Source organism: Aegilops tauschii, chromosome 2, assembly GCF_002575655.3.
Source record: "Aegilops tauschii subsp. strangulata cultivar AL8/78 chromosome 2, Aet v6.0, whole genome shotgun sequence".
Classification (NCBI taxonomy): Eukaryota; Viridiplantae; Streptophyta; class Magnoliopsida; order Poales; family Poaceae; genus Aegilops; species Aegilops tauschii.
In genome coordinates, this window is record NC_053036.3 from 115,559,996 (window position 1) to 115,632,084 (window position 72,089).

Genomic DNA, 72,089 nt, shown 5'->3' on the forward strand with positions numbered 1-72,089 from the left:
GATAGACAAGGTTGATTCTTAGTGGACCCTTCGTGGGTGGAGCCCTCCGTGGACTCGCGCAGCCGTTACCCTTTGTGGGTTGAAGTCTCCATCAACATGGATGTACGATAACACCACCTATCGGAACCACGAAAAAAATCTCCGCGTCTACATTGCGTTTGCTCCCTCCAAACTCCTCCCTTTACCTTCATATGCAAATTTTTTACATTCCGCTGCTATACTCTTAGACTCGCATGTGTAGGTTGATTGCTTGACTTGTGCTAAGTTGCTAAAATCTGCCAAGACTTAAGATTGGGAAAAGGCTAGATTTTTATTTGGTCAAGTAGTCTAATCACCCCCCTCTAGACATACTTTCGATCCTACACCAGAAGACTCCCGATGGGCCAGAGAAGCACCTGGGGGTGCCCCGAGGGGGCAGAACCTACCAGGGCGTACCTGGGGGCCCAGGCGCGCCCAGGTGGATTGTGCCCACCTCGGTGGCCTCACGCACCCCCTCTTTGCCCTATAAAATTCCAAATATTCCAAAGACCCTCGGCGTTAACCTAGATCAGAAGTTCCGCCGCCGCAAGGCTTTGTAGCCACCGAAAACTACTCTAGACCCCGTTCTGGCACCCTGTCGGAGGGGGGAATCATCTCCGGTGGCCATCTTCATCATCCCGATGGCCACCACGATGAAGAGGGAGTAGTCCACCCTCGGGGCTGAGGGTTTGTATGAGTAGCTATGTGTTTAATCCCCCCCCTCTCTCTCTCGTGTTCTTGAGATGTCACGATCTTGATGTATCGCGTGCTTTGTTAATATAGACGGATCATATGGTGTTTTCCCCTCTCTATCTTGTTGTGATGATTTGAGTTTCTCCCTTTGAAATTTCGTTGCTATCGGATTGAATACTTGTATGGATTTGAGAGCACTTGATATATGTCTTTGCATATGAATACTCATGGTGACAATGGGGTATCATATTGATTCACTTGATATGTGTTTTGGGACTCAACTTGCGGATTCCCGTGGTGACATTGGGGCAATCTATGTATAGGGGTTGATTCACGTTCTCGTCTTTTGTTTCTCCGGTAGAAATCTTGGGGCACTCTTTGAGGTTCCTTGTGTTGGATTGAGTATTTTGAATCTGGAATTATTTGGTGTTATTTTAGTACGAACTCTTCGATAGATCGATCGGAAAGAATAGCTTCGAGGTGGTTTCGTACCCTACAAACGATTTCTTCTTATGTTCTCCGCTAGATAGGAACTTTGGAGTGATTCTTGATTGCACTTTGAGGGGTGGTTATATGATCCAATTATATTAGCACTGTTGAGAGATTGCACAAGCAAAAGTACGGAGCCTAGGCCTCATTTTCAAGCATTGCAATACCGTTTTTGTGCCCGTTTACTATTTGCTACCTTGCTGTTTTTATTTATTCAGATTATAAGAATATATTTCTACCATCCATATTACACTTGTATCACCATCTCTTCGCCGAACTAGTGCACATATACAAATTTCCATTGTATTGGGTGTGTTGGGGACACAAGAGATTTCTTGTATTTGATTGCAGGGTCATTTGAGAGAGACCATCTTCATCCTACACCTCCCACGGATTGATAAACCTTAGGTCATCCACTTGAGGGAAAATTGCTATTGTCCTACAAAACTCTGCGCTTGGTGGCCCAACACGTGTCTACAAGAATAAAGTTGCATAGTAGACATCAAGCTCTTTTCTGGCGCCGTTGCCGGGGAGGTTGGGTAAGCGGTACTCACACCCCGTCAACGAAGCTCTTTTTTGGCGCCATTGCCGGGGAGGTGAGTGCATGAAGGTATATCTTTAGATCTTGCAATTGAATCTTTTAGTTTCCTGTTTATCACCAGTTTGGTTTATAAAAATAAAACTACATAAAAATGGAATTGAGGTTGCATCATATTATTGATCATCTTTATAATATTTTTCTTGAAAATGGTGGATCGGAAAATTGTGCTCAATTGTTAGAAGAAGAAGTCAATAAACCGTTTGGCACAAAATATTTGAATGATGAGCATGATTTAAATGTTGTTAGTATGTATTCTTTGAATATCCATGATGCTAATGATATGCAAAGCCATAAGCTTGGTGATGCTATATTTGATGAATATGATATTTGTAGTCCCCCAAGTTTTGATGAGAGAATTTGCTATGATGATTGCATGCCTCCCACGTATGATGATTATTGTGATGACACTTATGTTATTAAAAGTAGTGATAATTATTGTCATAATATTCTTTTAATGTGGGAACAATTTATATTATTCGAGTTTCCTATGATACTCTCACTATTATGAATGAGAATAAAATTGCTTATATGGAGAGTAATAAATTTTCTATGCTTTTGGGTCATGAAAAGAATGCTTTATGTGATGGTTATATTGATGAATCTATTCATGATGCTACTGGAAATTATTATGAGAGAGGAACTTATGATTCATGATGCTCTCTTTATGTTTCAATTCTTATCTTTTATGTGAGCATCATTGAAATCATCATGCCTAGCTAAAAGGCATTAAAGAAAAGCGCTTGTTGGGAGACAACCCAACTCTTTTAACTACTGTTTTTGTGTGCTCACATGATTGGGCTACTGTATTAATCATTTTTTATTCCTTTTGTTTCAATAAAGTGCCAAGTAAGACCTTTGGGATGGCTTACGGTGATAGTTGATTTGATCTTAATGAAAAACAAACACTTTTATGCTCAGGAAAACAATTCTCATTTTTAACGGATGCGTGATAAAAGGCTGATTATTTTTGCAGGAGATTAATAGACAAATTTCCCAGGATTTCCTATTGTTTCAGGATTTTTGGAGTAGCAGAAGTATGGTTGGAGTACAGATTACTATAGACTGTTCTGTTTTTGATAGATTTTGTTTTCAATGCATAGTTTGCTTGTTTTCTAGTTTCCATGGCTTATATTGCTCAATATAAATTGTAGAAATGATATAATACAGTAGGCATTGTGTGGAAACAATTATGAATATTGTCTTTGACAGTACCAAAGTGAAATGGTTTTCTCTTTATCATACTAACCTATCTCACGAAGTTCCGTTAAGTTTTGTGTGATCGAAGTTTTCAAGTTTTGGGTGAGATGTCGATATGAGGAGAATAAGGAGTGACAAGACCCTAAGATTGGGGATGCCCAAGGCACCCCAAAGTAATATTCAAGGAAGATCCAAGCAACTAAGCTTGGGGATGCCCCGGAAGACATCCCCTCTTTCGTCTCCAACATTATCGGTAACCTCACTTGGAGCTATGTTTTCATTCATCACATGATATGAGTTTTACTTGGAGCGTCATTTAATTTTTTTAGGATTTGCTTGCTGTTATTTAGAATAATATTTTTCATCTTTCTTTTCAATAAAAATATCAAGTATAGCCTTTGCCATGCTTATTTTGCAAGTCTACGTGTTGCTGTTTCAAAACAGAAAGTTTATCGATGTTGCAAAAATTCCCTAGAAAAGTCAGAATGTGATGAAATGTTGAAACTTTTTGCAAAATAAGCTCTCATAAATTTTCTACAGTGTGGTAAATTTTCATAACTTTTTGAGTTAGGAAAGTATTGATACTCTTGCATTCTTTACAGACTGTACTGTTTTGGCAGATTGCTGTTATGTTTGCATTGTTTGCATGTTTGCTTGTTTAATGATTCTATTTGAGGATAGGAGTATTAAATATGCAGAGGCATTTAGTATTCAATGTTGAATAATAATTTTAGTTATTGGCTATAGTAGAGAACTATAAGGTTTTTGCATTAGTTTATACTAACTTATCTCACGAGTTCTTGTTGAGTTTTGTGTGGATGAAGTTTTTAAGATTTAGGAAAACCGTGATATAAAAGGAATTAAGGAGACACAAAAGCTCAAGCTTGGGGATGCCCAAGGCATCCCAAGATAATATTTCAAGAAGTCTCAAGCATCTAAGCTTGGGGATGCCCCGGTAGGCATCCCACCTTTCTTCACCAACAATTATCGGTTAGTATCGGTTGACCTTAAGTTTTTGCTTCTTCACACGATGTGTGCTACTCTTGGAATTTCATTTTGTTTCATTTTTGCTTGATGTCTTAATAAATTACTTAGATTTTTAAGTTTTTAAATAAGAGAGAGTCCTCAAATAGCTACCCATTTACTTAACTACTCGCTTGATCTTCACTTATATCTTTTTTGGAGTAGCTCGTCATTTACTCTTGTGCTTCACTTATATCATATGAGTAAATTGTTGAATAAATTGAATATCATGAAGTTGAAATTATATCATGCCTAGTGGTAGCTTCACATTGGGTTTAGAAAGTGAATCTTTTGAGGCTTGACAATCACAATATTATTCATACAAGCAATTCACGAATAATTAGTATAAGGGACAGAACTTTCACATGCAAATACACTATCTTGGAAATCTTTTGTGATTGTGAGCCCCCATCAAAATATTATATGCCAAAATTGTTGACGTTCGACAAGGAAGACAACGTAATGGTTTATGTTTGTCATATTCACATAGAAGTTATATTGTCATAGATCCTTCAACATGTGGTGCTTGCCCCCCATCTTTGCTAGCAAAAAATTCCGCACCAAGTAGAGATACTACTTGTGCATCCAAAAACCCTTAAACCCAAATCTTATTTTCAAGAGTCCACCATACCTACCAAGGATTGAATAAGATCCCTCAAGTAAGTTGTCATCGGTGCAATAAGGCAATAAAAATTGCTCCTAAAAGTGTTAGATCATTTAGTGTAAGAGAAAATTAAGTGTTGTACGAACTTGTGATGGCAAAGAATAAAAGCGACAGACTGCATAATAAAGGTTGCTATCATAAGGGCCAATATAACGTGACATTCTTTTGCAGTAAGGGGTTGAGCATACAAACAAATAAGTGCATGGCGACCTCTGCTTCCCTCTGCGAAGGGCCTATCTTTTACTTTTATGTATTTACTTTTATGCAAGAGTCAAAGTTTTTTCTCTCTATTCCTTTTTATTTTATCTCTTTTGGCAAGCATCATGTGGTGAGGAAAGATCTAGGCACATATTTCCAGTTGGATATGGGTAGCATGAGTTATTATTGTTGACATCACCCTTAAGGTGAATGCGCTGGGAGGCAAAACAATAAGCCCCTATCTTTCTATGTGTCTGGTTGAAACGTTTTGCTCATGTGTATGCGGTGAGTGTTAGCAATCATAGAAGACTATATGATGGTTGAGTATGTGGAGCTCTTACTTAAACTCTGTTGAATAAGTTGAATTGCAATTGCTTGGTGACTGAGAACATAGGTTGTTGAGTTTCAAGAGAATTCTTTGTTTGAACCTTAACATGTGAATTGGTTGCTACTTTAAACATGAGAAATTTTATAAGAAAGAGTTGTTGTTATGATGCTAGGAAAAGTGATTGAAATTATCATTGATCAAACTTGTGCACCTTGCTAGCATTCACACTTCATAAATTATTTCTTTTATCATTTACATACTCGAGGACGAGTAGGAATTAAGCTTGGGGATGCTGATACATCTCCAACGTATCTATAATTTATGAAGAATTCATGCTGTTTTATTATCATTCTTGGATGTTTTACAATAATTTTATAGCAACTTTATATCATTTTCTGGGACTAACCTATTGACCCAGTGCCAGTTGCTATTTTTTGCTTGTTTTTTACATCACGGGAAATCAATATCAAATGGAGTCCAAGCACCGCGAAACTTTTTGAGGATTTTTTATGTACCAGAAGACTCTCGATGGGCCAGAGAATCACCTGGGGGGATGCCCCGTGGGGGGCACAACCCACCAGGGCGCCCCTGGGGGCCCAGGCGCGCCCAGGTGGGTTGTGCCCACCTCGGTGGCCACCCGCACCCCTCTTTGCCCTATAAAATCCCAAATATTCCAAAAAAAACCTCGGGGTTAACCTAGATCAGAAGTTCCGCCGCTGCAAGGCTCTGCAGCCACCGAAAACCAATCTAGACCCCGTTCCGGCACCCTGCCGGAGGGGGAATCATCTCCAGTGGCCATCTTCATCATCCCGGCGGCCACCACGATGAAGATGGAGTAGTCCACCCTCGGGGCTAAGGGTTTGTACCTGTAGCTATGTTCTTAATCTCTCTCTCTCTCTCTCTCTCTCGTGTTCTTGAATGTCACGATCTTGATGTATCGCGGGCTTTGTTAATATAGTCGGATCATATGGTGTTTTCCCCTCTCTATCTTGTTGTGATGAATTGATTTTTTCCCTTGGATATTTCGTTGGTACCGGGTTGAATACTTTTATGGATTTGAGAGCACTTGATATATGTCTTGCATATGAATACTCGTGGTGACAATGGGGGTATCATATTGATTCACTTGATATGTGTTTTGGCACTCAACTTGCGGATTCCCATGGTGACATTGGGGTAATCTATGCATAGGGGTTGATGCACGTTGTCCTCTTTTGTTTCTCCGGTAGAAATCTTGGGGCACTCTTTGAAGTTCCTTGTGTTGGATTGAGTATTTTGAATCTGAAATTATTTGGTGTTATTTTAGTATGAACTCTTGGATAGATCGATCGGAAAGAATAGCTTCGAGGTGGTTTCGTACCCTGCAAACGATTTCTTCTTATGTTCTCCGCTAGATAGGAAGTTTGGAGTGATTCTTCATCGCACTTTGAGGGGTGGTTATATGATCCAATTATATTAGCACTGTTGAGAGATTGCACTAGCGAAAGTACGGACCCTAGGCCTCATTTTCAAGCATGGCAATACCGTTTTTATGCCCGTTTACTATTTGCTACCTTGCTGTTTTTATTTATTCAGATTATAAGAATATATTTTTACCATCCATATTACACTTGTATCACCATCTCTTCGCCGAACTAGTGCACCTATACAAATTGCCATTGTATTGGGTGTGTTGGGGACACAAGAGATTTCTTGTATTTGATTGTAGGGTCGTTTGAGAGAGACCATCTTCATCCTACACCTCCCACGGATTGATAAACCTTAGGTCATCCACTTGAGGGAAAATTGCTACTGTCCTACAAAACTCTGTGCTTGGAGGCCCAACACGTGTCTACCAGAATAAAGTTGCATAGTAGACATCACTGTTGTTGACGACTAGGCGAGCCATTGATCCTTGACGATCATCCAACTGAACTCTCAATGAAAGCACCAATGTCGGTGTTAAAACCGGCAGATCTTGGGTAGGGGGTCCCGAGTTGTGGATCTTGGATCGGTGGGTAACAAGGAACATAGAGACAGTGTTTACCCAGGTTCGGGCCCTCTCGAGGAGGTAAAACCCTCCATCCTGCTTGATTGTATTGCTGAATGTGTATGATGATTACAGAGTTGATCTACCATGAGATTATATGAACTAAACCCTAGATGGGATGGTCGTGATGGTTTTTCTCCCTCGCTCTACGGGCTAAACTCTCTGGTTTATATAGATACCAGGGGTGCCTAGGGTTACACCATCAAAGGATAAACATGGGATTACACAAACTAGACTTGGAGGATACGTCAAGTCTTCGGAGGTTTCCTTCTGGAGCACGGGGTTGCTTGTAGTCTGGCCTTCCATTGACGAGTCCCAAGCGGCCCACCAGTCCGGCCCATAAAGATAGACCGGTAGCTCGAGGACCCCTTCGGGACACCCTCAGGCGTAAAACAATAACGCTTGTTGGGAAGCGACCCAATAGTTATCTTAATTTTCCTTTTAATTTTTTGTTTTGGTGTGTTGACACAATTATTTCTACTGTTACAGTTGTGTTTTTATGTTGTAATTAGTGTTTGTGCCAAGTAAAGCCTTTGGGATAATTTGGTTGATAGTTGACTTGTTTCTATGAAAAAACAGAAACTTTTGCACTCACTCCAGGAATTATGAAAAATCACTGGAACGTGCTTTTGATCTGAATTTTTTACACATGAATACATGATTGATATACAAGTTGCTCACATTGTCCTAATATTCCAGAATTTTTGGAGGCATAGAAGTATGGTATTTTTTCCATATCATTATAGACTATTCTGTTTTAGATAGATTATGGTTTCGTTGCATAGTTTGCTTGTTTTAGTGATCTTATGGATTATATCGAGGGGTATAAGTGATGGGGAAGTTAGAATATAGTAGGTATTATGCAATAATAAAATAAGAATGGGTTCATAATAGTACCTAGAGTTTATGATTTATTTATTATACTAACGGATCTCATGAAGTTTCTGTTGAGTTTTGCGTGCTGAAGTTTTCAAGTTTCGGGTGAGACAATGATGGATGAAGGAATAAGGAGAGGCAAGACCCTAAGCTTGGGGATGCACATGACCCCAAGGTAATATTCAAGGAAGACCCAAGCATCTAAGCTTGGGGATGCCCCGGAAGGCATCCCCTCTTTCATCTACAATCTATCGGTATGTTATTTGAAGCTATACTTTTATTCATCACATAATATGAGTTTTACTTAGAGCGTCTTTTGCCATAGTAGTGTTTGCTCTCTTTTTTTACTTTTTAGTTTGCCACAATCATATCATTGTTTGATGGACACACCTTTTGAGAGGGGACACACATTTATTTGCGATTTGTTAGAATACTATATGTGCTTCACTTATATCTTTTGAGTTAGGCAGTTGCTCTAGTGCTTCACTTATATCTTTTAGTGCATGGCGGTGGTTATATTTTGTAGAAATAATTGCACTCTCATGCTTCACTTAAATATATTTAAGATTCTAATAAATAGTAATGGCAATTTGCACGGGTTATAAGACTAGTCCATAAAGGATAGGTATTCAAGAGTGATATAATAAAAACTTTCATGTAGATCATTGCATATGATATGTTTGATTCCATGTAATAGTTTTGTGATATTAAGATGGTAATATGTGGAGGTACTAGTGAATGATGGTGGTTTAGTAAGAATATTGATGTTATGGTTTGTGATTCCTGAAGCATGCATGTATAGTCTCTAGTTATGCGATAAAGCTGAAGCATGATTTATTATCGAATGTCTACCTTGTGAGTGGCGGTCGAGGACGAGCGATGGTCTTTTTCTATCGATCTATCTCTCTAGGGGATGCGAGTAGTACTTTGTTTCGATGATAATATGTGGTGCTCCTCCCAGTAAGGGCATCTTCAATGGTTGTATGATAGTTGTTGGTAGACTTTGCCACATAGGATTTTTGATGATGTGTCATACAATAACTGAGGAAAGAGAGTAAGGTTGTATGTACATGAACCAACACCCCTTGCGCAAGCTCCAATGTAGAATGAGAGAGCACCTTATTTATCTCACATCTTATTGGCCAAACTAGATACAATCTATATTGGAGTAATTGTATGTTAAGGTGTTGGTTGATGACATGGCATATTTTACCAAGGGTCTGTCTAGGACACATCTAGATGCGACATAGTTATGTCACATCTAAACTGATGTCCACTCTGTTTGTGGTCTATTTTTTTGTCCTAATTTTTTTTCTTGTTGATGCATTATAGATTTGTGAGAGTTTAGATGTGACATCCTTAAAAAACAACTAGATGTGAATTAGACAAACTGTTTTACCAACAAGCTAACAAATAAACTGTATGAGATGCCCTGACTGAACCTGGATCATCATATGAGTCATCATACACACATTTTTTTCCAGTTTTGCTAAAGCACACTTAGATGTGCCATAAGTATTGCTAAAGTCTTGTGTCATAAATCTTACGTGGAAATTCATGTGAATAATTTTTTTCCTTTTCTTTTTATGCTTGATTGAGTCACTTAGATGTGCAATAACAAGATGTGTCTTAGGCACACTTTTTGTAATGCGTAGGCACGGTATCCTTTTGTCGTATTGGCTAGCTATAATCTCTCGGTTTGTTAAGTCTTAATTGGATGCAAGGCCGGTATAAAAATTGGACCTAACTAGTTGTTTGGGTAGTAGCCGGTATAAAAAATGTTCACGATTTCAAAAAAATGTGCACTTTTTCAAAACAATGTTCATGAATTTATAAAAAATGTTCGGCAATATGAAAAATGTTCATAATTTTGAAAAATATTCACAATTTAAGAAAAATTGTTCGCAAATTTGATACGTGGCCGAATATTTTTAGAAAATGTGAAAATAAGGGGAAAAAGAAAAACAGAACATTAATGAAAATAAAAAGTTAATCAAAAAAAGTAAAAAGAAAAAGGAAATACAAAATAAAAAACAGAAAAAATAAACAAGAAAAAAGGTTCTGAGAAGGTTCTAGAACCTTCCTAAAATCGGTGGGGAGGAATCCTATATGGGCGGGCCCAAAAAGCTGCGGACTACGCGCTAAGGGCCAGTTTTTTTGCTAGCTTTTTTGGGCTTCCAGAATAAGCTACCCCTATCCGGCTTATTCTAGAAGCCCAACTAATTTTATTTTTTAGAAGCCTACTAGTCAAGTCTTAACTACTAGGCTTCTAAAAAAATAAATTTGGTTAGGGTTCTAGAATAAGCTAGGTAGGGGCAGCTTATTGCAGCTTAATCTAGAAGCCATCAAAAGAACTGGCCCTAACTCGCTAGTGGGCGACCTATGCTCATAGCTTTTGTCTGTTTGGCTAGCTATATAATCTCTCGAGTCTGTTAATCTTAATTGGATCCGAAACCGGTAGAAAGTTGGACCCGACCACAACTCCCCTACTGATTTTTCCGGAAAAAAGAAAGGAAACTCCCCTACATATATACTCCGTATTTCAGATCAGAGGAGAAGCACCCAGATCTTAGTTCTTAGATTCAGATCAGCAACAATCAAACAGCAAAATTAACCTGATTAGCATGCAGGTCCCGGTACGAAGGGACGTGATAATGCTTCGCCGCGTCTACGGCGACGACGCCGCCACGGCAAGCGTGGTACGGAGCCTCCTCGCCCCGGTCGCGAACCAGCTCTCCGGGTCCGGGGACACCTCCGACTTCCACCGCCGCCTCGTCCAGGTCCAACTCCGCTCGTTGAAAGGCCCAGAGGACGTGCGCGCCGCGTTCGACGGCGTCGAGGCAGTCGCGATCTGCATCCTCCTGATGAGGGCGGTGGTCGTCTTCGAGACCGAAGCCGGCGCCGCGCGCGCGCTGCAGGACCCCGCCAAGGAGGCGATCGGACCCTGCACGGCGGTCCCGTCTCTAGACTTGGCAGCCGGATGCCATTTCATCCCCTACAAAATAATCGAGGTCTCGATCCCAGAAATCTCAAACTCTACGTGCTTGGCTAGGTAGACCTGTTTAAAAGAACCCGTTACGAAATCAAATCCGGGCTAACTTGATTTGTGATTTAATCAGATCTCCGCTCCCGCGGGGGCATCCGGCGTGCCGCCGCCGCCGGAGCCAAGCATGGAGGATCGCGCTCGGGCGTTTCCGGAGATGTGTGAGCTGAAGCCGATGATCGACTACGATGGCCCAGCTGAGTGGAAGACCTGTAGGCCTGGCATGACGACCATCACGCAGTTCGCGCCGTCGGCGGATTCGTTGGTCCACGGCCCGACGCTTGGAGGCGGCGGCTATCTGTGGATGCATGGCAGGATGGTCACGTACTACCATGCGGAGGCCGGCAAGCCGTGCGGCAGCGAATTCAACAATGTGTCCATACGAGTCAAGCAAGAAGAAACACACCCAACCAAGATACGTGTCACGCCTCTCGAAGGCCGCTCGTTTACGTTAATCAGTTCGGGCACCTATTTTGTGTTACTCCGACAGCAGGATCAAGGTAGAATCTTCAGGTCCTAGCTAGTAGCCGATGAACTTGTAAGGACTACTTATATGATGTTTAGCTTATGTTCACTACATAAGCTTATGTTCACTACATCCTTGTTTATTTGTTATTTTTTAAGTGGGTTTGTCTAAGTCACATCTGGATGTAACACAATTATGTCATATCTAAGTGGACATCATCTTCTTTTTCATTTTTCCACCGTCCCCAACATTCCCTCTTTTGTTCTTTATCGGTTAGAATTAACGACTGTGTTAGCTGTCATCGAGTCGGTCAGTCCTATTTGGCATGTAGGTTGTTCAATATCGACCTAGCGCATACCCCCTCGTGCACGTAGTGCTCCATACAGACCAACCCGTTTTCGGATTTCTTCCCCAAAAGTTTTGGGAACCTTCCCTGAACCGGTTTTTCATTTTCCTTTTTCTCTCTTTTCTTTCTTTATTATTTTGATTTTTTTAATTTCTTTTTTTCCTTTCTCTTTTTAAGTTTATTTTAATTTTATTTTTTTATTTTACAAAATTCTTTCAAATTCATGAACATTTATCAGACTCACAATTTTTTTGATTCTGAATTTTTTTCAAATCCATGAACATTTTTGAATTGCCAAACATTTATTAAAGTGTGTAAATGTTTTAAAAATTAATGAACATTTTTTTAATCAGCGATAATTTTCCAAACTTTTGCAAAAAAACTGAAATTGATGATTTTTTTGGATTTGATAATCATTTTTAAAATGCATGCTCATTTTCTGAAAAAATGAACTAGTGATTTTTTTTCAAATTTGGGAATTTTTTTAAATTCGCAATCATTTTTTGAATTTTGTAAACATTTTTTACAAAGTCACAAATATTTTTCTGGAAAACAGAAATATTATTTTAATATGCTAACATATTTGGAATCTGCAAAGATTTAATGATTTCCCGAACATTTTTATGAATTCATGAACATTATATTATTTGTTGACCATTTTTCAAAATTTACATTTTTTTTAAATGTAACTTTTTGGAATCCCAAATTATTTTACAGGAGAAAAAATAAAATCATAAAAAAAGAGTTATGAAATGAACAAACAGGGGTACATGTGCTAAGAGAATAGAAGTGGTTCCTTTTCTTTCTACATGAAATTCGACGATTTCGTTGGCCCAAACGGGCATGCGCGGGGGAGTGGAAGGTGCGTGTTCCGCGTCTTCATGCCACGCGAGTCGCAGAAAAGGAGGTCCCCATCGAGCTTTTGTCATACTAATAATCGGGCTGGTTGTGTTGTCTACAAATTTTCTAGATTGGTTGGGCTTTGTGGTTTTCTCTTCTTTTTCGGCCTGCAACAACACATGTTTTCTCTTTTACAACATTGATCGTTCCCTGGTTCTTGAAGTACATATTTTGGCCCAAGCCGCTTCTCTTTACTTCTCTACCTTTTGGTTATTTATGATCTTTCCTGTTTTTTTCTCTTTTTTACCTATTTCATTATTTTTATTTTTATTTTTCCTATATAAATCTACTTTTTATACATTAACATTTTAAATATACGACAAGAATTTTCTCAAACATGGTGAATATTTTTTTAAATGCGCTGAACATTTTTGTAATATATGATGAAAAAGTATTAAGTGTCCAGTTGCATGTCGACTATGGACTAGCAACTCGGACATAAAAAGGGTCGGGTCGTTTCGAATCGATGGTTGACTTGCAACTGGGAAAAAAGTCTCCCCTATTTGCGAGTCAAGGATGGACTTGCAAATGAGATGAATGAAAAGTCGAGCTTAGTTGTGGGTCAAATGGTGGACTTGCAAATTAGGGCAAAAAAATATCAAAGAGCCTAGTTACATGTTAAAGGTGGACTTGTAAGTTTTCTCAGACATACATACCTTGCTATTTATGACTTGGTATATGTACTTAATAGACAATTGGTATATGTACTTATTTATAACTTGCAAGCTTAACTATTCAATTCCTTCCATTTGTGCACGTTCATCCCCTGCTTTGCAAGAAAAAAAAAGTCCTGATGAGGCTGGGTGTTTATTCATTTCAACACTCCTCTGCTAAGCCTCAGCTTAAACAATGCAAGGCTTTCTTTTCTATTGTTGTCTCCAAAACTTTGAAGGGAAAATATTTTCACTGGACCAACTTGGAGAGAATTTGCCAAAGTATACAGATTCCAAGTTGGTATGAAATTGTACTTCGGTATTAGCACACATGTGTTGGGAAACGTAGCATGCATTTTAAAAAAATTTCCTATGCTCACGCAATATCTATCTAGGAGATGCATAGCAACGAGAGGGGGAGAGTGTGTCCATGTACCCTCGTAGAGCGAAAGCGGAAGCGTTTGAAAACGTGGTTGATGTAGTCGAACTTCTTCTCATTCCAACCGATCAAGTACCAAATGTACGGCACCTCCGAGTTCTGCACACGTTCAGCTCGATGACGTCCCTTGAACTCTTGATCCGGCAAAGTGTCGAGGAAGCAGATGAATTCCGTCAGCACGACGGCGTGGTGACGGTGATGGTGAAGTGATCCGCGCAGGGCTTCGCCTAATTAAGAACTACGACAAATATGACCAGAGACGTAAACTGTGGAGGGGGCGCCGCACACGGCTAACAATTGTTGGTGTGTGTTCTAGGCGCCCCCTCCCCACGTATATATAGGTGAGGGGGAGGGAAACAGCCTTGGGCGCCCCAAGTTGGAGGAATCCTACTTGGGGCCTTAGTCCAATTCGCCCCCCTTACCATGTTTACCGAAGGGGAAAGGAAGGAGGAGGGAGAAGGTGTAACACCCCGAGAATCATGCTACAGTAACTCCCTGTGATTAAGCTAATCATGTTGCTAAACAGGGCTTGATCACATTTGAATCACACCCTTTTCAAACTCCTAGTTCAAACTTCAATTAAATTTAAAAGTGGAAAATAAAAGTTTTCAAAAATTTAAACAAAAATGTTCGGTGGGTGCTAAATAATACACTGGTAATTATGGTGGAGAAAACACATTTTTATAAAACACCTAAATACTTTTAAATGAAATAAAACAGAAAAGAAAATAAACAAATAAAAAGAAAACAGAAAGCAGAACAAACAGAGCAGAAAAAGAAAAAGGAGAAGCCCTTCCCCCCCACTGGACCCGTGGCCCATCTGGACCGAACCCCCGGCCCAAACTGGGCCGCCACCCCCCGACCCCCGGCCCAGCCCACTCTCCCCCGCGTCCCCTTCCCTGTTCCCCCGACCGGGGTCGAACAATGGCCGTCCCCGCCGCACCCCCTCGCCGGCGACGGGGAGGATAAGGGCGCCAGCTCCCCCGCCTCCTTGGGCCTCTCTCCCACTCGCCCCCGCTCGTCCCTCGGCCTCTACGCCTCCCCCCCGCCAGATCCACCTCCCTCTCCCCTTCGTTCCCCTCTGCCCGAGCGCGCTCGCCGCCGTTCACCGTCGAACTCGCGGCCACCGTGCCCCAATCGCCACCTCGCCGTGTCGTACGCCGTCGCCGCCCTCGACTACGTCACCTCCGCCTCTCCGTTGGAGCTTGGAGCCACTGCACCGGCCGCAACGAGCTCGTCTTCAACCTTCGGCCGCCGACGATCGCCGCCCCGTTTCGCCGCCTCGAGCCTCCCCGAGCGCGCTGCCGTCCCCCTACAGCCTCGCAGTGAGCCTCTCCTTCTCCTCTCCCTCTCCGTTAGCTCGCCCGCGCTCCGTAGCTGATCCCCCACGCGCGCCCGAACGCCGCGCCGCGGAGCTCGCCGCCGGCGGGTCTCCGGTGACCAAATGGTCATGGGGTCAAGCCCGTTGCACTCCCCGCCGTACGTAGATGCCCCCCAGCCCCTCCGCTTGCTCGTTAGCCCGCCGTAGCCGCGTTTCCGTCGGGCACCCGTAGCACCTCGCCGCCGGCGAGCTCGTAGCGCTCGCCCCCGGCCGTTCCAGCCCCTCCGACCACCGCAGTTGGACGCGCGACGCCGAGCCGCGTCGAACGCGCCCAGCCACGCCCCCGCAAACCCACCGTAGCGCAAACCCGCACCCCCTCCCGAGCCGCGCCGCCGCGTTTGGCTCGCCGGAGCCGCTCCGGCGCCGGCCGCCGACGTGGCTGGCCTGGGGCCACCCCAGTGCCCCTGCCAGTGGCCCCCACGGGCCCCAGTTGACTGGGTTGACCCAGTCAACTGCTGACTGGGCAGGCCCAGTCACTGACATGCGGGCCCCGCCGCAAAAATATAAAAAAAGAAAAGAAAAAGAAAATGTTTTATAAATAAAAATAATTAGTTTAACTAAACACTCACTGACATATGGGGCCCACCCCTCTAATTATACTGTTAGATTAGTTTAAATAGATATTAGAATAACAGAGACTGACATGTGGGTCCCACTGGACCCACCTGTCTGGTTTGACTGGTCAGCCGACCTGTTGACCTGCTGACATCAGCATTACATCATGCTGACGTCATAATTCATTTTTGCTGAATATAAATAATTCCAGAAATTCAAATAAACTTTGAAAATTCATATCTTTTAAACCGTAACTCGGATGAAAATGTTTTCTATATGAAAGTTGCTCAGAACGACGAGACGAATCCAAATACGCAGTCCGTTCATCCACCACACCTCCCTAACCTATCGAACTAGCAACTTTCCCCCTCCGGTCCGTCTATCCGAAAACGCGAAACATCGGGAATACCTCCCGGATGTTCCCCCCTTCACCGGTACCCCCTACTGTCGCGTTAGGACACACCTAGCACCGCTCATTGTCATGTCACGCATCGTCATGCTTATGTTTGCATTGTATTTACTGTTTCTTCCCCCCTCTTCTCTCCGGTAGACTACGAGACCGACACTGCTGCTGCCCAGTTCGACTACGGAGTCGACAACCCCTCCTACTTGCCAGAGCAACCAGGCAAGCCCCCCCCTTGATCACCAGATATCGCCTACTCTTCTCTATACTGCTTGCATTAGAGTAGTGTAGCATGTTACTGCTTTTCGATATCCTAACCTGATGCATAGCCTATCCTTGCTACTACTGTTGTTACCTTTACCTGCAATCCTACATGCTTAGTATAGGATGCTAGTTTTCCCATCAGTGGCCCTACATTCTTGTCCGTTTGCTGTGCTATACTATCGGGCCGTGATCACCTGGGCGGTGATCACGGGTATATACTTATATACTATATACATGACACATGTGATGACTAAAGTCGGGTCGGCTCGTAGGAGTACCCGCAAGTGGATCTTTGTGGCGGAGCGACAGGGCAGGTTGAGACCGCCTAGGTGAGAGGTGGGCCTGGCCCTGGTCGGCGTTCGCGGATACTTAACACGCTTAACGAGATCTTGGTATTTGATCTGAGTCTGGCCATTTGGTCTATACGCACTAGCCATCTACGCGGGAGTAGTTATGGGTATCCCGGCGTCGTGGTATCAGCCGAAGCCTTCGTGACGTCAGCGACTGAGTGGCGCGCGCCGTGTTGGACCGCTTTGACGTAACCGCCGTGATCGTGTGGGTTGCTAGGTCTACTCGCGGCCGCGTTCGCAACGTGCAGGTGTGCATAGGGCGATGGGCCCAGACCCCTGCGCGCTTAGGATTAGACCGGCGTGCTGACCGCTCTGTTGTGCTTAGGTGGGGCTGCGACGCGTTGATCTTACGAGGCCGGGCATGACCCAGAAAAGTGTGTCCGGCCAATTGGGATCGATCGTGTTGGGTTATGTGGTGCACCCCTGCAGGGAAGTTTATCTATTCGAATAGCCGTGTCCCTCGGTAAAAGGACGACCCGGAGTTGTACCTTGAGCTTATGACAACTAGAACTGGATACTGAATAAAATACACCCTTCCAAGTGCCAGATACAACCCGGTGATCGCTCTCTAACAGGGCGACGAGGAGGGGATCGCCGGGTAGGATTATGCTATGCGATGCTACTTGGAGGACTTCAATCTACTCTCTTCTATCTGCTGCAAGATGGAGATGACCAGAAGCGTAGTCTTCGACAGGACTAGCTATCCCCCTTTTATTCTGGCATTCTGCAGTTCAGTCCACTGATATGCCCCTTTACCCATATACTCATGCATATGTAGTGTAGCTCCTTGCTTGCGAGTACTTTGGATGAGTACTCACGGTTGCTTCTCTCCCTCTTTCCCCCCTTCCTATCTATCTGATTGTCGCAACCAGATATTGGAGTCCAGGAGCCAGACGCCATCGTCGACGACGACCAGGAGTAGTTAGGAGGTCCCAGGCAGGAGGCCTTGCCTTTTCGATCGTCGCTAGTTTTGTGCTAGCCTTCTTAAGGCAAACTTGTTTAACTTATGTCTGTACTCAGATATTGTTGCTTCCGCTGACTCGTCTATGATCGAGCAATTGTATTCGAGCCCTCGAGGCCCCTGGCTTGTATTATAATGCTTGTATGACTTATTTTTGTTGTAGAGTTGTGTTGTGATATCTTCCCGTGAGTCCCTGATCGTGATCGTACACATTTGCGTGCATGATTAGTGTACGGTCAAATCGGGGGCGTCACAAGTTGGTATCAGAGCCGACTGCCTGTAGGAATCCCCCTTTCCAACTCCTTGGCCGAAGTCGAGTCTAGACATTGCAAAAACTTTTACTAACATGGCTGTGTGTCTTACGGGCCCACGTCGCCATTGGGTGGTATTAGGATCTTTTACTCCTTGTCTATACTCTGGGACCCTGATCTCTCTTCTATTCGAGTTAAGTGAATTTTACTAAATCTAACATTAGGATCTCGTTATCACTTTCACCCGGGGAGCCCCTTATTACTGATGATCGTCTGCTGCACATGAAGACCTTGAAGATACTCTCCGCTGATAACCCGAGAAATTGTGTTCATCGCTTTGGCAATTCCCTTTCATCGATAAACTCCTATGGATAACCACGTATACTCGCTACTGATACAATGTTTCCCAGTTGATCTTGTTATTACAAGATACCCCGAAATTCTCTCTGTTGTTCCGAGAATCCTTTGAGCTTACTACCTTGCTGTTCTTTGTCACCTGAATACCCTACGGATAATTCTCGCACTTACCGAGTATCCGCTCATCCCCAGTTGATTCATGTATTTCACAAAAGTCTTCAAAATACTATTTGAACTTCCAAAAATCCTGAGTAGCCTATTGCTCTTGAAATTCTTACTTGCTTGCATTATGGTTAATCCCATAAGTCTATAATCTTATTGGCATCTCTTGTCATTATCATTTTGAGTCCGTTGATTCAATTTGTTGCGAATGCTCGCAATACTCAATCAGAGCCTAGAATTCATCCTTCCGGCTCAGACGTCATTTGAAACGTGAGCTGGTTCTCGATTAATCAAATTTGACATCGATTGTACCCGTAAGTTTACTCGACTTATCCATCCTCATTCAGAGCGTTTGCTTCTGATCCCTTGGATTTGAAATTATAAATTCCTTTGCATTGAGCTTTGAGTTAGTCAGTTGTTTCTATAACCTGATCTCCTTGCATTCTTCTTCCTCTAGTGGAGTACCGTTGCTCACGTCAGATCCCTTGTGGACCACCAGATCCTTTGTTGGATTTTATCCGGCAATGTCCTTCATATTAAATAAGCTTGTGAGCTTTTCCTCGGATACATGATGCCTTTGGTAAATTGTATCCTCTGCTTTGTGAACCATGCTCTACTTTCAAGCTTGTATTATTTACTCCGAAGTTTGAGGTATATGTTCCCAAGATGCCCTGATGGGTTGAACCTACGCTTTCCCTAATCCGTGTGAACCCGAAAGATTTCACGGGTCATACTTATCTGGTATTGCAACTGGTAAAAACTTTCAACAACTAATGTCATTTTCGAGATACAAGAGGTAAATGAAAGGTTATGCCTTGAATAAGTGGGAGTTGACCTTGAACCCTGTGTTCATGCCCATGGACACGATGTAGATCCTGCCATAGAAGCTTCTTGCAATAATAACTATTTCGTTGACATAATATCATCTGGTATCTGTGAATTGATCCCTTGCAATCGTGATTCCGACCATATGTTCCTCTTAGGTCCCATTTCTCGGGCAAGTTTAAGCACTTGTCTTCTGCAGGGCAATACCCCAGTCCGACCTCTACTTTGATCTGTCTTCGAGTATTACCCCCTGGTATCTCGAGATTATCACGAAACTGCATAACTTATTATGAGTTCTCCATCAAGTGCGACCTTCTCATTGATTCCAATTTTCCACGGGCTCTGAGTTATTAATTACGCAAAGACACTGATAACTGAACCGAGTCCGCACTACGGTTCAACAACTCTTAGTAATCTTCTTTAAGTATGAATTTGTACCCGATCGCGTCATTCCTAGCCTGATTGGCTACATCATTATCGTGCCGATTTTAACTGTGCTACTTGGTCTTTATTCCCGGAGCACCACTTTCGACGATGAGCTAAGATTACGTCGATTTTCCTCGTCATATCATTTCGCCTTGAACAGCAAGCTTGATTTCGAGTTTGTGTCGTACCCCTGGTTCCAATAACTTTTCGCTTCACCATTCATTTGACTTGATGTCATCGCCGATCAATTACATCTTGAAATCTCTCGACAAAATGTGTCGTGATCATCATCAACCTTATGAGCTCTTCCAGGATATCAATTGAGTTCATGATGAGAAATATCATCCTTGCCCTCGCTGATCTGCGTTATCATCGACCACTTATTGCCTTTCCACCAACACAAGCTTGTTCATGTTTGGTGTTATACCATGAGTTCCTTGCTATCCAGCAATTGTTCTCCTTTACCTTGGAATATTAACATCTCTTATGTCATCAATGTTGTGAGGATTTCACCTCCTCTTAAGAATTTTTGGTATAGTGATACTTCTCACCATCACCATTCTTTCTTGGGTCCCCCGTGTTGATTCCAACCGGGGTACCAACAAGTGAGCGGTGCTGTTTGGATTCTGCCCTTCTAGCAACCCTATTGCTTTGGAGTTATTGGTCTATAGTTTCATTCTACGTCTATGGCCTAATGAATCATCATTCGGACATTGTTTGTGCTACCTAGCCCATATTTCGGGTGCACATTTCAATCAATGTTTAACTGTGTATGTTTTCCTCGAGCATACATCATTAAGTCATTCGATCTAGCTAATGTTATCTCCTTGTTCACATAGTGATGGAAATCCATCTTTTGGGAATCTCAATGGAGTGTCGCTGAGTCAATCAGTCACCTCCTCACCTCTCCTTGATGTAAGGATGAACCCTTGTCCGGAACTCGCTTCCATAGTTCATCTCCCGAGAATCTCCGATGTCGTTTCGACAATTTGTGTCGCACCTTTTTATCTCAGGATCCTGAGTATGAGGTATCCTGACACCAATCAGATCTGAATCTCGGTCAGATATGATGGTTGTAACATATTTCCAAGAGTTATAACATTGGTCTCTACATAACCCGGTAAGGTGGTGTCTTTGCTTAGCACCCCTAGCCAGAGGACCTTTTGTTATAATTTCCTTTTTAGCAAGGTTAACCATTCTTCAATGAGGAAACTGAAAGACTTATTCTATATGTTGTTCCTGATGGATCCTTTTGGTTTCCAAATTCTGATCTTCACCTGTTGACCATGTCAATGCTATCTCAAAGCATGTCTATGGTACTCCGCTTTTCAACAAGGACATTGGAAGCCCAATACTAAATGTTTCTTGCGCAATTATCCAAACACCGCTGTATGGGTTATGTCATGAAATTCCTTCCCCCTTACCTAAATGGTTTTCTACATTATATCCTGTCAAGGATATCATGCTCAGCTTGCCCTTGGGAAGGATATAACCTTGAAATATGTGTTTAAACACATTTTCCCTGCCATTCTTCTGTTTAATCTGATAATCATATTTTCCTTTCCATTGTGTGGTTTAACCTTTCTGGTGAACTATATGATCTAAGCAGTAATATTCTCCTGCTTATGTAAACACCTCGGTGTACAACTGTTTCAGTAAGACCCTGTTACTATTGTTGGTGACATTTCGGTAATCACCGATGGACGAGAACCTTGCCTAATGGTCCGCCTCGTTTCAACGAGCAGGAAAATGGTTCTCTTCGTCCCTCGCCCTTGGTACCGACGGTGTTGCTGACATATAACTAACAAGTTACCCTCTGACATGCCTTGCTATCGTGATCGTGCAAGATGTCACCGCCCTTCCTATTTTTAACCCACATGGTGGGCCCATAACCCACAGTTCCACAGGATCGAAACCTGACTCTTATGTACACCCCCTGTTTCCAAGGTTGTTCCTCGCACCTGGCCTCATATGTAATTCACGAGCCACCTTCAGGTCTGATATCGGACACAATACTTATTCCGTTGCTTTGACCCTTTCACGCCCTATAACAGGCATCGAACGATTGCCTGCCCGCTCGAAACTTCCCAGGTTACCTCCTTACTTTGCTCTCGATATTTTCTTAAGTTTCGATTCGAGGGTTACCTTTCGCCACCTTCCTCGATGCTGTCGACCCGATAGACAACCTTGTCGAGGCCCGTTCTCCTAGAATGCCCACCCCTTATTCTTTCGTAAGTACGATGGAGTTCCTGAAGAAAGGACGCCGACTTCATCATGATGACCGAAGCAGAGAAATGAAGACATCAATGTATTGGACCAGCCTCTTCCAGAAGTGCAAGCCAGGATGAGAAGACCCGCTAGATTCGTTACCAAACCTTCCCCCCTTACTCCCCTCTTAAATCTCGGGACGAGATTTCTTGTAGTGGAGGAGAATTGTAACACCCCGAGAATCATGCTACAGTAACTCCCTGTGATTAAGCTAATCATGTTGCTAAACAGGGCTTGATCACATTTGAATCACACCCTTTTCAAACTCCTAGTTCAAACTTCAATTAAATTTAAAAGTGGAAAATAAAAGTTTTCAAAAATTTAAACAAATATGTTCGGTGGGTGCTAAATAATACACTGGTAATTATGGTGGAGAAAACACATTTTTATAAAACACCTAAATACTTTCAAATGAAATAAAACAGAAAAGAAAATAAACAAATAAAAAGAAAACAGAAAACAGAACAAACAGAGTAGAAAAAGAAAAAGGAGAAGCCCTTCCTCCCCCACTGGACCCGTGGCCCATCTGGACCGAACCCCCGGCCCAAACTGGGCCGCCACCCCCCCGACCCCCGGCCTAGCCCACTCTCCCCCGCGTCCCCTTCCCTGTTCCCCCGACCGGGGTCGAACAGTGGCCGTCCCCGCCGCACCCCCTCGCCGGCGACGGGGAGGATAAGGGCGCCAGCTCCCCCGCCTCCTCGGGCCTCTCTCCCACTCGCCCCCGCTCGTCCCTCGGCCTCTGCGCCTCCTCCCCGCCAGATCCACCTCCCTCTCCCCTTCGTTCCCCTCTGCCCGAGCGCGCTCGCCGCCGTTCACCGTCGAACTCGCGGCCACCGTGCCCCAATCGCCACCTCGCCGTGTCGTACGCCGTCGCCGCCCTCGACTACGTCACCTCCGCCTCTCCGTTGGAGCTTGGAGCCACTGCACCGGCCGCAACGAGCTCGTGTTCAACCTTCGGCCGCCGACGATCGCCGCCCCGTTTCGCCGCCTCGAGCCTCCCCGAGCACGCTGCCGTCCCCCTACAGCCTCGCAGTGAGCCTCTCCTTCTCCTCCCCCTCTCCGTTAGCTCGCCCGCGCTCCGTAGCTGCTCCCCCACGCGCCCCCGAACGCCGCGCCGCGGAGCTCGCCGCCGGCGGGTCTCCGGTGACCAAATGGTCACGGGGTCAAGCCCGTTGCACTCCCCGCCGTACGTAGATGCCCCCCAGCCCCTCCGCTTGCTCGTTAGCCCGCCGTAGCCGCGTTTCCGTCGGGCACCCATAGCACCTCGCCGCCGGCGAGCTCGTAGCGCTCGCCCCCGGCCGTTCCAGCCCCTCCGACCACCGCAGTTGGACGCGCGACGCCGAGCCGCGTCGAACGCGCCCAGCCACGCCCCCGCAAACCCACCGTAGCGCAAACCCGCACCCCCTCCCGAGCCGCGCCGCCGCGTTTGGCTCGCCGGAGCCGCTCCGGCGCCGGCCGCCGACGTGGCTGGCCTGGGGCCACCCCAGTGCCCCTGCCAGTGGCCCCCACGGGCCCCAGTTGACTGGGTTGACCCAGTCAACTGCTGACTGGGCAGGCCCAGTCACTGACATGCGGGCCCCGCCGCAAAAATATAAAAAAGAAAAGAAAAAGAAAATGTTTTATAAATAAAAATAATTAGTTTAACTAAACACTCACTGACATATGGGGCCCACCCCTCTAATTATACTGTTAGATTAGTTTAAATAGATATTAGAATAACAGAGACTGACATGTGGGTCCCACTGGACCCACCTGTCTGGTTTGACTGGTCAGCCGACCTGTTGACCTGCTGACGTCAGCATTACATCATGCTGACGTCATAATTCATTTTTGCCGAATATAAATAATTCCAGAAATTCAAATAAACTTTGAAAATTCATATCTTTTAAACCGTAACTCGGATGAAAATGTTTTCTATATGAAAGTTGCTCAGAACGACGAGACGAATCCAAATAAGCAGTCCGTTCATCCACCACACCTCCCTAACCTATCGAACTAGCAACTTTCCCCCTCCGGTCTGTTTGTCCGAAAACGCGAAACATCGGGAATACCTCCCGGATGTTCCCCCCCTTCACCGGTACCCCATACTGTCGCGTTAGGACACACCTAGCACCGCTCATTGTCATGTCACGCATCGTCATGCTTATGTTTGCATTGTATTTACTGTTTCTTCCCCCCTCTTCTCTCCGGTAGACTACGAGACCGACACTGCTGCTGCCCAGTTCGACTACGGAGTCGACGACCCCTCCTACTTGCCAGAGCAACCAGGCAAGCCCCCCCCCTTGATCACCAGATATCGCCTACTCTTCTCTATACTGCTTGCATTAGAGTAGTGTAGCATGTTACTGCTTTTCGATATCCTAACCTGATGCATAGCCTATCCTTGCTACTACTGTTGTTACCTTTACCTGCAATCCTACATGCTTAGTATAGGATGCTAGTTTTCCCATCAGTGGCCCTACATTCTTGTCCGTTTGCTGTGCTATACTATCGGGCCGTGATCACCTGGGTGGTGATCACGGGTATATACTTATATACTATATACATGACACATGTGATGACTAAAGTCGGGTCGGCTCGTAGGAGTACCCGCAAGTGGATCTTTGTGGCGGAGCGACAGGGCAGGTTGAGACCGCCTAGGTGAGAGGTGGGCCTGGCCCTGGTCGGCGTTCGCGGATACTTAACACGCTTAACGAGATCTTGGTATTTGATCTGAGTCTGGCCATTTGGTCTATACGCACTAGCCATCTACGCGGGAGTAGTTATGGGTATCCCGGCGTCGTGGTATCAGCCGAAGCCTTCGTGACGTCAGCGACTGAGTGGCGCGCGCCGTGTTGGACCGCTTTGACGTAACCGCCGTGATCGTGTGGGTTGCTAGGTCTGCTCGCGGCCGCGTTCGCAACGTGCAGGTGTGCATAGGGCGATGGGCCCAGACCCCTGCGCGCTTAGGATTAGACCGGCGTGCTGACCGCTCTGTTGTGCTTAGGTGGGGCTGCGACGCGTTGATCTTACGAGGCCGGGCATGACCCAGAAAAGTGTGTCCGGCCAATTGGGATCGAGCATGTTGGGTTATGTGGTGCACCCCTGCAGGGAAGTTTATCTATTCGAATAGCCGTGTCCCTCGGTAAAAGGACGACCCGGAGTTGTACCTTGAGCTTATGACAACTAGAACTGGATACTGAATAAAATACACCCTTCCAAGTGCCAGATACAACCCGGTGATCGCTCTCTAACAGGGCGACGAGGAGGGGATCGCCGGGTTGGATTATGTTATGCGATGCTACTTGGAGGACTTCAATCTACTCTCTTCTATCTGCTGCAAGATGGAGATGACCAGAAGCGTAGTCTTCGACAGGACTAGCTATCCCCCTTTTATTCTGGCATTCTGCAGTTCAGTCCACTGATATGCCCCTTTACCCATATACCCATGCATATGTAGTGTAGCTCCTTGCTTGCGAGTACTTTGGATGAGTACTCATGGTTGCTTCTCTCCCTCTTTCCCCCCTTCCTATCTATCTGATTGTCGCAACCAGATATTGGAGTCCAGGAGCCAGACGCCACCGTCGACGACGACCAGGAGTAGTTAGGAGGTCCCAGGCAGGAGGCCTTGCCTTTTCGATCGTCGCTACTTTTGTGCTAGCCTTCTTAAGGCAAACTTGTTTAACTTATGTCTGTACTCAGATATTGTTGCTTCCGCTGACTCGTCTATGATCGAGCAATTGTATTCGAGCCCTCGAGGCCCCTGGCTTGTATTATAATGCTTGTATGACTTATTTTTGTTGTAGAGTTGTGTTGTGATATCTTCCCGTGAGTCCCTGATCGTGATCGTACACATTTGCGTGCATGATTAGTGTACGGTCAAATCGGGGGCGTCACAGAAGGGAAGGAAGGGAGAGGCCGAATCCCTCCCCTTCCTTCTCTCTTCCCCTCTTTCCTTCCCCTCAGGTGCGACCCATATGGGATTGAAGGAAATATACCCTAGAGGCAATAATAAAGTTGTTATTTTATATTTCCTTATATCATGATAAAATGTTTATTATTCATACTAGAATTGTATTAACCGGAAACTTGATACATGTGTGGATACATAGACAAAACACCGTGTCCCTAATAAGCCTCTACTAGACTAGCTCGTTAATCAAAGATGGTTAAGTTTCCTAACCATAGACATGTGTTGTCATTTGATGAACGGGATCACATCATTAGGAGAATGATGTGATGGACAAGGCCCATCCGTTAGCTTAGCATATTGATCGTTCAGTTTTATTGCTATAGCTTCCTTCATGTCATATACATATTCCTTTGACTATGAGATCAAGCAACTGCCGAATACCGGAGGAATACCTTGTGTGCTATCAAACGTCACAACGTAACTGGGTGATTATAAAGATGCTCTACAGGTATCTCTGAAGGTGTTTTGTTGGTTTGGCATATATCAAGATTAGGATTTGTCACTCCGAGTATCGGAGAGGTATCCCTGGGCCCTCTCGGTAATGCACATCATAATAAGCCTTGCAAGCAATGTGACTAATGAGTTAGTTGCGGGATGATGCATTACGAAAAGAGTAAAGAGACTTGCCGGTAACGAGATTGAACTAGGTATGAAGATACCGACGATCGAATCTTGGGCAAGTAACATACCGATGACAAAGGGAATAACATATGTTGTCATTACGGTACGGCCGTTAAAGATCTTCGTAGAATATGTGGGAACCAATATGAGCATCCAGGTTCCGCTATTGGTTATTGACTGGAGATGTGTATCGGTCATGTCTACATAGTTCTCGAACCCGTAGGGTCCGCACGCTTCACGTTCGATGACGATTTTGTATTATATGAGTTATGAGATTTGGTGACCGAATGTTGTTCGGAGTCCCGGATGAGATCACGGACATGACGAGGAGTCTCGAAATGGTCGAGAGGTAAAGATTAATATATAGGACGATAGTATTTGGACACCGGAAGTGTTCCGGGGGTACCAGGTACGTATCGGGTCACCGGAAGGGGTTCCGGGCAACCCCCGGCAAGCTATATGGGCCTAATGGGCCAAGTGAGGGACAGACCAGCCCCAAAGGGGCCGGTGCGCCCCGTATAGGCTGAATAGGAGGAGAACGAAAGGAAGGGAAGGGAGAAGGGAAAGGGGAGGATTCGGCCTCCCCCTTTTCTTCCCCTCCCCCCTCTCTTTCCTTCCCCCTCCAACACTTATGAAAGGGGGGAGGCTGACTTGTGGGAGGCACCCAAGTAGGATTACTCCTACTTGGGGCGCCCCTTGCAGCCCCTCTTCCTCTACCACCTATATATATGTGGGGGGCGCCGCTAGAAAAAAAACAACAACATCTGTTAGCCATGTGTGGCGCCTCCCTCCATAGTTTACGCCTCCGATCATATTCACGTAGTGCTTATGCGAAGCCCTGAGCGGATCACTTCACCATCACCGTCACCACGCCGTCGTGCTGAAGGAACTCTCCCTTGACACTTTGTTGGATCAAGAGTTCGAGGGACGTCATCGAGCTGAACGTGTGCAGAACTCGGAGGTGTCGTACATTCGGTGCTTGATCGATCGGAATGAGAAGAAGTTCGACTACATCAACCGCGTTGTCAAACGCTTCCACTTTCGGTCTACGAGGGTACGTGGACACACTATACCCCTCTCATTTCTATGTATCTCCTAGATAGATCTTGCCTGAGCGTAGGATTTTTTTTTGAAATTTCATGCTACGTTTCCCAACAGTGGCATCCGAGCCAGGTCTATGCGTAGATGATATGCACGAGTAGAACACAAAGAGTTGTGGGCGGTGATAGTCATACTACTTACCACCAACGTCTTATTTTGATTCGGCGGTATTGTTGGATGAACCGGCCCGGACCAACCTTACATGACCACGTTCATGAGACCGGTTCCACCGACAGACATGCAACTAGTTTTGCATAAAGGTGGCTGGCGAGTGTTTGTTTCTCCAACTTTTGTTGAATCAAAATTGACTACGGTCGGTCCTTGTTGAAGGTTAAAACAGCAAACTTGACAAAACACCATTGTGGTTTTGATGCGTAGGTAAGAACGATTCTTGCTAGAAGCCCATAGCAGCCACGTAAAACTTGCAACAACAAAGTAGAGGACGTATAACTTGTTTTTGCAGGGCATGTTGTGATGTGATATGGTCAAGACATGATGTGATATACGTTATTGTATGAGATGATCATGTTTTGTAAAAGTTATCGGCAACTGGCAGGAGCCTTATGGTTGTCGCTTTATTGTATGAAATGAAAATGCCATGTAATTGATTTACTTTATCACTATGCGTTAGCGATATTTGTAGAAGCAATAGTTGGCGAGACGACCACGACGCTACGATGGAGATCAAGGTGTCAAGCCGGTGACGATGGAAATCATGACAGTGCTTTGGAGATGGAGAATAAAGGTACGAGATTATGATGGCCATATCATGTCACGTATTACGATTGCATGTGATGTTTATCTTTTATGCATCTTATTTTGCTTAGTACGACGATACCATTATAAGATGATCCCTTAACTAAAATTTCAAGGTATAAGTGTTCTCCCTGAGTATGCACCGTTGCGACAGTTCTTCGTGCTGAGACACCACATGATGATCGGGTGTGATAGGCTCTACACTCACATACAACGGGTGCAAGACAGTTTTGCACGTGTGGAATACTCAGGTTAAACTTGACGAGCCTAGCATGTACAGACATGGCCTCGGAACACTGGAGAGCGAAAGGTCGAACGTGAATCATATAGTAGATATGATCAACATAGAGATGTTCACCATTGATGACTACTGCATCTCACGTGATGATCGGCCATGGTTTAATTGATTTGGATCACGTTACACTTAGATGACTTGAGGGATGTCAGTTTAAGTGAGAGTTCTTAAGTAATTTGATTAATTGAACTTTAATTTATCATGAACTTAGTCCTGATAGTATTTGCAAATTATGTTGTAGATCAATAGCTCGCGTTGTAGCTCCCCTATATTTTTTGATATGTTCCTAGAGAAAACTAAGTTGAAAGATGATAGTAGCAATGATGCGGACTGGGTCCGTGATCTGAGGATTATCCTCATTGTTGCACAGAAGAATTATGTCCTTAATGCACCATTAGGTGATAGACCTATTGCAGGAGCAGATGCAGACGTTATGACCGTTTGGCAAGCTTGATATGATGACTACTTTATAGTTTAGTGCACCATGCTTTACGGCTTAGAACCGGGACTTCAAAAATGTTTTGAACGCCATGGAGCATATGAGATGTTCCAAGAGCTGAAATTGGTATTTAAGACTCATGCCCATGTCGAGAGGTATGAGACCTCTGACAAGTACTTTGCCTACAAGATGGAGGAGAATAGCTCAGGTAGTGAGCATGTGCTCAGAATGTCTGGGCACTACAATCGCTTGAATCAAGTGGGAGTTAATCTTCCAGATAAGATAGTGATTGACAGAGTTCTCTAGTCACTATCAGCAAGATACTAGAACTTCATGATGAACTATAATGTGCAAGGGACAACGAAAAAGATTCCCGAGCTCTTCGTGATGCTGAAATTGGCGAAGGTAGAAATCAAGAAAGAGCATCAAGTGTTGATGGTTAACAAGGTCACTAGTTTCAAGAAAAAGGGCAAAGGAAAAGAAAGTGAACTTCAAGAAGAATGACAAGCAAGTTGCCACTCCCGTGAAGAAGCCTAAAGCTAGACCTAAGCCTGAAACTGAGTGCTTTTACAGCAAAGGGAATGGTCACTTGAAGTGGAACTGGCCCAAATACTTAGCGCATAAGAAGGATGGTGTTGGGGATATGACTATTAGATATGACCTGCCCAGGAGGGGCCGGGTCATCCCTATGGCGGTTCATCTCAATGAAGCCCAAGAGTATATTAAGATGGCGGTTCATACACAGGCTTGTTAGAGGGCCCAAGTCCGAAGGCGGCTTAAGGCCCACAAATATAAACCGCCATGTATATGTAAACTTGTATCGTAAGGCATGTAAGATAAGTCACCGAGCCAGACACGTTATATGAGCCGGCCGGGACTCTATAGGCCGCACGGTGTCAACCCGTGTATATAAGGGGAGGACCCGACAGCGGCTTAGGGCAAGAAACAACAGATCGAGAGCCAGGCAAAGCGTATTTGCTCCCTGATCATTGAAACCCTAGCAATACCACCTCAAACTGGATTAGGCTTTTACCTTCCCCGCAAGGGGCCGAACCAGTATAAAATCCTCGTGTCCTTTGTCCTGTTTAACCCCTTTAAGCTAACCTCATTGCAATGGATTCACAACTAATTCCTTCCATGAGGACATCTGTCGTGACACTTCCACGACAGTTGGCGCCCACCGTGGGGCCAGCGCATGGTGGTTTTGAGTTCTTAAAGGGCAGCTTCGAAGGGATCAAGGGATACGCTGTGGGCCGGATGACCAAGAGTCATCGCGGCAAACTCTACATCGACGATGCAGGCTGGGGCCCCGAGGCCGGCTCAATTGAGTACGGGTACCGGGTCCCCTTCGGCGGAATTCACGTCTTCATCTGCAAGATCGGCGAATCGGGCCCTGAGCCGGACACCTGCACCGACATCATCGAGACGGCTCAGCGCGCACGACCCGCCCAGGCTAAACCCGCCGTGAAGCATGCCTTTGTTGGATGTATCCATGGGGCCAAGTTGGAAGGCTCTATGTCTGGCGGTGAGACGACCATCTACTCTAATGGTGAGTCGTCCACAGGCAAAACCGACTCAATGTATCAGTTGCAAGACGGACGGCTTGGGGGCTATTCCGATGGCGACAGTATTCCGGACCCTCATGAGCCGCCGAACAGGGTGGCAATCTTCATGGCTGGCACCTAGCCGGTTCGTGGTTCGACAGCCGCCGCGGCCATGACTTCCAGTGCGGCAGCGGTGACAGCAGCGGGTGCTGGCGGTTCAACACGCCCGCCGGCTCAAGTTCTGGCATATCTACTAGACGCTCTGGCGACTCTGATGGAGGTTGATGTGACCCCAGACAACCAGGAACAACATAAGGTGGAAGTGGCTAAGTTGCGTGATGGGATCGCGCAAGCTAAGGCAGACTTGGCAGCGGAAAACTCCAGGATGGCTGCAGAACGGGCCGTTTTGAACGCCCAAGCGCAGCGGATTCAAGCAGGTTCATACCGGCTTTTGGTGGATCAGAACGCTTCAAACGAAGTCTTGAGGAGGAAGCATCAGAGTCGTCTGCCCTTAGTTTATGAGTCGAGAGACCTCTTCAACACACCCGGAGCGGGGGCTAGTAATCCGCCGGTGATAAACCAGATGATTGAGGCGCCTGGAGGCGGAGTACCGGGTCAGCCGCGCATGTCCGGTTCTCCACACATGGATAATACCCCGCCTCAGCGCGTAGTGACGCCACCGGGTCATTACTCCACCCCTCTAGATAACATGATTGCTGCAACTACGCGATTGGTGGCTTTACCGGTCGAGGGCGAGACCCCGACGGCGATTGAAACCAGAAGGGCCAAGGAACTTCTTCAAACGGCTTTGGTGCGGTAGCAGGCTTACTCCTATAGCTGTGACCAGATTCATTCAACCCCTCGTCCGAGCCGGAGCTACAGTAGGCACATTGACTCGCCAGCAGTTTCAAGTACTGAGCGACATCGTCACCAACCTCATGGTCATGACCCGGCGCGCAACGGTGCCGACGCACAGGATTTGGTGGACCAAGGCAGAGCACATCGGGAGGCTAAGCTGGCGGCTCATCAGCACGCGCCGGTTTACCCGACGACCTCAGTTGAGGTGGGTGTAACTTCTAGAACTTTCGGTGTGCCGTGTCTAATGGCGGCTCTACGGAACAAGCGCTTGCCCAAGGATTTCAATGGCCCTTGTAAGGTGCCCAATTATATAGCAGATCAGCCTCCCGAGGCCTAGGTTGAGAGTTATGAGATGGCCATGGAGATGCTGGATGTTAGTGAGGCTGCATACGCCAAGTACTTCACCATGATGCTGGAGGGGACGGCTCGTACCTGGTTGAAGGGGTTGCCGACTAATTCCATCGGGTCATGGGCAGAGTTGAAGGCCCGGTTCATCTAGAATTTCAGAGATACATGCAAGCAGCCCATGTCAATTGTGGATTTGGCTTCTTGTGTTCAAGCTGAGGGCGAGTCAACCACCAGTTGGGTACGCCGGGTCTCAACTATCATGCACTCTTCAGATAACATGAACGTCAGTTCAGCGATTCTAATGTTGGAGAAAAATTGCCGATTTACTCCACTCAAGCAGAAGCTTGGACGGCTCAAGCATCATTGCAATGACATGGGTACTCTAATGGCGGCTCTTGTTAAGTATGCCGACTCTGATGGTACCAAGGACCCCGACTCTAAGGATGAAAGATCAGGAAAGGGAAAGAAGAGTAGCGGCATGAAGGGATAGCAGTACAATCCTACCAATCAGGGCGGCAACGGTAAGTGCAAGGCTGATGATTTTGTGGCTAACACCGGTGCGTGCACTTATAACTAGCGTCGTAAGGGACAGTCGGCTCCAAGGGCAGGATTCGACCTTGAGGCAATGTTAAATCAGCCTTGTCCGAAACACTAAATGGATCAGAAGCCGGCTACTCATTCATGGAAAGATTGCAGCATAATGAGAAGCTTTAGGGAGTCCATCCAGCGCCACCATGGCCCGAACGGCGGATTAGGGTCCGGTTCTCATGGTCCGGGTCATGGCGGCGGCGGTTCAAATTCCGGGTTTCAGGGCCACGGCAACCAGGGTGGTTATAACCAGCAGAGTAATCAGGGGAATCAACAGCAGCAGCAGTCTGGTTATCAGAGCAACCCGAAACAGTTGAATAGTGGGCAATATCATGCCTTCACCACTAGCTTATGTAAGAGGGACCAGAAGCTTCATAAGAGGGCCTTGAATGCGGTCGAGCCGACGGTCCCACGCTATTTGCGGCGGTCAGAGCAGCCTATTGTGTGAAGTTGGGAGGATCATCTGCCCCAGGTTGACAATCCGGGTCACCTGGCTCTGGTGGTGGCACCTCAGGTTGGAGGCTATAAGTTTACCAAGGTACTCATGGATGGAGGTAGCAGCATTAACATACTTTATTATGAGACCTTCCGTCGCATGGGACTGACCGATAAAAATCTTAAGCCATCAAACACTGTCTTCCACGGTGTGGCTCCGGGTAAGTCAGCATATACCCAGTGGGTAAAATATCTTTAGAAGTTGCCTTTGGAGATGAGCATGATTCCAGTTGTGAAACTTTAACCTTTGAAGTGGTCAAGATCAAGAGCCCTTATCATGCTCTGTTTGGGCGGCCGGCTTATGCTAAGTTCATGGCGAGGCCTTGCTATGTTTACTTGCAGATTAAGATGCCGGGTTATAAAGGCACCATCATAGTGCATGGGAGTCGCAAGGTGGCATTGGAGTGTGAAGAAGGTGATGCGGCTTATGCTGAATTGGTTTGTGCAACGGAGGAGTTGAAATTTTACAAGGATAATGTTGACCCGGCTAACATGACGTCCTTGAAAAAGCCAACCACAGAGCATGATCCTTCGTTAAAGTTTAAGTCGGCAGATGATACCAAATTGGTTGACTTCGTCCCTGGCGACTCATCTAAGCAGTTCAACATCAGCGTTAATCTGGATTCGAAATAGGAAAGCGCGCTCATTGAGTTCATCCGTGAGAACCGGGACATCTTTGCATGGAAGCCTTCAGACATGCCGGGTGTACCGAGCGAACTCGCTGAGCACACTCTTAATATTGATCCTAAGTTTAAGCCGGTCAAGCAATTTCTTCGCCGATTTAATGAGGAGAGGCGGAAGGCCATCGGTGAGGAAGTGGCCCGGCTCTTGGCGGCCGAGTTTATCGTTGAAGTTTTCCATCCTGAGTGGTTGGCTAACCCGGTAGTGGTACTCAAGAAGAATGGCACTTGGTGGATGTGTGTGGATTACACGGACTTGAACAAGGCTTGTCCGATTGATCCGTTTGCTCTCCCTCGTATTTATCAAATCATTGATGCTACGGCGGGTTGTGAGGGTTTGAGTTTTTTGGATGCTTATTCAGGTTATCATCAGATCAAGATGGCAGTTAAGGACCAGGAGAAGAAAGCTTTCATTACTCCGTTTGGAGCCTTCTGCTATGTGTCTATGCCTTTTGGGCTCAAGAGTGCCCAGGCGACTTATCAGCGGTGTGTGCAAAATTACCTTCACAATCATATTGGGCGCAATGTTCATGCTTATGTAGATGACATTGTGGTGAAGTCAAGAGAGAAGGAGACCCTGATTGATGATTTGAAGGAGACGTTTGACAATCTCTGGGTCTACAAGATGATGCTTAATCCGGCTAAATGTGTCTTTGGTGTGCCAGCAGGCAAGCTCTTGGGTTTCCTGGTTTCTAACAGAGGCATTGAAGCTAACTCGGAGAAGATCATAGCCATTACTTCATTGGCTAAACCAGCGTGTGTGAATGATGTTCAACGTCTGGCGGGTCGTATTGCGGCTCTGAGCCGGTTCATAAGCCGGCTGGGTGAGAAGGCTATTCCTCTTTATCATATGATGAAGAAGATAGATCACTTTGTTTGGAGTGATGCTGCTAATCAAGCGTTTGAGGATCTGAAGAAATAGTTGGCTGAGCCGCCCGTGCTTGCTGCCCCTATTGATAAAGAGCCTCTGTTGTTATATGTGGCTGCTAATAGCCGGGCCGTCAGTGTAGCCATTGTGGTGGAAAGGAAAGAGGCAGGCAAGCAGTACCCGGTTCAACGGCCGGTTTATTACATCAGTGAGGTACTTATCGAGTCCAAACAGAGGTATCCACACTGGCAGAAGCTTATGTATGGGGTTTTAATGGCAAGCCGGAAGCTTAAGCAATATTTTCAGGGTCATCCCATCACTTTGGTTAGTTCTGCTCCTTTAGGAGATATCATCCAAAACAGGGAAGCCACAGGCCGAGTTGCTAAATGGGCCATTGAGCTTAGTCCTCACGGTTTAAAGTATGTACCACGCACGGCCATCAAGTCTCAAGCACTTGTGGATTTCATCAATGATTGGACAGAGTTACAGGCACCTGAGGAAAAGCCGGATAACACATATTGGACTATTCACTTTGATGGATCCAGACAGTTGGAGGGCTCGGGGGCTGGAGTTGTCTTGACTTCCCCACGAGGTGACAAATTTTCTTATGTTCTCCGGCTAATGTTCCCCTATACTAACAATGCAGCTGAGTATGAGGCCTTGCTCCATGGTCTTCGGATGGTTAAGGAGATGAACTTAAGCCGGTGAGGTGCTTTGGCAATTCAGATCTGGTGGCTCAACAAGTTTCTGGTACGTGGGATTCTAAGGATCCTCTTATGGCGGCTTATCGACGGGAGGTTGATGCCATTGCAGGTCACTTCAAGGGTTACCAAGTTGAGCATATTGACCAAAGGAAGAATGAGGCGGCTGACAACTTAAGCCGGCTAGGGTCTCAGCGTAAGCCGGTGCCACCTAACACACTCCTGGATATTTTGCTTAACCCCTCTATCAAATTGCCTACAGAGGAGGATCTTGTTGTCCCAGACCCGGAAGCACAATTGGTGGTGGCTCTTCATGCTATCCCTGATTAGACAGTTCCATACTTGGCTTACATGACCAGGGGTGAGTTACCAGAGGATGAGATCTTGGCCAGACAGATAACCCGGCGATCTAAGTCAATGTCAATTGTCAATGGAGAGTTGCACCATCGCAGTGTCACCGGGGCGTTTCAATGTTGCGTCTCTCCTGAAGAAGGCTGTGAGATTCTGCTAGAGATTCATGAAGGAGATTGTGGTCATCACGCCGGTTCTAAATATCTCATAGCCAAGGCTTTTCGTCACGATTTCTATTGGTTGACGGCTCATGCTGATGCTAAGGACTTGGTCAGTAAATGTGACGGGTGTCAGAAGTTTTCACGACGAGCTCACGTTCCGGCTCAGGAGTTGAGAATGATTCCAATCACTTGGCCATTTGCGACTTGGGGGCTTGACATGGTTGGGCCTTTTAAAAGGTCCAAGGGTAAAAAGACCCACCTTTTGGTAGCGGTTGATAAATTCACCAAGTGGGTGGAGGCAGAGCCGGTCAGTAAGTGTGATGCAGCAACGGCGGTTCAATTCATGAAGAAGGTGATCTTTCATTTTGGCTTTCCACACAACATTATAACAGATAATGGCACTAATATTTCTAAAGGTGCTATAAGAGAATTTTGTCAACGAGAGCATATCCGGCTTGATGTTTCTTCTGTGGCTCACCCCCAGTCTAATGGTCAAGCAGAACGAGCTAATCAGGAGATTCTGCGAGGTATCAAGCCCCGGCTTATGGTTCCTTTTCAAAGAACGCCGGGTTGTTGGGTGGAGGAGTTGTTCGGTGTTATGGAGCATCAACACGACCCCAACAGATCTATGGGTTACACCCCCATTTTCATGGTTTATGGAGCAGAGGCGGTTCTCCCTAGTGACATCCATCACGATTCACCCCGGGTGGCGGCTTACGTGGAAGCTGACAATGAAAAGGCACGTCAAGATGCACTTGACCTGTCAGATGAGGAGCGTGATCTCGCGGCGGCTCGTTCGGCGATTTATCAGCAAGACCTATGTCGTTACCACAGCCGCCGGGTCAAAACCAGAACCTTTCAGGAAGGCGACTTAGTGCTCCGGCTCATCCAGGATCAAACAGACATGCATAAGCTCTCGCCGCCCTGGGAAGGACCTTTTGTGGTCAACAAGAATCTGCATAACGGGTCATATTATCTTATCAACGTTCGAGAACACAAGGATTCACGTCAGTCGGAGGAGGAGACCCATCGGCCGTGGAATATTGCTCATCTTTGGCCCTACTATACTTGAGCCACCGGCTCTCATGATGTACATGGTTACATGATGTATATATTATAGACAGCATAATAAAGCCGGCATCCCTGATAATTCAAGGCCTGTGTCGTTTCACTTCCTCGAAGTTGAGTCTTTATCATCATCTTACATATTCCTTTTAAGAGACTTGACGACCAAATTACAGGGACCAAAGAGAGTTGGATGCACATCACAGCTCAAACATAGGTCCCTGGTGAAGCATGATTCGTCAGTGTGTCACTTGGGGGCTTCCTGATCGTATTCGAATCATAGCTGTCGGTACCCTCTTGACCGGCTCAATGCCACACTTGTCAATATGTCACTTGGGGGCTTCCTGTTCAAACATAGGCGTATTCGACCAAAGAGAACATAGCGTTACTACCCTCTTGACCAGGTTTGTCCAAACATAGGCGTATTCGAACAAAGAGGACATAACCTTTCCGGGTCATCCTACCTGTAGCCAGCTGCTTCAACTCCGTCAGGTAATCCCGATTGACCCGTCAAACTCTTAGACGATCAATCTTACGGCGTATTCGACCAAGATCTGAGCTTGTTAAGGTTCAAACGGCGGCTTGTCATGCGAGAGCACGGTTTACACATAGTCAGGATAGATCCAGGCTTCATAAGCCGCCATCCTTGAAACTTGGATAAATCGGCCCGTGATGCTGTTACTCTGGCCCCACTTCTTCCTGATAAGTCTTTGAGCAAGACCAGACTTTATCTAGGGTTCAAACGTTGATTGGGCACACTGTGAGTCAGGATCACGGAACGCACGAACAATCCAGTGGCTCAGGCTAGTTTCATTGAAGAAGACACTTTGGCTTGGCAGCCCACGAAAGCCTCGACTTTCTTTTTGATTTTTCATTTATATTCGAAGTTTCTTCTTTGACTGTTGGTTTTTTACAAGTCGGGCCCAGCTGCCCTACTTATGGCTCATATTTGAAGCATCTTCCGGGTCTCTATAACCCGTCAGGATGGCAGACTCTAAGTCGCCAGAGTATCATACTCTTATGTTTACAGTTACAGCTTTAACTATACGAAGCCGATAAGCCGGCAATCTAAACATATATTACAGGTATGACATCTTCTTTGACACGTATCAGACCGGCCCTGGTTATGGACTATTCAGCGGCTTCAATTGGGTATTATGACCCGCCCGGCGGTAAGCCGCCAGGGCACTTGTATTTTCTTTCTGTGCAGGATATTAATCATTTAGATCTGTATAAATCAAAGGCTATCATTGAGGGAGTCCTGGATTAGGGGGTCCCCGGACAGCCGGACTATATCCTTTGGCCGGACTGTTGGACTATGAAGATACAAGATTGAAGACTTCGTCCCGTGTCCGTATGGGACTCTCCTTGGCGTGGAAGGCAAGCTTGGCAATACGGATATGTAGATCTCCTCCCTTGTAACCGACTCTGTGTAACCCTAGCCCCCTCCGGTGTCTATATAAACCGGAGGGTTTAGTCCGTAGGACAACAACAATCATACCATAGGCTAGCTTCTAGGATTTAGCCTCTACGATCTCGTGGTAGCTCAACTCTTGTAATACTCATATCATCAGGATCAATCAAGCAGGAAGTAGGGTATTACCTCCATCGAGAGGGCCCGAACCTGGGTAAACATCGTGTCCCCCACCTCCTGTTACCATCCGCCTTAGACGCACAGTTCGGGACCCCCTAGCCGAGATCCGCCGGTTTTGACACCGACATTGGTGCTTTCATTGAGAGTTCCACTGTGCCGTTATCATAAGGCTGTATGGCTCATCTCGTTGTCAAGGACAACATCACCTCTGGGGGAGCCCTGGCTGTAGGCCAAACTCTCCGACTAAGCGGTTTCGTCATGACCGCCCGTTCGGCCGTTGCGCCGACGATGACTTCTCGGGTCATCGAAAACAACCTCCACGTTGGCTCGGAATTCGCCGAGCAGCTGGATCCAATGGAGCTCACTTCCTTGAATGAGCTCTTGGATCGCATCGCTGCCTTGGGAGTCGCTACGGACTATAATCAGATTGGGCTTAAACCCGACCAAAGGGAGATTAACTCTCCGTCGGTCACCCATCAGATAGCGGTGGTGGAGGAGCAAAGCATCGATTCTTCCTCTATCTTGAGGACAAACTATGTCCGGATTCCCGAGCTCTCCGAGCTGGATACCCGTCTACGGGAGGACATGGCCCAAGCCTTGAACCTAGAATCAGGCAGCGGGCCAGACCTATTGGGCAACATCCCGGAGCCCGAACTGCCAAGCTCGGAAACTCCTCCGCCCCTGGGTCTCAGATCGGGTCAGGGTTCGGACCTAAATCTACCCACCCACCCAGATATAAGTGATCTTTCCCACATTAGACAAGAGCCCCAAGAGATAGTACACCACTATTGGGCCAGATTCCTCCTTGTAATGAGCAAGGTTAAGGACTGTCGCGAGGAAGACGCAATTTCATTCTTTTGCAAAATTTGCATGGACAGGGGAATCCTAAACGCCATAAGTCGCCATGACATAGCACACTTCGCTGACTTGGCGGCCATAGTACGGAAGTACTGTGTGATGGAAAGCGCCTGGAAAACCCAAACAAAATTTTGGGATCCTCCGGCTCTCACTAAACCCCCCGTCCGAACTAAAAGGGTGTACTCTCGTAAGTCACCCGATCCAATTACAAAGAAACAAAAGCCCACTACAGGGCGTGGAACCGTATTGGAGGGATGGCTTAATGGGCCATGCAAAATTCATAGTACAGCGGATACCATGCCAACGCATAGCCATAGAGCATGTTGGGTACTCCGGCAGGTGGCTAAGAGCGGTGAGGATCTCCTCATCAACAATACCGCAGAGCACCATCCCGTGGAAAACAACAATACAGTATTGACAGTCTTCGAGACCTTCGCCTCAAATAATAGGCGCAAGCGAGCACTCCGCAGCCTTGCCAAAGTCTGCCACGTGACAGCAATAAATCCATGGAGCGATATGGCTATCACCTTGAATGCTAGTGATGAACCTAAATTCTGAACAGCCCGAGCACCAGCCGCCTTGGTTCTTAGTCCAATTGTGGATAGCTTCCGGCTTACTAAAGTGCTCATGGACGACGGCAACGGATTAAACCTCATCTATGAGGAGTCTCTTCGAAAATGGAAATAGACAAAAGCCCCATTGAGCAAAGTAGCACGACCTTCAGAGGAATCATCGCTAGTCGGGAGGCACGATGTGCTGGGAAAATCACACTAGATGTGGTATTCGGCACGCCGGAGAATTACAGGTCCGAAGAAATCACATTCCAAGTGGCCCCGTTCAATAGCGGATACCACGCCCTTCTAGGGCGGGAGGCATTCACGATCTTCCAAGCCATACCCCATTACGGGTACATGAAGCTCAAAATGCCCGGGCCCAATGGAATCATCACTCTAGCTAGTGATCCGGACATAGTACTCCACACCGAAAATAAAACAGCCGCACTGGCCCTCGAGGCGTTATCCGAAGCCCTCGCGGCCGAAGGATTAACTGCGCTGCACTCCACAGTGGACAGGGACGACGTGATACTCGACAAAAGATCCAAGTCCACCTCTTTTAAACCAGCGGATGAAATAGTCAAATTCCAAGTCCATCCAACGGACCCTACAAAAAACAGCATCCATCGGGGTACAGTTAAACCCCACAGTAGACGCCGCGCTACGGGAGTTCTTGCGCGTGAATTGGGACATCTTCGCCTGGCATCCTTCAGACATGCCAGGAATCCCACGCAGGCTGGCCGAGCATAGCCTTAACATTCTAAAGGGATTCAAGCCGGTCAAGCAAACTCTTCGGCGCTTCTCTGAGCCTAAGCGACAAGCCATGGGAGAGGAGCTAGCCAAGTTACTGGAGGCCAGATTCATTCGAGAAATAAAACATCTGGACTGGCTAGCAAACCTGGTGATGGTACCAAAGAAGGACAAATCCTGGCGCCTATGTGTCGACTTCAAGGACCTTAACAAGGCTTGCCCCAAGGATCCCTTCCCCCTCCCTCGCATTGATCAAATTATCGATGCTACCGCAGGACACAACTCATTGTGTTTCCTCGATGCATACTCCGGATACCATCAAATTAAGATGGCGGAGTTCGATCAAGCCGCAACGGCATTTATCACTCCATACGGCCCCTTCTGTTTTAACACCATGCCTTTCGGGCTCAAAAACGCCGGTGCAACCTATCAACGCATGATTCAGACATGCTTGGAGACACAGATCGGCAAAACAGTGGAGGCATACATAGACGATGTGGTCATTAAAACCAGACACGTCGAATCCTTAATAGACGACTTGAGGCTCACATTCGACAATCTCCGAACATACGACATTAAGCTCAATCCGGAAAAATGCGTCTTCGGCGTGCCCGCCGGAAAGCTCTTAGGCTTCATTGTATCCAACAGAGGAATCGAAGCAAATCCGTCTAAAATCCGAGCTCTGTCATAGTTGGCCATCCCAACAGACCTCAAGCAAATCCAGAAACTAACTGGATGAGTGGCTGCCTTAAGCCGCTTCATCTCCCGATTAGGAGAAAAGGCACTGCCTCTTTATCGCCTTCTTCGACGCACCAAACACTTCGAGTGGACGGATGCGACCATGGCCGGATTAGAAGAAATAAAAGCCGTTTTTGCCACAAACCCAATCTTGGTCGTGCCAAATGTCGGCGAACCAATGCTGTTATATATAGCGGCAACACACCAAGTTGTAAGCGCGGTGCTCGTCGTCGAACGAGAGACGGACGGACATAAGTTCCCGCTTCAAAAGCCGGTATACTACGTATCCACTATCCTCACTCCATGCAAATCACGGTACCCACATTATCAAAAGATAGCATACGCGGTCTTCATGGCATCCCGGAAACTACGACACTACTTTCAAGAGTTTTCAATTACGGTGGCCTCTGAAGTACCACTCAATGACATAATAAACAACCGCGAGGCCATGGGCCGAATTGCTAAATGGGCTATTGAGCTCCTCCCGTTCGACATAATATACAAACCACGGCGAGCCATTAAGTCACAAGTACTGGCTGATTTCGTCGCCGAATGGACAGAACCCGAACTCCCTAAAGAGTACGGCGCGTACTCCAATTGGATCATGCACTTTGACGGCTCTAAAATGCTTGCTGGTCTGGGGGATGGCGTCGTACTGACATCCCCCACCGGAGCTACAGTCCAATACATACTCCAAATACTATACACAGACTCCAACAACGCAGCAGAATATGAGGCCCTGTTACATGGTCTCCGGATGGCAGTCTCCATGGGCTTTCAACGCCTGGAGGTGCGTGGGGACTCGAACCTCGCAATATCTCAAATAAATGGAGACTTCGATGCCAAGGATCCAAAAATGGCGGCTTATCGCAACGCCGTCCTCAAAATGTCAGCTCGGTTTGAGGGGCTTGAATTCCACCATGTGGTCCGGGAAAACAATCAGGCGGCGGATATCCTCGCCCGCATCGGCGCTAAGCGCGACCCTGTCCCACCTAATATCTTCTTGGAAAGGCTGTTTAAGCCATCCGTGATATGGGAAGGAGAGACCGGTAACAATATTCCGGACCCGGCCACAACGCCAGACACCGAACATTCTAACATAATCGGAGGCTCTGCCACCGAAATAACACCTTCGGCCCACGTGATTATGGTCGTCATCGCCGCGTGGACAGAACCCTTCTTGGCTTACCTAACTAGGCAGGAACTACCCGAGGACCGAAATGAGGCACGTTGCATTGTGCGACGGTCTAAAGCCTACAAGGTCCACGAGGGAGAGCTTTATAAGAAAAGCGCTACCAGAGTCCTTCAAAGGTGCATCTCCGAAGTGGAAGGACGGCAACTTTTGGCAGAAATTCATGCTGGACTTGGCGGCCACCACGCTGCAGCTCGGGCCCTTGTAAGCAAGCCTTGTGTACAGGTTTTTATTGGCCGACAGCCCGGGCAGACGCACAGGACCTCGTTCAACGTTGCGTCAGTTGCCAGCTTTTCGCAAACTAAAGCCATATGCCACCTACCGCTCTCCAAACAATCCCCATCACTTGGCCCTTTGCGGTCTAGGGGCTTGATATGGTCGGACCCCTTAAAGGGGGAAGCCATAAGAAAAAATACCTATTGGTCATGGTGGACAAATTCACCAAATGGATAGAAGCCAAACCAGTTAAAACGGCCGAATCCGGACCAGTGATAGACTTCATATCCGGGGTTGTACACCGTTATGGCGTTCCCCACAGCATCATCACCAATAACAGCTCGTACTTTACAGCCGACGAGGTAAAACTTTGGTGCAGCAACATGGCCATCAAGCTTGATTATGCTTCTGTCTATCACCCGCAAACTAATGGTCAAGTCGAGCGAGCAAATGGTCTTATCATGAGCGGCATTAAACCCAGATTAGTGCGATCCTTGAAGGAATCCGATACGCACTGGGTAGAGGAGCTCGACTCCGTACTATGGGGGCTGCGGACCACGCCGAATCGCACTACCGGATACACACCGTTTTTATGGTGTACGGCGTAGAGGCGGTGCTGCCCTGCGACATAATTCATGACTCACCTAGAGTGCGCATGTATGAAGAGAAAGAAGCCGAGCTTGATCGGCAGGACAATTTGGACGCCCTGGAGGAGGAGCGTGATGTGGCAAAAGCCCGTTCCACATTCTATCAGCAACATGCTCGAAGGTATCAAAGCAGAGAAGTACGGGCCAAAACTTATAACGTTGGCGAACTCATTCTACGCCTACCGGAGAAGAAAAACAACAAGCTCAAGCCCAAAATGGGAAGGTCCCTTCGTTATTGACCAAGTTCTGACCAGTGGAGCGTACTGTCTGCGGGATGCATCGGACAATCGACTCGAGCGAAACCCATGGAACGCAGCCAGACTCCGAAGGTTCTACGCCTAGTGCCGGACTCTATGTTCGTCTCCTTACCTCTGTCAATTTTTTATACATTCGTTATCTATCTTTTCTTTCTTTCTTTCTTCCCTTTTTTCTTCAAGGCCTTAAAAGGCTAAAATGTGTCTTGGCTACACAATCTTGACGTGCTAGCCGCGCTCACGATACCTGGGGGCTTCTTATACAGAAGCTTAATATAGCTGCGTTCCGGGCTCTAGGCCCCACACATGTGTTACTTTTCACATGTACCTTTTTTTGCCATTATATGCATCGATATGACTTAAGTTTTGGCCAAGCTGGGTTGCCTGGCTCTTGTGTTTATGCCCTACGTTCCCGTTCATTCGGCTAGGGCATAAGGGGAGCACCTCTGCGATTGTTACTGCCGGGTCAGCCGGATGTGTACCTCGGACTGGGTGAAGCCGAAAGCTAGCATTCTTAAGGGAATATTCAGTCAGTGAACTAAAGACGATTTTTATCTATTGTACCACATGCCCCCAGATGTTTATATCCTGCGTCTCTTATCGCAGTTCGGACATGCACATTAATGCATGCGTACCCAGGGAAAGGAACCCTTAACGGAACTATGCTCCCTGGAAGATGTTTCTTACTATTCATGTAATATAACATAGCTAGTTGGGTACTTGTCTGTTCAAGCACTTATGACCCCTACGCCTAGTTTCCATGCATACCCCGGTTTTTACATAACTGAGCGGGTATTCGGATACAGTCCGGACTGTCGGGTCCGGAGGTCAAAGCGAAAAGGTCCGCCATGACAAATGATTTAACAATCCGGCTAGGGACAATACATGTCACTTGAAGTACACAGTCACTTAGCCTGACTAAATTCTTCTTCTATACCATCCAACAGGCTGTCTAGCCTACAGTCCTGTTGGGAATACTTTGTGGCTAATTCTACCTGGTCATAAACCAAACTGACGGGGATCTCTTTCCCATCAGGCCCCACAGGTCCGACCTCGGCCATGTGGTCCGGGTCAGCCTTGGCATATCGCGTCTTCACCATGGCCCAGGCTTCCCTTGCACCTTGTCGGTAGGCTGATATCTTCCATAATCGGAAGCGCCGCCGTGCTCCCTTGAGCTTTTCTACAAGCTCTCTCATGCCTCCTGGCAGGGAGGCGGATGGCCACAAGGCTTGGGCAACGCCCTGCATCACCTGTCATACCTGTTCGTGCAGTTGTGAGAGCTCTGGCAGAAGATCGCCTGTAGACCCGGGCATCTCCTCCGCGGGACGACCCGTCAGCATACCTATAGATGTAACTCTATTAGCCGGTTTCCTCGCCGAACTCTTTAAAAGTTCGTTCAAGCACTTACTGAAAATGCCGCGTCGAAGCCTCTTATTCTCCTTTACGGTGTCAGCAAGCTGGGCTCGAACATCTTTCAGTTCAACGCCCAGCCGGGTATTGCCGTCTTGGAGATCGTTTTTCTCCCGCCTAACCCGTGTAAGCACGCGCTCGCCAGCCTTTAGCTGTCGGTTAGCATGTTGCTCATCCCCTCGCACGACCTCCGGATTCACTCCGGAGTCATCTACAAAATCTATTGTTAGATTTGCACGCATGCCGCATACTACCTGGTACATGACATTCTTTGCAATGGAAACAAGTGTTACCAGATGGGGCCTTCTCGGACTCCTTCACTGTGGCAACTGCGGCCTGAAGCTGGGCTTTGCACTCCTCCAGCTCCTGAGACAACTGGGTATTCTTCTCCGTAAGAACCTATGCAAACAATGATCCTTAAATTAGTTGTGCCAACTATTTCAAGTCTCAGGGGCTACTGATATACATAATTATTAGATTTTATTACCCGTATATCCTTTACATACTGGTCCGTGGCTCTGGCAAGACCATTTTGAGCAGCTCGGATATACGCGTCTCCTGAGTTGAAGGCATCAAACGCCTCTTGGGAGAAACAAGCGTCGCGGAGTACGGCCCGGTGACGCCTGTGATTCATGGCGCTCTCCACTTCGGAATTCGTAGCGGACAGCCTATCCACATCCTCTGTAGGAGGAACATCCGGCGTTGGCCCCATGTTAGCGTCCGCCTCTAAGTCCGGCTCTGGAGCCCGACTGGTGGAGGCGTGGCCGGCAAGCTCTCCGGATATAGTTTGGTGAGCGTTTTTCCTACTAGGAAACATGGGCATTATTATATTTTAAAAGACGACAACCACGGAGCGGGGTTCTTTTTCATACCTCTGCGACGGTGTCTCAGTCCTGACCACCTTCCTTTTAAGCCTACCCGGCTTCGGTGCCCCTTGTTGGTGAGTCACTATGGGTTCGGCATGGCGTCCCGAGGGCCTTCCCTGTAAGACACCATATGTGTGCGGTAGGTGAAGTGCAGAAAAAAGGGATCCTTCTTGGAAGTCAAGACTCCGGTTTTACTTACATGCGATGCAGGGAGTAGTCCCGGATAATCGGCTACGATGGCCACCATGGCACCGTCGCAGCTTAATTGATAGAACTTCCTGTCAATAAGCTCCACAAATGTGTCCGGATCTTCTTCGAGTCTAGGGTCGAGGGCCCGGTCAGGGTCCTCCGGTTGTGGAGCCGGGCTGTGGACCTCCCTTACAGCTTTTCGCAGTTCCTGCTATGAAATGGCAAGGTAAATACTTATGACAAAGTATGCGGGAAGGTTTGGAGTAAAAAGTAGCAGCTCACCCAGCTTGGAGGGTTGTACATGGAGAATCCATCCCGTGGCTTAATGCGGATGAACTCCTCTTCCTCTCCTTTGTACAAATCAGATAGAATTTTTGCTAGAGCAACGACTGAGTCCGGTCCCTTATGACCGCAGCGAGTGGCATCGTCTCTCCGTTGAAGTGCCACATGGGTTGCCCCCGATATTGAAGTGGCTGCACCCCCCGCATTATACATATTGACATGACCTCGATTACTGTCAATCCTGACTGGGCCAGCGTCTGTATCCGACCCATCAGGTAAAGGACTTCCCCGTTATCTTCCTCCTGGGGGCTCCGAGGGCGCCAGCTGCAGCGTTTCTTCAAGGGAGCGTTGTCGAACTCAGGAAGGCCCATCCGAATAGGGTCCGGAAGGGGGACGTCCTCCATGTAAAACCACTCCGAAGGCCAGTCTTCAGATGTCTTCTTCGGAGTACCGGACAGGTATCCGGTCCCGGCGATGCGCCATATTTTGGCTCCGCCCACTTGATATATTGACCCCTCCTGTGTACGGGGTACGAGGCAGAATAGCCTCTTCCATAGCTCGAAATGAGCTTCGCAGCCCAAAAACAGCTCGCAAAGGGCGACGTAGCCAGCGATGTGTAATATGGAGGCGGGAGTAAAGTTATGCAGCTGGAGGCCGTAGAACTCCAGGAGCCCGCGGAGGAACGGATGGATTGGAAATCCGAGCCCCCTTGCTAAGTAAGGGACAAGGCATACCCGCCCCCCATGGATGGGTTGGGAAAGCTCTCCGCTTGCTCCCCGCCTTTGTAGGTGGCGAGTCCGGCTCGAACGGGGACCATGTACGCTGGAGGGAGGAATCCCTGGGTCTCTAACTCTACTAATTGGCTGTGAGGGATGGAACACTTCTTCCAATTGCCTGGCTTAGGGCTACGGGAGCGGGAGGAGGAGCTGCGATGGCCGGCCATGATGGGATGGACCTTTCCGGGCGTGCTCCGATGGATACTCGCTGTGGGAGGATGGTGTGATCTGGATCTGAGGATCCTCGCCTCCTTAAATAGACGATTTACTTACATGGTTAGGGTGGCAAGTGTAAAAATGCCCCGACTTCTCGCATTCGCTTGACGCGTGGAGGATAGCCATTATTAGGCGCAGAAGCCAAGGAGTGCAACATTCATGGGAAGCCGGACACTACTCGACAGGTACTCAGAATTTGGAGGAGAACCCGCCTTGCAATGCCGAAGACAATCTGCGCGCCGGACTCATCGTCATTGAAGCCTGGTTCGGGGGCTACTGAGGGAGTCCTGGATTAGGGGGTCCTCGGACAGCCGGACTATATCCTTTGGCCGGACTGTTGGACTATGAAGATACAAGATTGAAGACTTCGTCCCGTGTCCGGACGGGACTCTCCTTGGCGTGGAAGGCAAGCTTGGCAATACGGATATGTAGATCTCGTCCCTTGTAACCGACTCTGTGTAACCCTAGCCCCCTCCGGTGTCTATATAAACCTGAGGGTTTAGTCCGTAGGACAACAACAATCATACCATAGGCTAGCTTCTAGGGTTTAGCCTCTACGATCTCGTGGTAGATCAACTCTTGTAATACTCATATCATCAAGATCAATCAAGCAGGAAGTAGGGTATTACCTCCATCGAGAGGGCCCGAACCTAGGTAAACATCGTGTCCCCCGCCTCCTATTACCATCCGCCTTAGACGCACAGTTCGGGACCCCCTACCCGAGATCCGCCGGTTTTGACACCGACAATCATACCCATAATAGTTTTTTAACCGGCGGATCAACAGTATTAAGCAAAAGCAAAAACGTGCACGATGGCACGACAAATTTAAGTTTTTACTACCCTATTACACGGCTTCATGAGCCGAATGAGATCAAGTGTTTCTCAAAAGATCAAGTATCTAAACCGCCAGGTGGTTCAATCTTCCTGGCCTTGCTAACTTGAGGCTTCTGCATAATCCCTTGCCGGTTCTTCGTCCTCTTCCGCCGTCTGAAAATCGGGTGATGACCAGTCGATGCCAGATAAAGCTTGAAATTCAGCTTCATCATCTATAAGATTGGACGGTTCAACTTCAGGGGCAAAAGCATGCTTACGGATTGGAGGGATCAGATCCATCACTCTGTAAGCCGGTGTAGGCATCTTCTGATTTTGCTTGTCATAAGCCAGATGGTACTTTGAAATGTCTGAGTCATTGGCAATCTGGGTGGCCATTGGATGAATTTCCTTCACACAGGCTGCAAAGTCATTTTGGTCAAAAGGAGTACCATCCTCTTTTAAGCTTGGGTGTCCCGTGGCTACATCAATCGGCTCTAATTCTGGTACCCATGCTTTAGTCCGGCTCAAGGCTGTCACAGCGCCGGCTCTTGCCGATGATCGTTTCATCTCATTGATCCTGGCAGGCAGCACAGAGAGCTTTTTTAAGACATCTATCAAAAGCCTAGGAGCTTGCTTAGTTGGAGAAATTTTGGCCAGGGTACGCTGAGTTCAAGTGTACAGCTGTTCAACAAGTGTATAGACAGCTTTCAGCTTTACAAGCATGTCTTGATTGAGGTTGCTGCTTCTGGGACCTGCATATATCACAGATTGGTTAAATGACGGGTTATATGATCACAACACAAATTCACTTTTGATGACTAGGAAGGCGACTCACCAAAAATAGCAGAAACCATCTGAGATACACGGCGTTTTACGCCGGTGAGCTTAGTGGTCACCTCTTCAAGAGCTTCCTCTGCTTTCTTAGCCCGTTGCGTTAAAGCTGTCTTTTCTTCAGCCCAAGTCTTTTTCTCCGCCTCAAAACTGGTCTTCTGCTTTTCCTACCCAGCCACGCTAAACTGGAACTTCGACTCAGCTTTCCGGGTCTCAGTTTCCTGAGGCGAGACTCCAGTTCAGCAGTAGCAGCCTACATGAAGTACAGAGTTATCAACATTTATATCAAGGTTACAAGAATATAAGTCCCAAGTCTTTTGCAAGCAACAACACTTGACACTTGGGGGCTAATCTCTGTCAATTTTTTTTCAAGGAAATGGCTCTTATCACTAAAGTCCCAAGCACTTTGCAAGCAAGACTACTTGGCACTTGGGGGCTAATGCATATCGCTTGTATCTTCTTCATAATGAACCGGATGTGCTGTAAACAGTCCCAACCGACTCATGGGGGCTATGCAATTAAGTTTTCTTTTCTTACAAATGATAAATAGGACTGGCTCATTCATGCTGATTAAACTGGCCCTTGGGGACTACGGATGCAAAGTTAAAACTGTTTAAACATCCAGTTTATATTTAAACCGGACTTGGAGGGATTCTAGGACAGAAGTTTATGGATTCTTCTAAGTCTACAACCTATTCAATGTTATCATAACCAGTAGACTTGGGGGCTGGCAGGATATACATGCATTATTCAAAGCTGGAAGTCATACCTCATACTTTTGGTGTATTTGTTTCACCATATCAATCTCAAGATCACGGCTGGAGTGTACTTGGCTGAGGTAACCAGAGAGGATTTCACTGCTGCTCAGTTGCGCATAGTGGGAGATGTCAAATTTCATCTTTCACCTTTCAATAACTTCTTGCTTTGCAATATGCTTGGCTAAGGCTATTGGATTTCCCGACTCTATAAAGCCGGTGCCAGTAATCAACACATCGTCATTATGAGTCTCCGACGGCTTAGGTGAACTGGATGGTGCAGGATTTGAAGGATTAACACTAGTGTCATCAACACAGAGATCCGGAATCTCAGGCGGAGCGTTAGTGACAGTTTCTTCTGGTTGTTTGTCAGAAGCTTCAGGTACAGGGACTTGTTGTTCCGGCTCCGCAACTTCAGGTGCCTCAGTTGGCTTGGTCACCTTCGCCTTCTTGTTAGGCTTTGCTTGGCCACTGCACGGGTTATGACAAGTCAGCATAAATATCAGAGTATAAAGAGTTACGGAGCAAAATTAATTGCCATTACCCAGGGGTAGTTTTAAAAGCCGGCAGCTCGGTTTGCGATGAGTCGCCAGAGGAAGAACGGGCAAGTTCCTGGTCATTGATCATCAACAGAGTTAAGTGATAGACAAATAAGACCTGCTAACGGGTCAAAGGAGTAACTTAAAAGGAACCTCGTTTCGCCGTTTTCGAGGAGCGGGGGTGTTGGGTAAGCTAGAGGACAACTCTTCAACGCCGCTCGTCCGGGTCTGACGTCGATTCTCATGTTGCTGTTGCTTCAAAAGAAAGTGAGGATCTAAATAAGCCAAGGGGTGTGAAGACCTTACTTTCCGGGTTACTTGTTCAAGTTTCTGTCTTGGCAAAGGGTCTGAGCCGGAGAAAATAATAGTTACCTCTTCTTTAGCCGCTTGGCTGGCTCCCGTGTCAGCCTGATAATAGTGAGTGTCAATAAGATGATTGAAAAAAGAGCCAAGAGAGTCAAGGGCTACCTCCGACTCAGAGGTATCATCTAGTTTGAGTAGGTCAGAGGCGCTCGGTTTCTTCTTCTTCTTGGTGGTCTTCTTGACGGTTTTATTAGCGGCTTTTTTGGTAGCCCTGGCCTTCTTAGCAGCCTCATGATCATACTCCATTTTCCAAAAGTAAGACTTAGCCTGCAAAGGTTATTCAGGGTTGAGTTAATTAATAAGGTATTTAAATGATGAGGTAAAGATAAGTTAGTTATAAGTAGTCATGTGAATTTGGTATTCGTTCGATATTTTGATGAGATGTATGTTCTCTTTCCTCTAGTGGTGTTATGTGAACGTCGACTACATGACACTTGACCATTGTTTGGGCTTAGAGGAAGGCATTGGGAAGTAAAAAGTAGATGATGGGTTGCTAGAGTGACAGAAGATTAAACCCTAGTTTATGCGTTGCTTCGTAAGGGGCTGATTTGGATCCATATGTTTCATGCTATGGTTAGGTTTACCTTAATACTTCTTTTGTAGTTGCGGGTGCTTGCAAGAGGGGTTAATCATATGTGGGATGCTTGTCCAAGGAAGGGCAGTACCCAGGCACCGGTCCACCCACATATCAAATTATCAAAGTAACGAACGCGAATCATATGAGCGTGATGAAAACTAGCTTGGCAATAATTCCCATGTGTCCTCGGGAGCGTTTTCCTTTATATAAGAGTTTGTCCAGGCTTGTCCTTTGCTACAAAAAGGATTGGGCCACCTTGCTGCACCTTATTTACTTTTATTACTTGTTACCCGTTACAAATTACCTTATCACAAAACTATCTGTTACCGATAATTTCAGTGCTTGCAGAGAATACCTTACTGAAAACCGCTTGTCATTTCCTTCTGCTCCTCGTTGGGTTCGACACTCTTATTTATCGAAAGGACTACGATAGATCGCCTATACTTGTGGGTCATCAAGACTCTTTTGTGGCGCCGTTGCCGGGGAGTGAAGCGCCTTCGGTAGATGGAATTTGGCAAGGAAAAATTTATATAGTGTGCTGAAATTTACTGTCACTTGTTACCATGGAAAGTAATCCTTTGAGGGGCTTGTTCGGGGTATCTTCACCCCGACCAGTAGAGCAAAGAGTTGCTCCTCAACCTACTGAACCTACTGAAAATGTTTACTTTGAAATTCCTTCGGGTATGATAGAGAAATTGCTAGCTAATCCTTTTGCAGGAGATGGAACATTGCATCCCGATTTGCACCTAATCTATGTCGATGAAGTTTGTGGATTATTTAAGCTTGCAGGTATGCCCGAGGATGTTATCAAGAAGAAGGTCTTCCCTTTATCTTTGAAGGGAAAGGCATTGACATGGTTTAGGCTATGTGATGATATTGGATCATGGAACTACAACCGATTGAAATTGGAATTTCATCAGAAGTTTTATCCTATGCATCTGGTTCATCGTGATCGTAATTATATATATAATTTTTGGCCTCGCCAAGGAGAAAGTATCGCCCAAGCTTGGGGGAGGTTCAAGTCAATGTTATATTCATGCCCCAATCATGAGCTATCAAGAGAAATTATTATTCAAAATTTTTATGCTCGACTTTCTCTCAATAATAGCTCCATACTCGATACTTCTTGTACTGGTTCATTTATGATGAAGACTATTGAATTCAGATGGGATTTATTGGAAAGAATTAAATGAAGCTCTGAAGATTGGGAACTCGACAAAGGTAAAGAGTCAGGTATAACACCTAAGTTTGATTGTGTATAATCTTTTATGGATACCGATGTTTTCCGTGAATTTAGCACTAAACATGGACTTGACTCTGAGATAGTAGCTTCTTTCTGTGAATCATTTGCTACTCATGTTGATCTTCCTAAGGAAAAGTGGTTTAAATATCATCCTCCCATTGAAGTAAAAGTAGTTGAACCTATTAAAATTCAAGAAAATACTATCATTATAATGTTGATCCTATTGTGCCTACCGCTTATATTGAGAAACCACCTTTCCCTGTTAGAATAAAGGATCATGCTAAAGCTTCAACTGTGGTCAACAAAAGTAATATTAGAACACCCAAACCGTCTGAGCAAATTAAAGTTGAACCTAGCATTGCTATGGTTAAAGATCTCTTGGTCGATAATATTGATGGGCATGTTATTTACTTCTGTGATAAAGCTGCTAGAATTGCTAAACCTGATACTAAAGATAAACATAGACCTGTTGTTGGCATGCCTATTGTTTCTATTAAAATAGGAGATCACTGTTATCATGGCTTATGTGATATGGGTGCTAGTGTCAATGCAATACCTTATACCTTATATAAAGAAATTATGCATGATATTGCACCTGCTGAGATAGAAGATATTGATGTTACTATTAAGCTTGCCAATAGAGATACTATTTCACTAGTTGGGATTGTTAGAGATGTTGAAGTCTTGTGTGGGAAAATTAAATATTCTATTGATTTTCTTGTTCTTGCTTCCCCACAATATAAATTTTGTCCTATTATATTTGATAGACCCTTCTTGAATACTGTTACACTACAACAAGAATCCACATACACCAACGCATATCTACCAACGATTTAATAATATGTGTTGTTTTTGTTTGGGTCAACCACCCACCTCCCACAAATAGTTAACCTCCCGTATCTATCTCCACATTATCTGTACGACTATAGCTCCCCGTGCAAATATGACGCAGCCAAGCACGTAAAAAAACAGATCTTTTCTCTCCACCATCTCCCCGCCAATTCCCCCCTCTCTCTCACACGAGCTCAGTTGCCATATTGTTACGGCCGCCACCTCCAATTCCGGCTAGCTCCGGCGCAATTCCACGCCGCCGCTCACTGTCCAGGCTCCCCATCAGTGCTCTCCTCTAATCCCTTGCCGCGACGACGTCCTCCGCTCATCGTCCCGGCTTCCCCTCCCTGTTCTTCTCTGATTCTCCACCGCGGCGACGTCCTCCGCGCCCCAGCTCACCGGCCCGGCTCCCCTCGATGCTCTCCTCTAATGCTCTGCCGCAGCAACATCCTCCGCGCTCCCAGCAAGCCTGGTCGCCATGGGTCGCATGCGTGGCTCCCGCCCACTACCCCACGTCTCTGGATGCCGGGTTGCCGTCTCAGGCTCAACCGTGCTGCTTCGCATTGGCTGCATCAAATCCAGCATTGACGGTCCGGTACGGTACTTATCCTCTCCGGTCTTAACCTCTCTGGTTCTATGTGTGGAAGGCCATCATTCCATGGCAGAATCTTTGCAGGCCATGACGGCGATGACCTATGTGACCTTGATCTATGCGGACGTGTGATTGGGTGATTCACGACTTATCTGTATGTGTTAATTCAGGAATAATGTTTGCACCCTCCTTTTCTCAATAGTTGTTTCTTGTGATATACATTAGGTTTTATGTTTCTTGCTGCTATGTGCATGCAAAATTAATAAATATTTTTGTGAGGATGATCATGGTAGACATGTTAGATGTGATAGTATCTCGAGAGATAACCTAGCTGTTAGCATGTGACCAAGTCATGGAAGAACATTCCTTCAATTATCAGTCATAGGCGAGCACTAATATCTATGGAATCATGATTATTTTTAGGAGAGAAAACATATCTCAGTTTTATGAATCCTTACTCATTTCCATGTCACACATCCTATAATACTGTATGTATTTGTCATAACATTTCTCTTTATTGTTTAATCCTTAATGTCATCTTCCCGAACAGTTTCTAAAACTGACTTTGCTTTACCCAACATGTTTGTATTTGTTCTTTCTCTTAACAGGTAAATCTTCACGACTTGCATATTGCAATTAGAGGAGCCTTGTGTTTATTGCATGTCAAGGGCTCTTCTATTCATGTATGTTTTCCTTCTGCAATTTTGGAATTCTTTGCCAGGTGATGATGCTGGCATGGCACTCTACATAAAAGACTTTTCCTGCAAACATACACTGCAATGGTAAATAAGACGTGTTGTTGACCCTGTCTTCACAGTTCCCACGTCCTTTTTTCCTCAACTCACCCCTACGTTTTGTTATTGAGAGTGGCAAATTAGTTTCTTATTTTTCTGTAAACATCCCTGATCCCACTTTCTCTAGAAACAAAGCCCCCTATTTTTATCCTAAAGATGCCTAAACAAATATGCACCCATCTATTGCGGCCATGGCCCCGTCCCAAATCTGATGTTTTTTTCATGGTTCTTTCTGCAGGTTATGAGAATTTCGTTTCTCCTAGTACACCATATCATAGCAAGACTAATACATGATCCCAAGCATGAGTAGCACGAGAATAATGGTGATACGGAACTAACTAATGCTGGGATTTTTGGAAAATTGAAATATCCAGTTCTGTATATAGTCAGTATTCTTGGTTACCTACTTATCATTTAGTTGGTTGCTGAATCCATCTCACTGTTAATACAATATGATGTTTGGATAATTGTTAGTAAGAAATACATGCTGAGGGTTGTTCACAATGAACAGCCACATCCGATTGGTCAAAGATGCTCACTGTTTTAATATGCACTTTCTTATCTGAATGAGCATTGGATATTGAGAACCAGTCTACTAAAATAAAGAGAAATACAATGTCTTGAATTTTGACAGAAAGGGTTAAGACTTGAAGTCTTTGTGATTATACTTCATTGCATGGTGATGAATCTTTCAGTAGTGTATATTATTGTTGTTTTTTCTAGAATGATGATACAGATGTTGCAAGTATATGCATTTTCCACTTCTGCATTTTGGTCCTTTTGATAAATTTATTCAGTACACTAACATAGGTTCTATAATCTGCAATGTTATTTAGTAAACACAGGTTGAAAAAAAATTGTATTCGGATTAGTGATTAGCTCACATCTATATATAAAATCAAAGTCTTGGTAAATCACATTTATGAGTATGTATCACAGTACCTATGGTGTGAATTATTTTCTTTGAACATAAAGTTTTCTTAAATTGTTGAAGCCTTTCATCCACTTGTAATTTCTGAAGAATTGCAGATCTTTTTTTAGTAAACAAAGCATGGGCGGGATGTCTGCACATGATATTTTTTGAGGGAGGTACCTCGTTTCTTACTCCGCATGTTCTTTTTAAGGTTTATGTTAACTCAATTGACAAGAAAGACAACTACCGAAAGTGTTTGTTAGATGTAGGCTAATTCTCCTTTTCTGTCTAGAGAGCTACTAATTCCATGTACTTCGACCTTTGTATGGCACTCCTACTTTAAAATGTTATGGATATTTTAACCTAATTTTGTAACATCCCAAATTTTCAATTTGGAATGTTATACATAGATCATCATTGCATATCATGTTTTATTGCATTTTGACAAATCCTCGATAAATCCTAAGCAACTCAAGGACCCTCGGAGAGAGTTGGGGATTTTCTCGAATTTTCATATTTGATTTTTGTCAAATAATAAGACGAGGATTTTTGGTTTTAATTATTTTCTCTCTGGAAAAATATTTCATTTTAAATAAACGAGAGGAGAAAACATGACTTCTCCAAAACAATTGAAATACTGGAGGAAAAATGTTAAAATCATTATTTGGAATTTATTTGGATTTTATTTGCAATTTTTATTGCATTAAAAATATTGCATGTTTTCAAAATATTTATTTTGATTTAAAACAATGTTCACCCTATTCTAGATTTTCTAACTAGACGGGGAAAATCTATTTCATATTTTTCTGATTTTTATTTATTTTTCTACGTATTATTCTCCGCGGAACTTATTTAAAAAAAAAACTGCGCCCGCGCGCCGACTGGGCCAAAGGCCCAGCCGACGGCCCAGCCCCGCCGCCCCGTCGTCTCCGTCCCGGAGACGGGATCGCCGCCCGAGTCCCGGCCGGCCACGCCGCCCCGGCCGCCCCCTTCCCCAAGCTTCGGACCCCCCTTCCTATATATATAGCCCCCCCTCTCTCTCTCCTCAACCGCCGCCGCCGCCGCACTCAACCGCCGCCGCCGCCGCCCGCACTTGTCGCCGCCGCCGCCCGCACTTGCCGCCGCCGCCGCCGCACGGGAAGCCGCCGGAGCCGCCGCCCCTCGCGCCCCCCGACCCCCGCACCCCGCCGCCAAGCCCCGCGCCCGCCGGAGCCCTCGTCGGAGCCCGCCCGTCGAGGTACTGCCGTTGCCGTTCGTCGTTGCCGGTTTTCGTTTTTTATAAAAAAACCCTTCGTTTAAAAAAAACCCTAGATCGGTTTTTTTTTCGGTTTTATTATTTTGCGAGCGTTCACCGAACCGTTCGTTTTAACGAACGCGTTCGTCAATTTTTCTCTGTTAACGAACGTCCGTTATTTAACCGTTCGTCCGTTTTTCTTTTTCGTTGGAGTTTTCTCGTTATTTTCTCAGATTCGATCTCTAATCAAATCTTCGATTCTGTTTAACTTTTCGCTCGTTTATCGGAATCAGGCGATTCAAGCGCCTAGAGTTTCGTCTCGAAATTCTCTTTCCGTTTAACCTACTCAAACAAGTTTTTGCTACAGTAAAATTTGACCTAGATCCAGATTAGCAAACGAAGTTTCTCTCTTTCGCCGTTTGACTTTCGTTGCTTCTTTCAAGTTGATTCTTTTTGCAAACCGGAGTTCTTAAGTTGAACTTTCTGGTTAGATCTTTCATTTGAGTTTTACCTGTGCATTAGATGAGTACTGATTGTATGCTTGTTTGTTTGCGATAGAGTACCCGGAGTGTGCCGCTTGTTACTTCGACTCGTTACTTTTGCGGATCACCAGCAAGGCAAGTAACACTTTGATCATACCCCGTTCATACCCAGTTTTATTGCATTAGATCTGTTTTCCCCAAACACTTGCATGATTAGGATCTAATTAAACTGTGGGTATTGGGAAGTAGTTGAGGTAGTGCCTATTACCTGTTTTCTTATCAAACCCTTGGGAGTTACTTCTACGTTGCTTTTATTATTGCCATGCTATGCTCGTAGATGTGGATTTGGGTTTGAGTGATATTCATGACAGATGTGAGATGTTTATTAATGGTTCAACTTAAGGTCGCAACTAAAACTCACATCTGGGTGGATTGAGGCACCTGGAGAACCCAGTGTTGCCTGTATGTATAAGGTCCGCCACCCAGGCTCAAAGGGATCATAAGATTATTCATGCTAGAAACTTCCGTGTGCAGCCACAAGCTATTATGGGCTCTAGCATAGCTGAGTAGGTTACAGGATCTCTTGAAGAGGTGGACTAGAAGATGTAGGGGAAAGTAGGTGTACCGGTCCATCCAGAGTAAAGAGTGATTGTTTCTGAAAGACTGTGTCTCGGTCATCCGTTTCTCAAACATCATGTAGTACGAGAATCTAGCGGAGGCGATCGAGTCTTGTGGGGAAAAGTGCACAAACCTCTGCAGAGTGTACAAACTGATCATGATTAGCCGTGTCCCCGGTTATGGACAACTTGAGTATCTAGTACCTCGATTATCATTTGAATCTCATCACCTTGTTACTTATAATTAATTTTGTTGGGTTAATGATGACACTTAATTGGGATTGAGTTGGAGGTACCTTCTCAATGTTTCACAACCACCATGATAGTTAAATAAAATTTATTCCTTTGTAGTAGGATAAAATTGGCTTTTCGCAAAACTGTAAACATAGAGCTTTCCACCAGCCATAAATGCATATAGTATAGCATTATTATTGTTCATTGTTCTCTATGTGTTACTTTGCCAGCATATACTATGTGCTAACCCGTTTTCGGGCTGCAACGTTTCATGTTGCAGAATTTTCAGACGACGAGTAAGGTGCCTTAGGTCGTGGTCTTATACTCAGTGATGCCGCTGGAGTTGATGGACTCACTTATCTTCCAAGCCTTCCGCTGTTATCATTTTAGATGGCCTTAAGCCATGTTTATCATACTTAATCTCTTCAGAGATATTCGATGTAATAAGTGTGTGATTGCTACTCTGTTATAAATCCTCCATTTGTACTGTTCGTGTCAGCATTACTGATCCAGGGATGACACTGGTGCACAGCAGCACAGACCATATGAGGTCTGGTCGCTACAAAGTTGGTATCAGAGCACACGCTGACTGTAGGACACGACCACTAAGCTTAAGCCCTAGAAAACTTCTCTCTTCTCATTTCTGACCCCTCTCCACTTTCTACTCTTTTAGGAATGGCGAATGCAAGGAGCAAGTTCATGCAACCGGATGAAGACACGCCGTTTGGTCGACACTTGAAGGAAGTCACCAAGTACTTGAACATAGGAATACCAAGCATCACCGGAACCTACAACGCCACATTACCTGAAGAGGAGAGCTGGAAGATTCAAGTTATCATTCCAGGAAGGACGTTTGTGCCAATTACGGAACCCATGAGATTGGTTTTCGAAGCACCAACTTGGAGTTTAGGGAAGAGCATGGCCGCACACATCGCCATGGGACGCATTGGAGAAGTCTACCACCAGGAGCTTAAGGATACAATTTACCAAATTTGTGGACGTCGAGACGCGCAATGGGAGATGATCAAGACCAAGAAGGATGGATCAATTGCAGCTTTCATCCAGGAGCAGAACCAACATATTCGTCGCCAGGAGAACCAGATATGCACGGACAAGGAAGAACTGAAGAAGGCATTAACGAAGATCAAGGAACTCCAAGAAGAACTCAAGGCTACACGCGAAGATTATTTGGAGGAAATCAACGCACTAGTAGGGAAGATTGACGACCTGGAGAAGAAGATTGGAGTATTCGTGGGAAATCCAGTGCCAAAAGCAGAAGTCGACGAATGCACTTGTCCGGATAACTACATCATCATCGACGACACCGACTCGGAACCAAGTGAAGATGACTAGATTGATGAAGCTGGAGCAGACATCATGGAGTCTTCAATGGATCAGAATTTCTAGTAGACCACCATATCAGTAGTAGTTTTCCCCCATTCAATAGTATAGTTCAAGCACTTTGTAACGCTAGTTAGATCGATTGTTTTGCCTTGTTTGATTTGATTGAGTGATATTGATTGAATTGTCTCATAAGCATATGGGTAGTGTTTTCTCTCTAGACCTCATTCTACTCTTAACTCTCATCTTTTCTAAACCCATCAGATGCCTCCGAGACGCGACACCGGATTTGTTTTCCCGCCAGAGATCACCCAGTTGATTCAGCAACAGAATGCCCTGATGCAAGTGTTAGTTCAGAACCAAGGCAACAACAACAACAACAACAACAACAACAACCCACCGCCACCACCACCTGTTGATCACTTAGCCCGTTTCTTAAGGCTAAACCCGTCGGTGTTTTCCAGTAGCACCGAGCCGATTGTAGCAGATGATTGGCTCCGCAAAGTTGGAAGGGAGTTGACCACTGTAGGATGCACAGATGCAGAAAGAGTGCGTTTTGCCGCACATCAGCTTGATGGACACGCAGCATCATGGTGGGAGAATTATATAGCCACGCACCCTATTGACACTGTCACATGGGACCAGTTTCAGCAAGCTTTCCGTACAGCTCATGTTTCGGCAGGAGCTATGGCTATGAAGAAGCGTGAGTTTCGTAACCTACGCCAAGGAGGACGCACCGTAGGCCAGTATGTGGAGGATTTCATTAAGCTAGCACTTTATGCACCAGATGACGTTGCTACAGATGCTGCCAAGCAGGAGAAATTTTTGGAAGGGCTGAATGATGAACTGAGTATGCAGTTGATGGTAGCAACCTTCAACAACTACCAGGAGCTGGTAGATAGAGCTCTCATGATTGAAGGGAAGCAACAGCAGATTGAAAACCGTAAGAGGAAGTATGGACAAGGGAAGTACAATTCTGGAGCCCAGCAGAAGCCCCGTTTTACCCCGATGCCGGGAGGACAGTTTCAGCATACCCATGGAGGAGGTAGTTCGCACAACCATAATGGCTCCAAGAATGGTAATGGGAATGGAGGAGGAAACGGACAGAACCGCACCAACCCATCTACCCCAACCAAGAGAGATCTAAGCGACATTACTTGTTTCAAGTGCCAGAAGACGGGACATTATGCTACTGATTGTCCCGAAGCCCAAAATGGAAATGGCAATGGAAGCTCTAGGAAGAAGCCGAACCCGTTCAACAAAGGACATGTGAACCACGTGAGCGTGGAGGAGGTTGAAGCTCAGCCTGATGCAGTAATAGGTAAGTTTTTGGTTAAGTCAATTACTGCAATCGTTCTTTTCGATACTGGTGCATCGCATTCATACATATCAAGGGGATTCGTAAATAAGTTTAAGATGTCCACTCAAGTTCTCAAAACCCCTATGTTAGTAACCTCGCCAGGAGCAGAGTATATGGCCACCCAAGGATGTTTTCAGATATCGTTGGCCATTGGTAGGCATGTTTTCCCCTCAGACCTCATTGTTTTGGAATCGCAAGGTTTGGATGTGATTTTGGGAATGGATTGGCTATCGTTGTATGGAGGAAACATCGATTGTGCCAGCAAGACGATTTTGCTTACCACCCCGGAAGGAAAAAGGATCAAGTATGTATCCCGGCATATGCCGAAGAGGACTCAAGTAAATTCCTTATCAGGAGTTGTACAGGAGGAAGTACCAGTGGTGAAGGATTATCCGGATGTATTTCCAGAAGAGTTGCCAGGCATGCCACCAGATAGAGACATTGAGTTTTTGATTGAACTTTTGCCAGGCACAGGGCCAATGTCTAAGAGACCGTACAGGATGCCCGCAAAGGATTTGGAGGAAATTAAGAAGCAGATCAAGGAGTTACTGGATAAAGGCTATATTCGCCCAAGTTCGTCACCTTGGGGATCACCAGTACTTCTAGTGGAGAAGAAAGATGGATCACTAAGGATGGTTGTTGATTACCGAGGGTTGAATGAAGTGACCATCAAAAACAAGTACCCACTGCCGATGATCAATGATTTGTTTGACCGCTTACAAGGAGCTAAAGTATTTTCCAAGATCGATCTACGATCAGGATACCACCAGTTAAAGATTCGAGAGCAAGATATACCTAAGACGGCATTTACCACCAGATATGGATTGTATGAGTATACCGTTATGTCATTTGGACTGACTAACGCACCTGCCTATTTCATGAACCTGATGAACAAAGTGTTTATGGAGTTTTTGGATAAGTTCGTAGTGGTGTTCATTGATGATATTTTAATCTTTTCCAAGGATGAGGAAGAGCATGAGGAGCATTTACGATTGGTACTTGGGAAGCTCAGAGAACATCAGTTATACGCCAAGTTCAGCAAATGTGAGTTTTGGTTGAAGGAAGTTGGATTCCTTGGACATGTTATTTCTGCAGAAGGAATAGCAGTAGACCCTGCCAAGGTTGACACAGTGACAAGTTGGGAATCACCCACGACAGTTGGGGAAATCCGGAGTTTTCTTGGACTTGCAGGATACTACCGGAGATTTATCGAGAATTTCTCAAAGATTGCTAAGCCCATGACTGAGCTATTAAAGTAGGACACCAAATTCAACTGGACTGAGGAATGTGAAGCTAGTTTCCAAGAGTTGAAGAAACGATTGGTTACATCACCAGTGTTGATTCTGCCAGATCAACGCAAGGACTATGAAGTCTATTGCGACGCTTCTCGTCGAGGACTTGGAGCAGTGCTTATGCAGGAAGGAAGAGTTGTGTCGTATGCTTCACGACAACTTAAACCCCATGAGAAGAATTATGCTACGCATGACTTGGAATTAGCAGCTGTGGTGCATGCATTGAAGACATGGAGACATTTTCTCATCGGAAACCATTGTGAAGTGTACACGGATCACAAGAGTTTGAAGTACATTTTCACGCAGAAGGAGTTAAATCTCGGACAGAGGAGATGGTTGGAGCTCATTAAAGATTATGATATGAGATTGCATTATCACCCTGGGAAGGCTAACGTAGTAGCAGGCGCGTTGAGCCGCAAGAGTCATGTCAACATCCTCATGACAGGAGAATTACCTCAGGAGTTAGCCGAGGACCTTCGCGAGCTATGTTTGGAGATAGTCCCAAGAGGCTATTTAGCGACATTGGAGATTCAGTCTACCTTGATGGAAAGGATCAGAGAAGCTCAGAAGACAGACAAGGAGATTGAAGAGATAAAAGAGAAGATGAGCAAAGGAAAAGCCAAGGGATTTCGTGAGGATGAGCACGATACCTTATGGTTCGAGGACCGTGTATATGTGCCAAATGATCCGGAGATCAGGAAGTTGATTTTGCAAGAAGCCCATGATTCACCATACTCGATTCACCCAGGAAATACCAAGATGTATTTGGATTTGAAAAATACTTTCTGGTGGACCGGAATGAAGAAGGATATTGCGGAGTATGTAGCAGTTTGTGATGTATGTCAGAGAGTGAAGGCAGAGCATCAGAAGCCAGCAGGATTGCTACAGCCATTGCCGATACCCGAATGGAAGTGGGATAAAATAGGCATGGATTTTATCACGGGATTACCCAGGACTCGTTCAGGCTATGACTCAATATGGGTTGTAATCGACCGTTTGACGAAAGTGGCTCATTTCATTCCAGTGAAGACCACTTACACCAGTGCTAAGTTGGCAAAGATATACATGACCAGGATCGTATGTTTGCATGGAGTTCCGAGGACCATTGTATCAGACAGAGGAACCCAATTTACCTCGAAGTTTTGGAAGCAGTTACATGAAACATTGGGAACCAGGCTAGAATTCAGTACAGCTTTTCACCCGCAGACAGATGGACAGACCGAGAGAGCCAACCAGATTTTGGAGGACATGTTGAGAGCATGTGCACTAGATTATGGATCTAGTTGGGACGACAATTTGCCATATGCGGAGTTCTCGTATAACAACAGTTATCAAACCAGTTTGAAGATGGCCCCTTTCGAAGCTTTGTACGGAAGGAGGTGTAGAACACCGTTGTTATGGGACGAAGTTGGAGATCGTCAGTTGTTTGGACCAGATTTGATTAAGGAGTCTGAACGGAAAGTAAGGTTGATTCGCGATAGGCTCAAGGTAGCCCAGTCCAGGCAGAAGAGTTATGCCGATTCTAAACGAAAGGAGACAGTTCACGAAGTCGGAGACAGAGTGTATCTTCGAGTATCACCCCTTCGAGGAGTGAAGCGCTTCGTAATTAAGGGAAAGTTAGCGCCCCGTTTTATCGGACCATACAGAGTGTTGGAACGTATGGGAGAAGTTGCCTACAAGTTGGAATTGCCCGAAGGATTGTCTGGAGTACATAATGTATTTCACGTTTCGCAATTGAAGAAGTGCCACGCAGAGATGGCTGAGATACCACTGAGAGATACTGTGCCACTGGAAGCGATCTAGTTGGAAAATGATTTGACGTATGAGGAGAAACCAGTTAAGATTCTCGAGTATGCCAGCCGAGTTACCCGCAACAAGGTTATCAAGTTTTGCAAAGTTCAGTGGAGTCACCACACAGAAGATGAAGCCACCTGGGAGCGAGAGGAAGATCTACGGAAAGACCACTCCCACCTGTTTTCTAGCCAACCTGAATCTCGAGGGCGAGATTCATCTTAAGGGGGGTAGGTTTGTAACATCCCAAATTTTCAATTTGGAATGTTATACATAGATCATCATTGCATATCATGTTTTATTGCATTTTGAAAAATCCTCGATAAATCCTAAGCAACTCAAGGACCCTCGGAGAGAGTTGGGGATTTTCTCGAATTTTCATATTTGATTTTCGTCAAATAATAAGACGAGGATTTTTGGTTTTAATTATTTTCTCTCCGGAAAAATATTTCATTTTAAATAAACGAGAGGAGAAAACATGACTTCTCCAAAACAATTGAAATACTGGAGGAAAAATGTTAAAATCATTATTTGGATTTTATTTGCAATTTTTATTGCATTAAAAATATTGCATGTTTTCAAAATATTTATTTTGATTTAAAAAAATGTTCACCCATTCTAGATTTTCTAACTAGACGGGGAAAATTTATTTCATATTTTTCTGATTTTTATTTAGTTTTCTATGTATTATTCTCCGCGGAACTTATTAAAAAAAAACTGCGCCTGCGCGCCGACTGGGCCAAAGGCCCAGCTGACGGCCCAGCCCCGCCGCCCCGTCGTCTCCGTCCCGGAGACGGGATCGCCGCCCGAGTCCCGGCCGGCCACGCCGCCCCGGCCGCCCCCTTCCCCAAGCTTCGGACCCCCCTTCCTATATATATAGCCCCCCTCTCTCTCTCCTCAACCGCCGCCGCCGCCGCCCGCACTTGCCGCCGCCGCCGCCGCACGGGAAGCTGCCGGAGCCGCCGCCCCTCGCGCCCCCGACCCCCGCACCCCGCCGCCAAGCCCCGCGCCCGCCGGAGCCCTCGCCGGAGCCCGCCCGTCGAGGTACTGCCGCTGCCGTTCGTCGTTGCCGGTTTTCGTTTTAAAAAAAACCCTAGATCGGTTTTTTTTCGGTTTTATTATTTTGCGAGCGTTCACCGAACCGTTTGTTTTAACGAACGCGTTCGTCGGTTTTTCTCTGTTAACGAACGTCCGTTATTTAACCGTTCGTCCGTTTTTCTTTTTCGTCGGAGTTTTCTCGTTATTTTCTCAGATTCGATCTCTGATCAAATCTTCGATTCTGTTTAACTTTTCGCTCGTTTATCGGAATCAGGCGATTCAAGCGCCTAGAGTTTCGTCTCGAAATTCTCTTTCCGTTTAACCTACTCAAAGAAGTTTTTGCTACAGTAAAATTTGACCTAGATCCAGATTAGCAAACGAAGTTTCTCTCTTTCGCCGTTTGACTTTCGTTGCTTCTTTCAAGTTGATTCTTTTTGCAAACCGGAGTTCTTAAGTTGAACTTTCTGGTTGGATCTTTCATTCGAGTTTTACCTGTGCATTAGATGAGTACTGATTGTATGCTTGTTTGTTTGCGATAGAGTACCCGGAGTGTGCCGCTTGTTACTTCGACTCGTTAGCTTTTGCGGATCATCAGCAAGGCAAGTAACACTTTGATCATACCCCGTTCATACCCAGTTTTATTGCATTAGATCTGTTTTCCCCAAACACTTGCATGATTAGGATCTAATTAAACTGTGGGTATTGGGAAGTAGTTGAGGTAGTGCCTATTACCTGTTTTCTTATCAAACCCTTGGGAGTTACTTCTACGTTGCTTTTATTATTGCCATGTTATGCTCGTAGACGTGGATTTGGGTTTGAGTGATATTCATGACAGATGTGAGATGTTTATTAATGGTTCAACTTAAGGTGGCAACTAAAACTCACATCTGGGTGGATTGAGGCACCTGGAGAACCCAGTGTTGCCTGTATGTATAAGGTCCGCCACCCAGGCTCAAAGGGATCATAAGATTATTCATGCTAGAAACTTCCGTGTGCAGCCACAAGCTATTATGGGCTCTAGCATAGCTGAGTAGGTTACAGGATCTCTTGAAGAGGTGGACTAGCAGATGTAGGGGAAAGTAGGTGTACCGGTCCATCCAGAGTAAAGAGTGATTGTTTCTGAAAGACTGTGTCTCGGTCATCCGTTTCTCAAACATCATGTAGTGCGAGAATCTAGCGGAGGTGATCGAGTCTTGTGGGGAAAAGTGCACAAACCTCTGCAGAGTGTACAAACTGATCATGATTAGCCGTGTCCCCGGTTATGGACAACTTGAGTATCTAGTACCTGGATTATCATTTGAATCTCATCACCTTGTTACATATAATTAATTTTGTTGGGTTAATGATGACACTTAATTGGGATTGAGTTGGAGGTACCTTCTCAATGTTTCACAACCACCATGATAGTTAAATAAAATTTATTCCTTTGTAGTAGGATAAAATTGGCTTTTCGCAAAACTGTAACCATAGAGATTTCCACCAGCCATAAATGCATATAGTATAGCATTATTATTGTTCATTGTTCTCTATGTGTTACTTTGCCAGCATATCCTATGTGCTGACCCGTTTTCGGGCTACAACATTTCATGTTGCAGAATTTTCAGACGACGAGTAAGGTGCCTTAGGTCGTGGTCTTATACTCAGTGATGCCGCTGGAGTTGATGGACTCACTTATCTTCCAAGCCTTCCGCTGTTATCGTTTTAGATGGCCTTAAGCCATGTTTATCATACTTAATCTCTTCAGAGATATTCGATGTAATAAGTGTGTGATTGCTACTCTGTTATAAATCCTCCATTTGTACTGTGCGTGTCAGCATTACTGATCCAGGGATGACACTGGTGCACAGCAGCACAGACCATTTGAGGTCTGGTCGCTACAAATTTTCTCTACTGTAAGTTACTCATCTCATTTCTCTGTTGTTGCAGATTGCCAAGATAAATTGATGATGGATTGCTTGGGTGTTGACTGCAAGGTCAAGAATGGGGCTACTACTATGTAGATAATTGGAATGATATTTTCAGGATCAATGTTTCAAAACATTATAGTTGATTGCAAGGTTTAGAATGGGGCTACTAATAGATAGTTTCACATCTTGTAATCTCTGGATCGTGTTATTTGTAATGCAACACATCCAATTTAATATATGAGACTTCCTGTTTATTACATTGTGGCTCCTATTCACTATCGGCATCTATCTAATAATGTGGATGTCAATATCTGAAATACCATCATTTGTTCATGCTATTTAGCAAAACCATTCCAATATGTCCATTTGAAACTCCTATTGTGTTGGTTAGCCACCAACGCATATGAAGTGTTGTTAGGCTCTAACCTTATTCGTTGCTATCTAACAACACTTCTACATGTTGTTTACCAATGCATTTGTATACGTTGTTGTAGACCCTTCCAACGCCACCAATGACAACACATAGTAATCCGTTGGTGTAGACCTTAGCAACACATATATGGACATACGACAACACATCGATGCGTTGCTAAAGGGGGGTTCCTGTTGTAGTGTTAATGCTAAGATAGACTGCAAAAAGGATATTGTTTCTGTTGGTTTAGGGGATATGTCTCGTGATTTTAATTTTGCTAAATTTCGAAGACAACCCCATGATAAAGAATTGCCTAGTAAGTATGAAATTATTGGTCTTGCTTCTATTGCCGTGCCTCCTAACGATCCTTTTGAACAATATTTGTTAGACCATGAAAATGATATGTTTATGAATGAAAGAAGGGAAATAGATGAAGTATTCTTTAAACAGGGACCTATTTTGAAACACAACTTGCATGTTGAAATCCTAGGGGATCTTCCTCCACCCAAGGGTGATCCCGTGTTTGAGCTTAAACCATTACCTGATACTCTTAAATATGCTTATCTTGATGAAAAGAAGATATATCCTGTTATTATTAGTGCTAACCTTTCATAGAAGGAAGAAGAGAAATTATTGAAAACTCTGAAAAAGCATTGTGCTGCTATCGGATATACTCTTGATGATCTTAAGGGCATTAATCCCACTCTATGCTAGCACAAAATAAAATTGGAGAAAGACGTTAAACCGTTTGTTGATCACCAAGGACGGTTAAATCCTAAGATGAAAGAAGTGGTAAGAAATGAAATACTAAAGCTTCTGGAGGCAGGTATAATTTATCCCATTGCTGATAGTGAGTGGGTAAGCCCTGTCCACTATGTCCCTGAGAAGGGAGGCATTACTGTTGTTCCTAATGATAAAGATGAATTGATCCCACAAAGAATTGTTACAGGTTATAGAATGGTAATTGACTTCCGCAAATTGAATAAAGCTACTAGAAAGGATCATTACCCTTTACCTTTTATTAATCAAATGCTAGAAAGACTATCCAAACATACACATTTTTGCTTTCTAGACGGTTATTCTGGTTTCTCTCAAATACATGTGTCAAAAGAGGATCAAGAAAAGACCACTTTTACTTGCCCTTTTTGTACCTTTGCTTATAGACGTATGCCTTTTGGTTTATGTAATGCACCTGCTACATTTCAAATATGTATGACAGCTATATTCTCTGACTATTGTGAAAAGATTGTTGAAGTTTTCATGGATGATTTCTCGGTTTATGGAACTTCTTTTGATGATTGCTTAAGCAACCTTGATTGAGTTTTGCAGAGATGTGAAGAAACTAATCTTGTCTTGAATTGGGAGAAGTGCGACTTTATGGTTAATGAAGGTATCGTCTTGGGACATAAAATTTCTGAAAGAGGTATTTAAGTTGATAGAGCTAAAGTTGATGCTATTGAAAAGATGCTGGGTCCTAAGGACATTAAAGGTATAAGAAGTTTCCTTGGTCATGCCGGTTTCTATAGGAGGTTCATTAAAGACTTCTCAAAAATTTCTAGGCCTGTGACTAATCCCTTACAAAAAGATGTTCCCTTTGCTTTGATGATGATTGTGTAGAAGGATTTGAAATACTTAAGAAAGCCTTGATTTCTGCACCTATTGTTCAGCCACCTGATTGGAATTTACCCTTTGAAATTATGTGTGATGCTAGTGATTATGCTGTAGGTTCTGTTCTAGGACAAAGATTTGATAAGAAATTAAATGTTACCCAATATGCTAGTAAAACTCTAGACAGTGCCCAGAGAAATTATGCTACTACTGAAAAAGAATTTTTAGCAGTTGTATTTGCTTGTGATAAGTTCAGACCTTATATTGTTGGTTCTAAAGTAACTATTCACATTGATCATGCTGCTATTAAATATCTTATGGAAAAGAAAGATGCTAAACCTAGACTTATTAGATGGGTTCTCCTACTACAAGAATTTGATCTGCATATTATAGATAGAAAGGGAGCTGAGAACCCCGTTGCAGACAACTTATCTAGGTTAGAGAATGTTCTTGATGACCCACTACCTATTGATGATAGCTTTCCTGATAAACAATTAGCTGTCATAAATGCTTCTCGTACTGCTCCATGGTATGCCGATTATACTAATTACATTGTTGCTAAATTTATACCACCTAGTTTACATACCAGCCAAAGAAAAAGTTTTTCTATGATTTAAGACATTACTTCTGGGATGACCCACACCTTTATAAAGAAGGAGTAGATGGTGTTATTAGAGGTTATGTACCTGAGCATGAACAGGAACAGATCCTACGCAAGTGTCACTCCGAGGCTTATGGGGGACACCATGCTGGAGATAGAACTGCGCATAAGGTATTGCAATCCGATTTTTATTGGCCTACTCTTTTTAAAGATGCCGTAAGTTTGTCTTGTGTTGTGATGAATGTCAAAGAATTGGTAATATTAGTAGACGTCAAGAAATGCCTATGAACTATTCACTTGTTATTGAACCATTTGATGTTTGGGGCTTTGATTATGTGGGACCGTTTCCTTCCTCTAATGGGTATACACATATTTTAGTTGCTGTTGATTACGTTACTAAGCGGGTAGAAGCTATTCCAACTAGTAGTGCTGATCATAACACCTCTATTAAGATGCTTAAAGAAGTTATTTTTCCGAGGTTTGGAGTCCCTAGTTATTTAATGACTGATGGTGGTTCACATTTTATTCATGGTGCGTTTCGTAAAATGCTTGCTAAGTATGATGTTAATCATAGAATTGCATCTCCATACCACCCGCAGTCTAGTGGTCAAGTAGAATTGAGTAATAGAGAGATTAAATTAATTTTGCAAAAGACTATTAATAGATCTAGAAAGAATTTGTCCAAGAAACTTGATGATGCATTATGGGCCTATAGAACTGCATATAAAAATCCTATGGGTATGTCTCCATATAAAATGGTTTATGGAAAAGCATGTCACTTACCTCTCGAACTAGAACATAAGGCATATTGGGCGATTAAAGAGCTCAATTATGATTTCAAACATGCCGGTGAGAAGAGGCTATTTGACATTAGCTCACTTGATGAATGGAGAACTCATGCCTATGAGAATGCCAAACTGTTTAAATAAAAGGTTAAAACATGGCATGACAAAAGCGTGAGTTTAATGTAGGTGATTATGTTCTGCTATACAACTCTCGCTTAAGATTTTTTGTAGGAAAACTTCTCTCTAAATGGGAAGGTCCTGATGTTATCGAGGAGGTCTATCGTTCCGGTGCCATTAAAAATTAACAACTTTGAAGGCACAAATCCGAAGGTGATGAACGGTCAAAGAATCAAACATTATATCTGAGGCAATCCTATAAATGCTGAAACTAATTTTATTGAAACCGTAACCCTGGAGGAATACATAAGGGACACTTTCCAGAACGTTTCAGACTCCGAAAAGGAATAGGTATGTGGTATGGTAAGTAAACCGACTCCAAAACAATTCTAATAGCAATTTTCTCCGTTTTGGAATATTTAAGAATATAGGAAAATAAGAAGTAGTCCAAAAGGGACACGAGGCATCCACGAGGGTGGAGGGCGCGCCCTACCCCCTGGGCGTGCCCCCTGCCTCGTGGGCACGTCGTGTGCCCTCCGGACTCCGTTTTCTTGCACGATACTTCTTTTGGTCGGTAAAAATTCATTATATAATCTCCCGAAGGTTTTGACCACCACACCACGCAAATATCCTCTGTTTTTGTTTCAAGTTGTTTCTGTAGCAGATCTAGAGCAAGATGTCTTCTCAAGAGCCAGTCGGGGAAAGTCGGGTGTCTCATCCGACACCGGGACCAGGAGCAAACAGTGATGCTGTTCACTTTGGGCCATCAACGGAGGAAGAGATTGAGGCCGACTTGAAAAGGATAGATGCCATGGAGGAGGATCAAGAAGTTACTTCTCGTTTCCGAGCCGGATTCACGATGGGGCAACTATAGAGCTTAGCTATTCCAAACTCGGTCATCCCCTCCAATGTTAGATTTCTTTCTTATGAAAATATGAAAAAGAGTGTTACTTGTTCTCCCGCAGCTATGAAACATCCATGGGTGAAAGGAGCTTTAGCCGTCACGGGTAAGCTCCGTAAGGAAATAATGGACCTCAAGCAACAAGTCAATAAGCTCGAGGAAGAGAATCGTATCCTGAGGGGCATCATCGCCAAGTATATCACATCACCACCTCCGAAGAAAGAGACATAAATACATGGGTATGGGCACTCCCCTTGGCAACTGCCAAGCTTGGGGGAGGTGCCACGGTATCGTATCAGCATCACACTTCTATCTTTGCCGTTTTTCTTAGTTTGATCCTTTTGGTAATATCTTGATCTAGTAGAATAAAGTTTTAGTATGATTTAGTTTTGAGTTTTGCTTTATGATCCTTCTATGTAATCGAGTCCATGAGCTATATATAATAAAGATTAGTCTTGAGTCGCGGGCTTGGTTATCTTGCTATGATCTTGAGGGAATAAAAGAAAGAATAAAAAGAATTAAAGAGATCATATTGATCTTATGGAGAGTAATGACTTCACATATAAAAGAGTATGATGAATAAAA